The sequence below is a fragment of the Arachis hypogaea genome, chromosome 18 (assembly GCF_003086295.3).
Source record: "Arachis hypogaea cultivar Tifrunner chromosome 18, arahy.Tifrunner.gnm2.J5K5, whole genome shotgun sequence".
Taxonomy (NCBI): domain Eukaryota; kingdom Viridiplantae; phylum Streptophyta; class Magnoliopsida; order Fabales; family Fabaceae; genus Arachis; species Arachis hypogaea.
This window is the reverse complement of record NC_092053.1, coordinates 6,126,621-6,198,709: the sequence shown is the minus strand read 5'-3', so window position 1 is coordinate 6,198,709 and position 72,089 is coordinate 6,126,621. Positions and strand designations below refer to the sequence as shown.

The 72,089-nt window shown below is 30.0% G+C and overlaps 4 protein-coding genes and 2 pseudogenes across 4 annotated transcripts; all 6 read left to right on the top strand.

Annotated features, from left to right (window-relative positions):
• The first annotated feature begins 10,751 nt into the window (after window positions 1-10,751).
• Window positions 10,752-16,927, top strand: LOC112772120 (fatty acyl-CoA reductase 3). The gene is made up of 10 exons (XM_025817005.3): window positions 10,752-11,010; window positions 11,116-11,219; window positions 11,798-12,000; window positions 12,126-12,226; window positions 12,315-12,495; window positions 14,890-15,051; window positions 15,935-16,016; window positions 16,119-16,385; window positions 16,496-16,623; window positions 16,711-16,927. The coding sequence occupies exons 1-10, from the start codon at window positions 10,932-10,934 to the stop codon at window positions 16,862-16,864; spliced, it is 1,461 nt and encodes a 486-aa protein (XP_025672790.1). The 5' UTR covers window positions 10,752-10,931; the 3' UTR covers window positions 16,865-16,927.
• A 3,042-nt stretch (window positions 16,928-19,969) lies between these two features.
• Window positions 19,970-39,349, top strand: LOC112769470 (alcohol-forming fatty acyl-CoA reductase-like; annotated as a pseudogene).
• Window positions 39,350-50,034: 10,685 nt separating this feature from the next.
• On the top strand, window positions 50,035-52,138 carry LOC140181219 (uncharacterized). The gene is made up of 4 exons (XM_072224741.1): window positions 50,035-50,601; window positions 50,906-51,036; window positions 51,202-51,508; window positions 51,659-52,138. The coding sequence occupies exons 1-4, from the start codon at window positions 50,035-50,037 to the stop codon at window positions 52,136-52,138; spliced, it is 1,485 nt and encodes a 494-aa protein (XP_072080842.1).
• A 2,567-nt stretch (window positions 52,139-54,705) lies between these two features.
• On the top strand, window positions 54,706-61,919 carry LOC112772561 (fatty acyl-CoA reductase 3). Its single transcript, XM_025817530.3, has 10 exons — window positions 54,706-55,314; window positions 55,400-55,503; window positions 55,684-55,886; window positions 56,536-56,636; window positions 56,778-56,970; window positions 59,136-59,297; window positions 59,395-59,476; window positions 59,962-60,243; window positions 60,355-60,482; window positions 61,580-61,919. The coding sequence occupies exons 1-10, from the start codon at window positions 55,236-55,238 to the stop codon at window positions 61,731-61,733; spliced, it is 1,488 nt and encodes a 495-aa protein (XP_025673315.1). The 5' UTR covers window positions 54,706-55,235; the 3' UTR covers window positions 61,734-61,919.
• A 5,066-nt stretch (window positions 61,920-66,985) lies between these two features.
• On the top strand, window positions 66,986-71,449 carry LOC112769469 (probable fatty acyl-CoA reductase 4). The gene is made up of 9 exons (XM_072224740.1): window positions 66,986-67,073; window positions 67,171-67,274; window positions 67,886-68,088; window positions 68,436-68,536; window positions 69,540-69,732; window positions 70,262-70,423; window positions 70,518-70,599; window positions 71,119-71,177; window positions 71,287-71,449. The coding sequence occupies exons 1-9, from the start codon at window positions 66,986-66,988 to the stop codon at window positions 71,447-71,449; spliced, it is 1,155 nt and encodes a 384-aa protein (XP_072080841.1).
• A 224-nt stretch (window positions 71,450-71,673) lies between these two features.
• The window catches only part of LOC112772965 (SKP1-like protein 1B), an 806-nt pseudogene continuing 390 nt past the window's right edge, over window positions 71,674-72,089 (top strand).

Here is a 72,089-nt window from a genome sequence, read left to right as displayed (position 1 = left end):
AAGAAATGAAATCTTTTGAAAAATGGAAGTTATATATTTGCGCGTTAATTGATTTGAATTGATTTAAAAGTCTGTTAAAGAGGCACGTAACATAAGTAGCACGTTTAGTGGGTTTCGTTCTCTTCAGACTTGTAAAGCTTGTAAACACAAAATACTTGTATGCAGAGATTTTCTCAATTAATAATTATTATTAATTACAATTATTTAAAGTTCATTGATTAAGAATTATTTACCTATATTTTTTATTTTAAATTTAGTAACCATTACAAACAGCAGATATGTTTTTGCCCATTTTATGACATGTAAAAAGCAAGCTAAAAAACGAGGATTTTTTATTTAAATAAATTAAATAAATATTAAATTTATTGAAGTAAATAATTATAAAATTTATTATAAAAATAGGCTTTTTAGTTTTATCTCGTTTAAAGTGTAAACAAAATGAAATAAGACTAGCGTGTGTGACATGTGTATATCTCGTTTACACTATAAACGAGATAAGACTGAGTCGCGCCTATATATAGATGTCGTTTATAGCTTTAACGTGGGTTCCATTTCAAACTTTTTCTCCACTTTCTCCTCTCTTCTATCCCTTTTTTACCATATTATTGAGTAAGACGCATATGGCGCGCGCAGATGTACGTGATCGGGACATCAACCGACTAAACGCGACATGGCACTATGCCGAGCAGCCGAATCTGTAGTTAGTTTATTATGTTGACGTTTATGTAATTCCATATGTGTATAGTCATAGTTAGGATACTTGTCAAGAACTAGAATATAATTTGTAGTATTTGAAATAGGTCACTGATAATAATTAATAATTCTAGGAATGTGATTATCATTTTTTGGTAATTAAATTGTTAACTATATAATTATTAATTTAGATTTTAAATGCTGAAATAGATGTTTTTCAACCGTTGAAGTTAGTTTATTGGTCACACGTTTCTTATTTTATTAATTTAGTTATTAAGTATCCAAGTTTGATAATTAGGTTATTAATTACTTTGCTGTATGTTTTAATTTCATGTAACGTATTGAAGAAATGTGTATTAGTTAAATTAACGAAAAAGGTTGTGTCGACATAAATTCAGTTAATACATACGTGTAAAATTCTGTTAAGCATGTATACAATAGTTAAGTCAATTTGATATGTTGATGGACCAATACAAATTTTTAATATTTAATAATCGTGAAAAATATTTTTTTGTCAGATGCCTCGCTTACTTCTGCCCGGCGAGTGAGTCACACGCCTCTACCACCCAATGCCATTGTCTCGTATCTGAGGGAGGCTGGATTCGACGATACGACGGTGCCTCTCAGGGATTTCGTATTCGACAGCTCCTTGATCACGACATTCATGGAGCGATGGCATCGGAAGACCCACACGCTCCATCTGTCGTGGGGTGAGGCCACTATCACCTTGTAGGACGTGGCGTACCCCCTTGGGCTACACGCACACGGGGAGCTAGTTGGGGTGCTTCCGTGACTTCTACAGGTGGTATGGCACGGAGATATGGGAGTTGGTGGTACAACTGCTCGGTGCCAGGCCTCTGGTTGTTCCACAGCGGGGGCACAGAAGAAGGAGTCGTTCTCGCTGAAGCTTACATGGCTGCGGGACCGTGTCTGCCATATACCACAGATGGACGACCCGGAGACACTCCAACAGTATGCGAGGTGTTACATCTTGTTATTGATCGGGGGTACCTGATGACGGACAAGTCGAACAACTTGGTCCATCTGCGGTGGCTGCCACTCCTTCAATACTTTGAGCGATGCCGGGGGTTGTCTTGGGCTCGGCGATGCTTGCATGGACATATCATTCGCTATGCTCTGCAGCACGCCGAGGCACGACCGACATCGTCGGCTGCACTCCGCTGTTGATGTCCTGGATATACCAGATCCTAGCGGTGTCCACCTGACCGACCGTTTTTCATGTATCCTATAACTGTGAGGTAAAAATTGTTTATGTCTTGCTTATGTTTTAAATTTGTAACTTGTTATGATATTCTGTAAATTGAACTCGTGTTATTCTTGTAACTGGTGTCAGGTTGATAGGGTTGACGCAACAGAGCAGAAACCAACACAAGGCGAGGGTTCTCCGATGGTGTCTATCGATAGACCAATTATGTTGGGACAAGGTTAGCACTACGATTGAAAACCTAATTTTTAATTTAGTCTTTTAGATATGATTTGTTGTTTAAATAAAGTAAATAAATGTTTACTTTAATTGAAATTTGTGGTTTGAAACATTATTTACTTTTTGGGATGTTAAATGTTTACTTACTACACAACTGTTGTTTCAATTTTTCTGGACGCTGTATGATAACCCTATTCTGCAGACTCTGTGTCTGCCCTGGTTTGTCGAGGAGGCAGAGTGGGGGACATGGATGTCCGTCGTCCCCCTTGTCTGCTTCAACATCGTCGAGTTTCACCAGGTTGACTGGGTGAAGCGCTAGTTCAATGGAGAGCCGCTGGTGCCGGACTCCCCGGTCAACGTCGTCTCAGATTAGTTAGGAAGAATGACCATGACTTCGTACTCTCGAACTCCACAATTGCGAAAGCAATATGAAGGATATTGTTGTTGTCGTCTTGTGCCACTGCAATAAGCAACACACCCCCGTATCTGTCATACAAATGCGTGCCATCGACAAAAACAAACGACTTGCAATGCTTGAAAGTCTCAACACAGAAGGAAAAATCCCAAAACACTTTGTTGAACATGCTACAATTGCAGAGCAGAAAGGTACCCATCATAGTAAGGTACGACCCTGAGCTCACAAATAGTTCCGGGATAACAACTTTGCAGTGCCTGCAGCAGTTTCAGAATCTTGTTGTATGACTCCTCCCAGTCTCCGTATATCTGTGCAATTGCCTTTTGCTTCGCCATCCAGTCAAAACCAAAAAACCTCATTACCCAATGGTGCTAGCAACCTATACCCCAGATCTCTCTTCTTCATATACCACCAAGGTTGCTCAATATCAAACTCTTCAACTTGGAGAACGAACTTACGCATTGAGTGCGCAATAGTAATGGATTCTCACATTCAAATATCACCCCATTGTCGCTGTTTCTCATACGACAATTGGGGTACACACAGATAACCACATATCCGCTACTACTTGACATTTTTGCCTATTTTTTGGAAGAAAAACGAAGGAGAAAAAGATATAAAATGTATGTAAAAAATGCCAAAGGTTGCACATCTTTTTATAGCAATTAAAAATTTGTCTTAATATATCTCGTTTACACTGTACACACTTTAATTTAACACGTATGTAACAGTATCTTGTTTACACTGTAAACAAGACATACACATGTCACGCGCACTGGTCTTATCTCGTTTACAGTATGTAAACGAGATACGTACAAACTTATCTCATTTACATTGTAAACGAGATAAGATTAGAAGACCTATTTTCATAATAAATTTTATAATTATTTATTTTAATAAACAAAAAATCCAAAAAACGATACTGACTGTAAAAAAGTGTTAAGGAAGAGAATTCTTTATAGACTTTAGTTAAATAAAAAAATTCAAATCTATCTTATTTAGTTTTTATTAATTTTAGTAATAATTAATAAATATTAAATAAGATAAATTTTAACTAATTTTAACTAATTTTTTTTATTATCAAACATATCCATTATAAATAATGACGAGGATGAAAAAGATTGTGACAATCATGATAGTAGTTAATTTTATGCGTAAAGTATTAAATTGGTCTTTTACGTTTGGGTGTAATTCTATTTTGGTCCTTAAAATTTAAAGAATTTTATTTGAATTCAAAAAAGTTTCATTTAGCTTCAATTTAGTCCCACCGTGAGGTCAAAGTTAAATAATTAACGAAATGTCCTACATGACAGCAATACAAGAACAAGGTCGATAATTTGGCGAACAAGTACAAACTTCAAAGACACAAAATTACCTGTAAATGTATCAATACATTTATTTATCATTCTCCTTAGGTTTATAGAAAATATTTCATTTAAATTGTAATAAAAATAATAAATAAATGTATTGATGCATCCACAGTTGATTTTGTGCTTTTGGAACTTGTACTTGTTTTTCAAATTATCGACCTTGTTCTTGTAATGCTATCATGTAGGACATTTCGTTAATTATTTAACTTTGACCTCACGGTGGGACTAAATTGAAGTTAAATGAAACTTTTTTGGATTCAAATAGGACATTTTAAACCTTAAAGACCAAAACAGAATCACGTCCAAACATAAAAGTCAAATTTAGTATTTTATTCTAATTTTATTATTAAAAAGAACTTTATAAAATAGAAAAATTAATTACAAATAAAATCTTTGCAAAATTAAATTTTATTATTATTTGATAATTTTTTTAACAAAATTTTTATGGTCTCAAAATAATAAAATTCAAGATCGAAGTAATATTTTTAATTTTTAAGAAATCACATTATCCTTCAAACACCGTGTTGAGTCCTTTTTCTGAATAAATAGAGCCAATGAATATACATCCAAATGTTGTGACTTGTAACAATTTGTGTTAATGTGCCAACTTTTGTCAGCACCGCACTTGATACCGTTTACATTTATTTTGTGATCTAAAGCATTTACGATCCATCACCATTATCCGTAAATCCATTAATTGATTCATCTTTTGCACAGCTTTTATTATTATTATTATTATTATTATTATTATTATTATTATTATTATTATTATTATTATTTGTTTTATGTTGATTTTTTTTAAACAGCAAAAATTAAAAATTAAATTTTGTTATAAAAATTTTAATATTATATTATAATTTTTTTTAAAATTTAAATCAATAAACAAACATATAAATAATTATAACTCTGATAATAATGATTTACTGATCACCACCTATTTATATTGTTATATAAATTTGACTAAGTTACTATAAAATGAGTTTATGTCATATTATTTGTTTTAGTTATGCTATACCAACAATTTTTAATAAATAACTAGTCTACCTGAAGAAAAAAGAAAATATGTTCTCGTGTCCTTGTGTTTTGTGTTCTAATATATAAGTTTCGTTGCAAGATTGCAACGAGAAAACTTTTGGTATATGACGAATTTAGAAAATTTTAACGGTAAAATTTAAATTATTTATTTATTATTATGTATTTATGTATAAATATATATATTGTTTAACTCATTTTTAATATATATTTTATATGAGTAATTATTTTTTATGTATATATAGTATAATTGTTGTTATAATTATATTTTGTTATTGTAAAATATAATTAGTTTTTAAAATATCTAATTTATAAATTAAAATACTAAAATAGTAATTTAAATAATAACATATAATTTAAAATTTTATTTTTTTTAGATTTTATATTTTTAAAGAATTAAGTAATTTTTTTTACAGTACAATCAAAATTTCTCATTTTTTATATACATCATTAAATAATTATTTAAAAATTTACTTTTTAATACAATTAGAAGTAGACTCTTATTGATATTTATAATTAAAAAAGTTTTTTCAATTAATGCAGTTGTTATGGACAAATAAAACTAATTTAAAAAAAAATAAATAATATTCTTTCAAATCAAAGAACATCAATCTCATTTAAATTTGAGAATTGATTATTTTGAAAAATATCTAATATAAAGTATTTAAATTATTAAGTATTAAAAATTAAATAAAAAATGATTGTAGAATTAAATTTAATAATTTAATAATAAAAATAAATAAATTTTACTATTATGTACTACTCTTAAAAAAATTCTAAATTATAATGGAGACACTTATCTCCGCAAGTGCATGCTTACAACCGTCCCTGCTTCTAGCATTTAAAAATTTAAAACTTTAGTTATTATATTTTTGTTATATCTAATTGTTACTATGTGTTTTATATTGTTACATTAGATTGAAGTTATATATAATATTATAAGAATAAAAAAATATTATTATTATTATAACCAGATAATAGAATTTATAAATAAAATAAAAAATTACATACTAATTATTCAAACATCAATTTAACATATTTTGTATTAATCTCTAAATAAGATAGTATTTTTTAAACAATATATTTTCATTATTATTATATAAATTATACATATAATAATATAATATAATCTAATTTATTTAGCTCTTCGTCCATCGCAGAATAATTAGTCTAGTTATAAATTACATGTTGGAACCTTTCTGATAACATGCAATAAATAGATTTTGGATGACAAATCTAAATTGAAGTAGATGAAATTGAAACTGAATTTAAAATAATTCGGTCAATATATATGTTTTCAATTGAAAAAATAAAACATATGTCATTTCGTGATATTCAGGACGGATCCAGAAATATTATCATGGGCCAATAACATTGATGAGTTTAGAAAACTCTACCTCCAATTAAGTGATGATCAAACATTATTAATAAAACCAGTTGCAAAAATTATTGATATTAAATTTAAATTGATTAAATTAATTTTTGCAATGCAGGTTCAGTTTGGGCCAAAAACAAATTTCTGGAGCAAGCCCAACTACTCTCAGCCTTTGGTTTTAAAAATATATGTTGAATATGGCTGATTTGATTTTTATGTTACTTGGGCCCAAATGATTTTTTATTGCTCTAAGCCCAAGTGTGTCACATGCTTTCCATTTGCTTCATGCATTGTCCAAATTTTATCAAGAAAGCAAATGTTATTATTGGGTCAAGAAACTTATTGATTATTGCAACCAAGCCCAATTCCATGAGTGTTACTCATGCTTTGTCCGAATCCATGAAGCAAAGAATAACAAATCCTCAAATGCTTCCAACGGATTCCATTACTCTTCCTGAAAGGATTTCAAAGCCAATTTAAACATTGGGAATATAAGCAAGTGAGAGAAGATTGATTTGACTAAAGGACATCATTGCTACACGCCAACTAAAGGAAGCAAAAGAAACATTGGTAGCCATGGAAGCAAAAATGAGCTACCGAAAGGAAGAGAAAGCAAGCCTAAAGACCATCACAATGATGGCAAGAAAACATACTAAAATAAAAATGAGCTGTAGCTAAGATACTTACCAAATATGGTCAGATTTGGTGAGGTTATCTTGAGCTCTGCATGCTCAAAAAGGAAGATGAAGATCTCGGCCAGCAAGGGAGATTCTTGAAGCATGGCTTGTCTTTGATTCTGCTCAACCACCACAGGGAGTAGCTAAAGTGGCGAAGTGATGGTTGAAGGCAGAGATTGAAGCAGATGAAGTCATCATCATCATGAAGCATCAAGGGCCAGAATTCCATCTTGGAGAGCAAGCCAAGGATGGAGAGCTCGGATTGATGAAGGGTGATGATCAAGAAAGGACTAGAGGTAATTGCATGTTGGTTAATGCATGGTTATCTCTTCTCTCTCTTTGTGGCCGAACCGGTTTTGTTGAAGGAGGAAGAAGTTGGTTCGGTTTTGGCTTCAATAAGTGGAGGCTCCCCTCTTCTATAATAAGGGTGGACAGCCACTGTTTGAAGCAAGGAGAAAATTTGAGAGTGCAAGGCACAGAGTTCTCAGAGCTACCTGAGCTAACAGTTTTCTCTTCTCCTTCAATGTATTCTGTTTTGTATTTTTCTGTTTAATTTTGTCATGTCTTGAGTCTCATGGAAAAAGGCAAACAGTGAGGTTTGTATGAAAAAGCCATAGAGCGAAAAAAGGCAGAGAGTGCAAAATTAAAAGAAAAAGCCATAGATGTCTTAGAGTTCATTTGTTCATCTATGTTGTGTTTCATGATTCTGTGGGAATCCCCTTGTAAGTTGGGTTAGCACTTTACAGTTTGTAATCTGTTTGATTATAGTGAAATTCCATCATTGTTGTGATGGAGACTGGATGTAGGCTGCACTGCACTTAGCAGCCGAACCAGGATATATCTGGGTGTAATATTCCTTCTTTCCTACTCCATTTCTGTTTTCTACTGCACAGGAGCAAAAACCAAAAATGTCTCGTGCCAAGTGACAAGACAAAATGAAAATGTCTCGTGGCTAGGGACGAGCTAAAAACAGAAAAGTCTCCTCTGAATCCAGCAAGTGTTAGCAAGCAAAAAAGGGGCTAAGATTCAACCCCCCCTTCTCTTAGCCACTGAAACCATCAAACATATATAATATTAAAAAATTATGCAAAAAATTATATAATATAAAATGTATTACAAAAATATACCGATAGAGAATATATTTTAAAATACAAAAAATATGTATGTATTTTTTATTAACGAAGTGGTCGATTTTTCGTATCATAAAATTCATCGATAATAGAATCTGTGTCAAAATTTTCAGCAATTTTTTTTAATATAATTAAAAGACAATTAGCAAGAAATTCATCTTTCATTTTGTTTTTGAGTTATTCTTCACAATATTCATAGTTGAAAAATATCTCTCAGTTGTAGTAGTTAAAACATAGAGAATTAATACCAAATGAATAAAGAAGGACGCTCACAAGAAGAAAAAAATCCACTTTATGAGATTTGAAAAATTTTATTTAATTTAAAAATATTAATAATAATATCTTTTCAGATTTTTTTTAATATTGTTACTTACTTTTTAAAAATTAGAAATTATTAATATTTAAGTTAGATTAGATTTTTATTTATATTAAACTAAATATTAAATAAATTTTTCAAAAAATTAAATCATACTTAGTAATTTATTACTATTAAAATATATTTTTTTTTTAAAAAGTTGGGATCGAGGCCTCCACTCGCCCCGTATGTCCGTACTGGTGATATTGTGTAGGAAAGCAATTTTTTTATACATCCAATTTTAAATCTTATTATATCAAATATGATATTTCCTAACTATTTTATCTTCCAACAACAACTTCTTTTGAAAATTTAAATAGAGGAAAAAAAAAAAAAGGAGATGATGCTACGATCTATTTCCGCCGTTAATCTATGGGAAGGAGGTAGTACGATTTTATTTTCCACCGCTAATCTGTGGTTAATTAAGTGAGCTTCAATAATTATAATTTAAATTTATTATGGGAAGGAGGTAGTACGATTTTACTATTTTAATTAATTTTAAATTTATTATTAAAATTTACGTTTAACTTATTGGAAAAGATAGATTAATAATACACTAATATATAATAATAATTAACGTGGCATCATACTTAGTGTTCTTAAATTTTTCATATTTTTCTGGGGGAAATATTTTAGTTTATTGATATTCGGCTATGCATGTGACAAAATAATGTCCGTCATTTATGATTGTGAATAATATTATATATTGTGATTATTTAAAAGAGTTTAAAAATAGTAAATAGTAGTAATTAATAAGTACAATATCCATAGTTCCATACGCATGAACATATTCCACTTATGATTGGAGCATTTACATGTTGAAAACTGGACTAAGGTTATTACATTAAAATCTTTGACCATGCATATATATTATCATCATACTATTTATCTCAAAAATTTATATACTATTTATCATACTATATATATATATATATATATATATATATATATATATATATATATATATATATATATATATATATATATATATATATATATATTATGCAAAAAGCTTGCTTGCTTATACAGCATGAGTTACATTCAAATTAAATAGATGGACCATGTGAGATTTGTTGTTTTCTTTAAAGTATGCGAATATAATGGAATCGTTATCACTGACTTGTGTAGGGTGATGCACAACTAAGAAGTACGTAGTCAAGTGGGAAGAAACTAATAACGATGTTTTTGTGATGATATAGATTGATCACAAATTAAAAGTAGTTCATTAACAACTACTAGCCTATTTTCTTGACCTACAATCCACCAGCATGTGATTTGAACGAACCAACGAGTTTTTAAGGATTTTTTTTACTGTTTAAAATGTATTATATCCACTGTTTATATATAATATTAGAATATTAAAAAAAAATATAGGTAGATAATGAAAATACTAAATAATGTGAACAATAGATATATCAGATATTCAATTCACTAAGTGTGTAAATGGTTATCCTAATATTAAGATTTAGGTGAGTAATATGAGGATGTAATAAATTTTTACTTTATTTATTAGATCAATTTTAAAGTCTATTATTCACATTATTCACAAAAGTCATTCTCTATTTAACAAAATCCTATTGTAAATCATAAAATTAAATGTGTCAATTAAGTGATGTAATTTGACAAAATGTCCTGTTTCAATCGATCAATCAATTTGGTGAAACTATTTATTTATTTATTTATTTTTATTTTAATGCTTGTAATAAATTTTTCTACAACTTCATCATTATCGTTGACTTCTTAGTTCTTAACCTTTTCTCTAAAGAAAAATTTTCCCCTAATATCCTTAATATATTATCGTTAGTTAGCATGTCGAGGCATATATAGTATGGTAATGTCATACATCTACATATAATTACAGTTTTTTATTTATTTATTTATTTTTAAATAATTTAGAAGTACTGTTCAAATATAATAAAGATGCTTTCTATATATGATGCTTAAATTTTAGACATAAAATTCAAAAATAAAAGAGTGAGTTTCATCTTTTTTTATTTTTTTATTTTTAGATAATTTAGACAAAAAATAATATATAGACGCCAAAAAGTTTTCTTATAATAAATTTGTTAGATATTTCACTTTAATTATTATTGATGACTTGGCTCAAAAAAATAAATAGAGAATTTATTTATTTATTTTTTTGCAAAAAAAAAAAAAAAAACAGAGATAAAATAAAAAATAATAAGAAAAAGTGAAATTGTACTTCACTATCACCAACTGTAGAGGCATACACATATGCACACCCCCATCCCATAATTAATTGCTCTATTTATGATTGTTTTAATTTCTCAACTTATATCAATTTGCTGGCATGCCACTAGATTATAGCTACTCCACTACTCTACTTCACTATCACAAGCACTATATTAGCCAAACCACTTTGGTTAATTTCTCTACCCTTCTCATCATATAAACCTTAAGCTTTTATTTTTCTTCAATAATGGAGGTTCGAAGTGTGCTCCAATTTCTTCAGGACAAGACCATTTTGGTTGTTGGAGCCACAGGATTTCTAGCCAAAAGTATATATACATACATATACATATATATGCTTCCTCTTTTTTTGTTCATTCATTCATATTTGTGATGAATTGATATGTCTTTTTATTTGGTTCTATATGTTTCAGTTTTTTTGGAGAAGGTGTTGAGGGTTCAACCAAATATTAAGAAGGTTTTTCTTCTCTTAAGAGCCGCAGATGCCAAATCTGCCACTCATCGCTTGAACAATGAGGTGCATCAATACATGCATATGACCCTTTCTTTATGTGCATGATGAAAGGCAATACAAACAAATAATGTTTATTGTTTTTTTTTTTAGTTATTAGTAGATCAAATAAAAAAATGTCAAAAATGTTATTCCTTCACCAAAATCAATCACTAAAATCAGTCACCAATATATTTGGGTATAAATATATAAGTAGTTTAATTTATTTTCAATGTGTATTTATATTTTAACATATATTTTATACTTATAGTGGACTTTAGTGACTGATTTTGGTGTACACGTAGCATAATCGAAAAAAAGTGAAAGAGAAAAATGTAATATGATGATGTGATGAAGAGGGAAAATATAGAAAAGATAGTAAAGATGGATATCACATGGCTGGTTTTAAGTTTAAACAAACATATATCAATTTGCCGGTTTAATTAACCCCTCATCAACCTATTATTATTCAATTTAATTATAATAAAGCGGGCATATATTATTATTAGTTTAATTTTTCTCTTGATATCAATGGATTAATTAAGCTTATTATATGATATACGTGCTAGTTAAATACTATATTTATTTAATTATTTTGCATGCAGATCTTAGGGACAGACTTATTTAATTTGCTAAAAGAAAAGCTAGGAACAAATTTTAAGTCCTTTATATCTGAAAAGTTGACTGTGTTTCCTGGGGACATTTGTTATGAGGACTTGGGTTTGAAGGATTCAATCCTAAGGGAAGAGATTTGCAACCAAGTTGATGTTATTGTTAATTTGGCTGCAACCACTAATTTTGATGAAAGGTATATATAACTATAAGGATCTTAATTAATTAAACTATTATTATTCTTTCCTTTTCTTCCACTTTTGACTTCTTCTTGGGGGAATTGAAACATTATCTATCTACTTGTTCCATTTGAAAATACAGATATGACATAGCGTTGGATCTAAATGTCTTTGGAGCTAAGCATGTTATTAACTTCGCCAAACAATGTATTAAGCTAAAAGTACTAGTCCACGTGTCAACAGGTTAGTATATATATTCATTAATGAACAGGTTAATTAATATATATTAAGGTTATTGCTTAGTCTTACAATTATTTGATATCTGTATCAGCTTATGTGTGTGGTGAGAGAGGTGGGCTCATATTAGAGAACCCATATCACTTCAAAGATGTACCTGGATTAGACATCGATGCTGAAAAGAAAATTGTGCGTGACAAGTTAGATGACCTACAAAAACAAGGAGCAACTCATAATGAAATCAAAATCGCCATGAAAGACTTAGGTATTACCAGGTTAGTCAAATTCTTTAAAATCGAAAATATTTAATAAACAAAAAAAATAAAAATAATTTAAATTTATCTTATTTAATATTTATTAATTAATAATTAATGAATATTAAATAAGATAAATTTTAACAATTTTTTTTTATTTTTCTAATATTATCGGTTTAAATTTTTCTTTCCCTTTTACTTATTATCAGTTATCATTGTTCTCTTTTCCTTTTTAAGTATACTTTTAGTTCATATCTATAAGTCTATTTAAGAAGCTTCGTTGTTGTTTTAAAATATGTCATAAATTAGTGGTCCATTAGTCCATTATTACTAATAAATAGTGTATATAGAGCGTAATCTTAAAATTCAATTTGATAATGTTGGAGGTGTGCAAACAGGGTTGTACAAATTGCTTATAAGTGGTGAGAAAGGTGAAAACTCAACTGAAGTCGACTTCACGTGAAGTTGATACTTGAGAGTTGTTGGATGAAAATTTAGTCAAATCAATCAAATCATTTAACAACTTTCAAGTATCAACTTCATGTGAAGTCGACTTCATCTGAATTTTCAGGAGCGAGAAATATGAGTAGTACTACACACTTTAATTAACCTCCAATAGAATAGGATACGTGTCAATGTGTCATTTCACACTTTGTAGGGAGCCACAAGAAAGGTAGACATCTTATCTACCTAACAACTAACCTTAGGTGCCTTTAATTAACTTTGATACTTATCTCAGTGTCTTATTTTCAACCATGGTCTCTCTCAAAATTAATAGTTAAAATTTGTTACTAATATAAAATATATATTTAAATATAAAAAAATATTATTAAAAATAATTTAATAATTTAAAGCATTCATATTAAATTATTAAAAATAAAAAGTACATAATACAGAAATGTATTTATATTCATAAAAATAATTAAAAAATTATCTTAATTTTCTTCAATCAAAATTTTTTATATTTTTGAGAGAATTAAATTGTAACTTTTTTAATAAAATAAGAACTACGAAAACAAGTTTTTTGATATATTGAAAGATTAACATTTTAAAATTACTATTTATATTTGAGTGTGATTTTTTTAAATTTTAAAATTTAAAATAAAATAATATTTTTATTTTTATTTTTATTTTATTTTAAATTAAAAATAATAATTTTTATTTAATTCAGTATTTATGATAATAAATAAAATTACTGTTATATAACTTATTTAATGTAAAATAATTTAATTTAAAATTATAATAAATATATATATATTATTCATAAATAAATTAAAAAAATAATTTTTTAATAAAAATATATATTAAAAATAAATTAAATAATATCTATATTTATATATAAATATATAATAATTAATTTTAATAATTAATTTTAGAGTATAAATACTATTTTGATTGTTCTTTTTAAGGATAATAACTCAGGATTAAATATATAGGGCCGTATTTATCGTTGACCTAGAACGTGTCATACATCTAGCAATCCAAATCATGCACTTTTCTTTTAATATAATCTTTATAGATTAGCTACTTTGGTGTATTAATTATCAGGCATATTTATTAGTGAAAAAGACTGATATACAACGCATGTTTGTATGTTAAGCAAGCAAGTTCAAAGGTCAAATCTACAGAGTAGTTAAGAGTTAAGACATGCAAAAACAGAGGAAGGGAAGGAGAATTGTTTTCATTTATTTATTTATTATTTTTATATGAACTGGTCACATATACAGCTGAATTAATTTTTTAAAGAATTTAAATAGAGAACTACTTTTTTCGACCAATATAATTAATTATTTAAAATCATATATATTTTTTAAATTTTAAATTTTAAACTTCTAATTCTAAATTCTAATTATAGATCTTAAATACTTTTTAAAAATACTATGTGCATACTAAAAATTAATCATCGTGTATTTTTATATAAATACATATGTTATTTAATTCATTTTTAATGTGTATTTTGTATTTCAACATATATTTTATATCGGTGATTAATATGGTTGTTAACTTTTGGTGTTAATGTAGTATGACAGAATCTTTTGTTTTAAAAGAAAAACTTTACAATAAAAATTAGCTATTATTATAGTTAATTAGAAATTGATTATTCCATATACTTAATTTTTGCAAATAACAAGAGATCTCATTAAAAACAAAATAGTTAATTCTTCTTGCAAATAGAAAACAGAATTAGTAGTGATCTAGATAATGAAGAAGAAGTGGTTACGTAGCAGTGAAGCGACTAGTCACTACTAATTCTGTTTTCTATTTTAAGTAACTAAACTGATCTAACAGATTCTGTTTTGTTAGTTAAAGTGCACATGCTTTATTAGGGTGTAACTTGCATTCACAAACTCAGAAAACCTTGCATTCAATCATCAACTCTATTATTCACGTATTGTGTTTGATATCATTGATCAGGGCAAAGGTGTACGGTTGGCCAAATACATACGTATTTACAAAAGCAATAGCAGAGATGCTTGTGGAACAAATGAAAGAAACTATGTCTGTTGTTATTTTGCGTCCTGCCATTGTTACAAGTACATTCAAAGAACCTTTTTCTGGTTGGGTGGAAGGTGTAAGGTAAATAATAAGATCATCACTTTTATAAGAGTGATTATGATGAATGCAACCTTATATTTATCATGAGTCAATAATTACTTTAATTAAACTCTTGATGATAACCATATGAAGTTTACTGCAGGAGATCATTTTATTCGAGTTTGACTAGGAATCACTTTTGGGTTAACTACCAATTCGGTACTTGAAAGATTCAGCCACTAATAAAATGTCTCTAAAAGATGTTGACAAAAAGAACTAATAAATATTATATTTTTTGTAAGTTGTAAAAGAAAAAATTTATATTTAACAAACGATTTATCCATTAGATCTAAATTTTTGTGACAAAATTTGAATAAATATTTAGAAGATGTATAAAAAAATTCAAAGTAAAATTTGATCTCTAGATGTTTTTTAATTTTCAAAAAAAATATAATCATTCACAATATTTTTTTTTAAAAAAAATTCACTTGACAAAAAAATAATCAAAATTTTAAGGATGAAAAAAATCTTATTTTTCTAATAATAATTACAAAAATTTACATCAAAATTTGATCTCTAATTTCATTTTTTAAAATATATATTTAATATCAGATTTTTTTTTCGTGTTTTTATTAAATCTTTCTAACGTTTATTTGTCATTAGCATCTTTTGATAATTGTTTTGTCAGCGATACAAATTTTCAAATATCATTTTAATAATTTACTCTATCACTATAAGCAGGTAATAATAACAATAATTGAAATTGTGTCTTTATGGCAAAAAAAATTGGTTGACCATAACCACCAACCATATAATGCACCAAATAATAAAGAGAACCGACAGTTACTAAAAATGGAAATAGTATAATAAATAATACATTAATGAAAAGTGACATGAATTCTTTCAACTCTTGTGCTTGTTACAGAACAATAGATAGTTTAGGTGTTGCTTATGGGAAAGGAAAACTAACATGCTTCCTTGGAAACATCAATGGAGTTGTGGATGTGGTGAGTTAGTTGCTGCGATGCACATGAAATAAAGTACTATTATATGGTCCAAATTATGTGACATAATTTTTGATAAGGTGCAATATTATTACATTCAAGCAGATACCAGGAGACATGGTGGTGAATGCAATACTAGTGGCCATGGTGGCCCATGCACATCATCCAAGTGATGCTATATATCATGTGGCTTCCTCTGTTAGAAACCCTGTTAGATACACTAATCTCCAAGACTATGGATTAAGGTATTTCACTGCAAAACCTTGGATAAACAAAGATGGAACACCTGTTAAGGTTGGCAAAGTTACTGTCTTCACCAACATGGCTAGCTTCCGCAGATATATGTTCATTCACTACCTCTTTTGGTTAAAGGTTCATTTCATTTCATCATCACAATCACTCAACTTGATCATAAATGTTTGTCATTGTTATCTTTTCTTAATTAACTAGGCTGGTTTGTTTTTTCTTTTTCGATTTAATAGGGACTTGAACTGGCCAATTCAGCATTTTGCAAGTACTTTCAGGGAACATATCAAGAGCTGAATAGGAAGATCCAAATTGTGATGCGGTTGGTGGAGCTTTATAGGCCTTATTTGTTCTTCAATGGCATGTAAGTATATTATTGCTTCTTCCTAATAATGAACACTAGTCATTATTAACTAATATATATATGTTGGTTGGTCATTATGGGGCGCAGATTTGATGATATGAACACAGAGAAGCTGCGAGTGGCAGCAATAGAAGGAGGGGTAGAGACAGATTTGTTTTACTTCGATCCTAAAGTGATCAATTGGGATGATTACTTTATGAACACTCATCTCCCAGGCATCGTCAAGTACATTTTCAAGTGATGATAACTATAATTAATTAGCACTATCCAATAAAAAAAATTAAAGTGATTAATTAAGCTGGTATATATGTAAGTTCAAATTTGTGCTAGAGTGCATGATCGAATCCAAGTGTATGTTATTTATTTGTTAATCAAAGGCAGTGTATGTACTATTGTATTTACTTATTCTAATTTACTACATTTAAAAAATGCAACTTATCCAACTACTTTTACAATGTTTGAGTAGCAGTGACTATTATTATTTGTTCATAAATAAACTATTCAGAGACAATAAAAAGAAGGAAGCGAGTTAGGAAGGAAAGTAACTGAAAGAAGTTGAATTTGTAATTTGCACACTTGAATTGGTTGCAAAATGGGGTTGACACAAATCTGAGTCTTTCCTTTTGTGGTGAGGACTGAGGAATCTTTTAATTTAGTAGGTGATCAATAAATAAATAACTAACTACTTTTATAAGCTTATAATAAGCACTGGTTGAGTAAGGGCCGTACAGAATAATAATGAAGGACAGCAGGGGATTTAATGTGTTTGTGTGTATATATAACGACCTAACCGACCACACCGCCATCACATCTCAAAATTAAGTTGCTACATATATATTAATGTACATGGTTGTTTCCATTTTCGATCACTTTATCATAATTTATGTTCAAAAGAGTTTGGAAGTATATTGCACTAATTGCAGTTTCTTGAGGACAAGACCATTCTAGTCGCTGGTGCCACTGGCTTCATTGCTAAAAGTACTGCTCCATTATTGTGTTTTAATTTATGAAAAACATCAAGTAACTAACATTTTTTCTTTAATTTATATCTGTCAGTACAACAATTTAATTGTTTAATTTGGTGGATTGTTACAATTTTTGTAGAGAAGATACTCCCATCCCAACCAAATATAAAGGGATTTCAGAAATGCTAGGAACCATCAGAATTTATTATTTTTTACCATCATTTAGCCATCAATTCAATTCTTTTAATTTAGTTCTTTTAGTCTAATAATCTAACAACATACTTTTAAACATTAATAACTAACTGAGGGTCAAAAACAATAAATTCTTATGGCCTTTTAACATTCTTCGAGATTATATCTTTTTTTGAGAATTGAGACCCGCAGATATTGAATCATGAAATGCTTAACTTATTGGTTTCTCTCAAATTTTCAAATTTAAAAGGAGTAAAGACTCAATTCGGCTCTCATCTATTTTTACCAAGGTTGCGAGAACCGGACCGGTCAATGAACCGGTCAAGTAACTGGTTTAATGGTTTAATGGTCAAACCGGGGTTCAACCGGGGTTGAACCGGTTAAGTTAAAATATAACATATTATTAAAAATTCAAAGTGGCATATATTGCGAGATAAGGTGCAGAGCAATTAAAGCATTGTATGAGTTAATATTGGTGGAAGCTTGGTTCTTTCATCTAAGTTTCTCAATCTTCATGTATATATAATACATTAGCAACTTTTAAGCTTGGTCAAACAATATCAGTTCCAGATATAACAGAAGATAATCATCCATTATAGGCTACCTAAATTTGAGGCCCAGAATTTTAGTATGGTGCAGGAAGAAAAACAAATCAGTATAGTTTTCAATTTGAACAAGAAGAAGCAATTCCACAGCGCAGTAAGAACCAAGAAGCTCAGAATACACAAAAGCTGAACAATTAAATTAACTAAACAAAAAAAACACAATATAAAAGCATGAATAACCTTTATAAATTAGGTTTCCATTCCTGAATTTTCTATTTTCATAAATTAGGTAATCTTTTTTTTTCTTTACTTCTTAACTTCATTCTTTTTTCCTATGAGTAAACTATCTCCTTGGCTGAACTTCATCCAACCCTTATTTTAAAGCCATATAGTAAATCCAATGCAGAATTGTAGCAATGTTTCTCTTTTGAATCAATGACAGCAAAATAACAAGTAAAACAGATTGGATTTATAACTCAATCTCAGTAGAATTAATTCAATATCAATCTCAGCATAATTAATAAATTAAAAAAAAATAAATTTATAACTCAATCTCAGCAGAATTAATTCAACATCAACTGACTGAACTCAAATACAACTTCAGAAATGAATATCTCAAAACTCAGCAGAATCATCAATAATATATCATATGTATATCAGAACAAAATAAAGAAGAAAACAATGTAATACAATTACAACAAATTGAACATTATTGAAGAGGATAAAGAGGAAGTTTTACGTTATCTGGATTGTCAGCGAAGGAGAAGAAAAGACAGCATAGAGCCAGCGAGACAGAAAAATTCAAATTGGAAATTTTGGTAACGTGAAACAGAGAAGCAACGACGGTGAGACACGGTGCGCGGAGAGACTAGAAGGGGCCACAGCCAAAAACGACGAGGAGGTGAGAAGCAGAAACGACGCACGGCAAGGAGGGAAGCGGCGACGACGACCCACGGCAAGGAGCAGAGAAGCGGCGACGACGACCCGCGGCGACGACGACCCACGGCGAGGAGCAGCAAAGCAGCGACAGAGATACAAAGAGCGCGACAGAGAGAGAGAAGGGAGAGCTCGGCGACGAAATAGGACGCGGTGGTGGTTGCGGCTCTCAACGTCGTCGCTGCTGTCGCTGCGGGATGCGGTGGCGATGGCGGTGCTGAACTGCTGATCCCAGATCCCTCTTCTGGCTTGTGGAGTTGTGGGTGATTTCTGCTGAAAGGATTAGGGCTTCGTTTAGGCAATTAGGCGTTTAGCCTTTCTTTTCCCTTTTTTTTTTTTTAAAGGAAAAACGACGCCGTTAGCACATTTTCTTTCTTAATAAAAAACCGCTAAAAAACCGGACGGTTCTCCCGGTTCATCGGTTAACCGCCGGTTCATCCGGTTTTTTACCGTTTTTTTGCTAGACAGTTTCTGACCTTACCCGGATCGGTTAGGTGACCGGTTCCCGATTAATCCGGTTGAACCGACCGGTCCGGTTCGGTTTTCAGAACCATGATTTTTACGTACCCACAAAACTAATTTTTATTATTATTTAACAGATTTTTTAACAGATGGATCGTATTGTCTTAAAATAAAAAAGTTAAGGGTCGAAGTATCCCATATTTTTGGATAAAGAGGGTCTTTATTTATCAACTTCATCAATCAGATATGGAGTTGGGAAGCATAACGCAGTTCCTTGAGGACAAGACCATTTTAATCACTGGTGCCACTGGCTTCCTTGCTAAACGTCTCATCTTTATCTATCTCTTCCTTTATTTGCAGTTATAGTGGAAAATATATTAAGGGTGGAACCAAATGTGGCAAAACTTTATCTTCTTGTGAGAGCTAAAGATTTTGAATCCGCCACTCAACGCTTACATAATGAGGTGATGAATATATACGTAAATAATCAGGTCTAGCTATTTTCAAATCAAATTAATCTTAACTTGATCCATCACATATATCTATTTAGATCACAGGAAAGGAGTTATTTAGATTGGTGAAAGAAAGTGTAGGTACGAAATTTGATTCCTTGGTCACGCAAAAATTGATCGTCCTGCCCGGAGACATTTCACAAGAGGATTTTAATTTGAAGGACTCCCAAATTTACAAACAAATTTATGTTATAGTTAATTCAGCTGCAACAACTAACTTTCATCAAAGATATATTATGATTACTAAAAATGTTATTTTTAGTTGGACGCCAAAATCCACCACTAAAATCAGTTATCATATATTTGTATATAAATACATATGTATTTTAACTCATTTTTAATGAGTTATAACTCAAATAGTATAATCTTTCTCTACTCATCTAAGAGATTGTGGGTTCGAATCTCCCTATCTTTAGTAAAAAAAAATGTATATCATGTATTTTTATATATATTGTATACTGGTGATTAATTTTAGTATACACCTAACAATTATAATATAAATATAGAAGCATCAAGATGATAATGAACATAAAAAAAAAATTTATTATCAAAAATATTTAATAACAAAAAAATATCAACAAAACACAGTCAAAATTTAACTTATTTAGTATTTATTAATTATTGCAATAATTAATAAATGCTAAATCAAACCATTTTTGACTTTTTTTTTTTTTTGTCTAATGCAGATATGATGTTGCATTAGGTGTAAATACATTAGGAGTTAAGCATGTATGTGTTGAACTCAGCCAAACAATGTACTAAGCTAAAAGCGGTTATCCACGTGTCAACAGGTTAGTTTAAGTAAGGGTATTTTTGCTTTTATTTGATTAGAGAAATTGAAAGTAGGTCTTTAATTATTGGAAAGGAAAAAAAAATGCTATACTTGCAGCTTATGTATGTGGGGAGAGAGAAGGAGTAATATTAGAGGAACCACATGAATTGGGCGTGTCACTAAATGGAGTTGCAGGACTAGACATTGATAGGGAAATTAAATTGGTTCGCTTCAAGAGAAGGGTGCCACACAACATGATATTCAAATGGCCATGAAGGCCTTAGGCATTCAAAGGTTTTAATTTTCTTATAGCATGTTGAAACTACAATGAAATTCGTATGTGAAAATTGAATATTGGACACATTTATTTTTATTAACGGAAATATTTGATAACTAAAAAAATAAAAGAGTGCTACACATACAAGTTATTTGGTTTACAAGTCATACAAGTTGGGAGAAACTTAACAAAAAGCACGCTGACCCATATACGATTTTCATGGCGTGCTTCGCTTTCCTCCTTCTCCTCCTCCTCTTCCTTCTTATTCTCCTTCTTCTTCTCCTACTCTTCTTCTTCTTCCTCCAAAAAAAGTTTCTTGCCAAATTTGATCTCCTTCGTGCGTTCTCTCTTTACCTTTTATTCGTTGTTTTATCTGCGTTTATCATTGGTATTCTTGTTTCGTTTTTTTTTTTTCGATTTTCATGGTTTCTGAAATCAAGCTTTGAAATCGTTTTGAAGATAATGGAACTTCAGAAATACACCCAAACGATTACAGAAATACACCCAACCGATTACAGAAATACACCCAAACGGTTATAGAAATACACCCAAACGATTATAGAAATACACCCAAAGGATTACAGAAATACACCCAAAGGATTACAAAAATACACCCAAAATTCGTTGAAGTACACCATATGCATAATTCAGAACTCTTCCTCTTTCTTCTCCTCATCTTCTGCTGCTGCTTCTTCTTCATTTTCTTATTTCATATTCTCATAGTTCTTTTTGGGAGGAAAAAATCAAACAAAGAAGAAAAATATACATAATGTTGCAATATCAAAAGAAGAACGAGGAAAAACACGACGATGAAGATGAAACACTTCAAAAACGAAGAAGAAGAAGAAGAGGCATGGAGAAAGAAAAAGAAGAAGAAATAAATGACTTGTTGACTTGTACGGAAAAATGCTTGTATGTGGAGAATTTCTCAAAAAGATATTAATCGAAAATGATCAAAATTTACTATTTTAAATTTTATTTAATGCATCATACAATAAATAAATATTAAATAAAATAAATTTAAACTGTTGGATAAATTGTTTTATGATTCTCTAGTACTACTGTTTCATTCTGATGGTTTTCAGTGACTAAGAGAAGGGGGTTGAATCTTAGCCCCTTTTTCACTTAATAATACTTGCTGGTCTTTGATACTACTTCTGGAGACTTTTTTATTTTTGTCTCTTACCCAACTACGAGACTTTTTCTTTTTATCTCGTCACCCGGCACGAGATATTTTTCAGTTTTATCTCCTGGACAGCAGAAACAGAAATGGAGTAGAAGAGAGAGAGAATTACACCAAGATATATCCTAGTTCAGCTGCTAAGTGCAAGGCAGCCTACATCCAGTCTCCATCACAACAATGATGGAATTTCACTATAATCATTCTTGATTACAAACACCAATTCTCCCTGGAACTATCCTTCATATCCGGGACAAATCCAGAATCTAAACCTCAATCCTGAACTTAACTTGGTCACTGTCAAGCTTTCAACGGCTAAGTGCTAACCCAACTTGCAAGGGGATTTCCACAGAATCATGAAATACAACACAGATGTACAAATGACCTCTAAGGATATCTATTGCTTTTTCTTTTAATTTCGCACTCTCTGCCTTTTTCCGCTCTATGGCTTTTCTTACAAACCTCAATGTTTACTTTTTTCCATGAGACTCAAGACAGACAAAATTAAACAGAAAAATACAAAATAGAAAACATTGAAGGAGAAGAACTTCTGTTAGCTTGGGTAGCTATGAGAACTTTGTGCTCACTCTTTTCCTTGCTTCAAGCCCTGGCTGTTGTCCCTTACTTATAGGGGGAAGCCTCCACGGTTGAAACCAAATAAACCAAGCCAAACTTCTTCTTCTTCATGCAAACCGGTTCGGCCAGAGAGGGAGAAGAGATAACCGAATGCTAAAACCCAACATGCAATTACCTCTGAGTCTTCTCTTTACACCAAACTTTATCAATCTGAGCCATCCAACTTGTCTTGCTCTCCAAGAAGGACCCTTAGTCCTTGATGCTTCTTGATGTATGACAGCTTCTCCTGCTCCACTTTTGCTTCCTATTTCACGTAGCCACCCTAGCTACCTTCTGTGATGAGTGAACCCAAAAGCAGAGACAAGCCATCCTTGAGATCTTCTTCCTCTGACCGAAATCTTCTTCATCCATTTTTAGTAAGGAGAAGCTGAGATCTCTTCAACAAATCTTACCATAAGTGATAAAAATCTCAGCCACAACATACTTTTTGTTTTCTTTTTCTTGCCATCATTACAATGGTCTTGTTGCTTGCATCTTCTTCTCTACGGTAGCTTGCCATAGCTTCCATAGTTTCCTCTGTGATATGACCGAATAGAGAAGAGAGATGAGAGAGAAGAGAGTTGAAAGAAAAGCAATTAAACAAATTAAATCAAAATGAGTTACTTTTACTTCCCTCTTTACTGAGTAGCGTGCCTTCATTAAGGCCATCAATCAAATCAATGGTAATTTCTCTCTCATGGTTCCCAATGTAAGTAAATTGAATTTGAGATCCACTATATGATGGAAATGAGATCCGTTGGAAGCATAAGGCAAAATATTTGCTTTCTCTCACAATTGATTTCGGATCAAGCATTGGGTGTCTAGCAAAAATTAATTTGGGCTAATAATTATAATCCAATCTGGCCCAACATTACACAAATAATTCAGCCACTCATCATATATACTTGCATCAAGGCTAATGAATAAACCAATTGGGCTTATGTCACAATTTCTGGCCCAACTAACATAACCATGGTTTCAGCCACCATAATCACAACAATTCAATACCAAGGCTGAACATATTCTTGATACAATTGGGTTTGTTATAATTTTTTCTTTTCTTTTCGGCCCAATTACAAAAACCTGCATAGCAAAATTATTTCAATTAGCACATATGGATTAAAATTAAATTAATAATTTTGTAATTAATCATATTAATAATGTTTGATCATCATCACTAATTTAAATTAGAATTTTCCAAACTCATCAATCTCCCCCTTGATGACAAACATTATTAAAAATTGAAATGAAAAGGATTCAAGAGTTAGAGTACTCCCTTTGTGAATACTTGGATTCCTTCCTTTCCAATTGTTACATGACTCCCCCTTAATATATGCTATTTTACCAAGGGAAGCTTTATACATGTAATAATTTTTTTATCAAGACTAAGGCAATAATGTTATTCAACATATAGAAATTTTGTAATGTTGAATGGCTTGATTTATGAGAAGAATTAAAGTGATAAATAAAACTCATTTGTTATCATAAAATTGACTTTCTGTTCAAACACATACAAAGCAATTGAGTACATATCAACCAAAAATATTTTTGATGTTACAAGAAGTTGCTATTCAATCTATTCGAAAATATTTTCCAATCAACATATCAGATCAAAATAATCAGAGCAAGAAAAATATTTTTAATCAAGTATGATCATCTCAAAACATAGCAACTATCAGAATTTATTTACATATCACATCTTAAAGGAACTGCCAAAAAATAAAATATTCCTAATCTAAAATACAGCAAACATATTTTACCAAGGTAAATCAAATGCATCCACAAGATAAATCAAATACATATTCTTAATCCAAAACCCAGCAGGCATATCTACAAAGATAAAACAAATGCATCACAAGCATCAAGCAGATCACCACAACAAGTAATTGAAACAAGGGTGATCATAAATCCACAAAGGATTTTATCCCCTGTTTTCTCAATTTCAATTTTTTCAGCCATTTTTTCCCCCTTTTGTCATCAAAGGGGCACCTGCAAAAAAATGATATTGGAAGCAAAATATCCAAAATATAACCAAAATACCAAGAGTGTATCACAGTGTCATAGGTCTAAAGTATCCAAGCAGACTACTATAGTATCAGATTGAGCCGAAACAAGCCAAATATCAACAAAAGAAAAACACAGTTATTAGTCATCAGATAAATTGTACTCAGAGCCATCTGCCTCCTCTTCACTAGCAGCACACATCTCCTCCTCAAAACTCTGCAGCATTAGACCCACCCTATCTTTGCACTTCATCCAAGCCCTTTCATTTTCAAAGACTTGCTTGCGGGCAGCCTTATAGGATTGCACCATTAGCTCGGACATGTTGGAAAATTCAGTAAGAATTTTCTTGATCGATTCGGTTGTCTTGGAATGCTCAGGTGGCCGGCTCTCAACTCGCTGTCAGAGGGAATAAACTTTTTCCCTTTGTTCCCTTTCATACACCCTCCTCCCTTAATGAGTGAAACCTTATTTTCTACAGCTTCATTGATTAGATCAACTTTAAAATACTTAAAAATGCTGGTGAGAAATATGCCATAAGGTAAATTTGTCTTTTTGGTACTTTTAACAGATTTTCACATATGCCTTATCATAAGGTATCCAAAAGAAATAGGAGAAGAAGTAACAAGTGCAAAAAGTACAAGAGAGTCAGAAACAGTTACTCTGTTATGTGAACCACTTTGAGAAGTTAAAATATGAGTGATGATCCTATGGAGCAATGAGTTTGTGGGACCGAGTGCCTTATGAGTCGGGATGGTGCCATCCAAACCAGACAAGTTCTCACAGATTTGTTGAAGGGCAACCTTAGATGTGATGCCAACCTGAGAGTCCCATTTGTCAGTCATGTACGCTCTTGATCCCTCATCTGTGTAGCCTAGGGCAGCGCCAATTGTCTCTGAGTTGAGAGTCATATATACCCTTTTCACGTAGGAATGAATGGTGCCATCGATCAGCCTCATATTAGCATAAAATTCACGTACCAATCCAGGGTAAACAGGTTTCTGAATATGGAGCAAAGGAGTCCATTTCAGATTTTCAAACAGATGAGAAAAGTTGATTCTTTTGGCTGCCAGTGAGTCCAGATTCACTAGATATGTGGCGCATAAGTGGCGTTTCTCCAACACTTCCTTGTGGAACTCATAAGATGCACACGAATTAAACCTGGCTGGATCAAAGTGTGAATGAGATTTGTTGAACTTATTTTTGAATTCCAATTATTCCAAGTTTGCTGGCTCCCTTGTGTTGTGTAACACAAAGCTCTTGGTCTTCTGGGAACTTCGTCCAGGGGTGGTCTTCTTCGGCGGTGATGGCAGAGGTGAGGTGTGGGACTCTTCTTCTTCTTCAGCCACGGGTACCTTCTCCTTCTTTTTCCTTGAGGAAGTCTTTGTTGCTATCACCTTTCTCCTCACGGTGTCCGTTTGCTTGGATGATGGTGAGGGAGAGGATGAGAAAGTGGAATGAATATGTATGTGGGTGTGGGATTGAGGAGTGGTAGGTTTTTGGGAGAGAAGGACTCGTTCACTTTTTCTTGGAGCAGTTTTCTTTTTCATGATAATAAAAAATGGAGAAGTGGAGGAGGAAGGTGAAGAGAGAACCGAATTGAGTAGAGAGATGAGGGAGGTTAGGGACGCATTAAATGTTGAGTGGAGAGAGAATTGGAGGGAGTTAATACCCATTAATGAGCGGTTATTAATCAAGGGAAGTTTCCTTTTATTTGAAATTAAAACTGAAAGTTTGGTTCTTAGAATCAAGGGATGTGAAGAGGGAAAAGATTTGATTTGACAATAACCTCTTCCAATAAGATTTGATGAGTCAACAAAAAAGAATTGTGATTTACACAAAGAGGAACTCAAAAATGGTCAGAGTGGAGTCAAATAAATTTGGTGGGGCCCAAAAAAATTAATGTCTGCGCAGTCTCCCCCTTGATCATAGTCCTTTCAACACATTCTGATTTTTATCTCCTGCTTTCCTACAAGACAAAACTGAGCAGAATAAAAGATTTCACAAGTTATCAATATAGCTTAAATCTATCATTCCCAAACTTTTTCTCAGAGTGCAGAATCTGTCTTCACAGAGGGATTTTGTAAAAATGTCAGCAAGTTGGTCTTCAGATTTTACAAATTGAATATCAATAGTACCCTTTTGCACATGTTCCCTAATAAAATGATATTTGATTTCAATATGCTTGGTTCTTGAGTGCAGAACATGATTTTTTAAAATATTTATAGCACTCATATTATCACAAAATAAGGGTATACTATTGATCTTTAATTTGTAATCTTCCAACTACGTTTTTAACTAGATTAGTTGTGAACAACATGCAGATGCAGAAATATATTCAGCTTCAGCTGTGGATAGAGCCACCGTAGCTTTTTTTTTTGCTTGACCACATATTGAGTGAGCTTCCAAGGAAGCAACACATGCCGGATGTGCTCCTTCTATCCACCCTATCTCCCGCATAATCTGCATCACAAAACCCTACTGCACAAAAATCATCAGATTTTGGATACCACAAGCCATAATCGCTAGTTCCCTTAATGTATCTAATGATGCGCTTAACGGCTGAAAGATGGGATTCTTTTGGGTGAGATTGAAATCTTGAACATACACCCATACTTTGAACAATATCCAGTCTAGAGGAGGTAAGGTACATGAGTGAACCTATCATTCCCCTATTCCTTATTTCATCCACATCTTTGTCATCATCATCCTTTTCAAGTTTGGTGTTTGGATGCATTGGTGTTCCCATTGGTTTGGAACTTTCTAGGCCAAATTTTTTGATAAGTTCTTTTGCATACTTTCCTTGGTGAATAAAGGTACCACTAGGAGTTTGTTTAATTTGTAGTCCAAGAAAGAAAGTTAGCTCTCCCATTAAACTCATCTCAAACTCACTAGTCATGAGTTTTCCAAACTCTTCACACAAGGACTCATTGGCCGATCCAAACACAATGTCATCCACATAAACTTGAACTAGGAGAATATCATCATTAGATGCTTTAATAAATAAAGTAGTGTCGGTGGTACCCCTTTGAAATTGATTTTCCAATAAGAAGGCACTAAGCCTTTCATACCAAGCTCTTGGAGCTTGTCTAAGGCCGTAAAGAGCCCTTGAAAGTTTGAAAACATGGTTTAGAAATTCTTTATCTTCAAAACCGGAGGGGGGGGTTGAGACACAAACACTTCTCTATCAATAAAGCCATTAAGAAAAGCATATTTTACATCCATTTGAAACATTTTAAAACCCTTATAGGCAGCATAGGCAAGAAGTAACCTAATTATTTCCATTCTAGCTACCGAAGTAAAAGACTCATCAAAATCTATCCCCTCTTCTTGATCGTAACCTTGGGCCACTAATCTAGCCTTGTTACGAATAACTTTTCCATCCTCACCTAATTTATTTTTGAAAACCCACTTAGTACTCGTAACCTTCTTACCATCCGGATAGGGCACTAGTATCCAAACCTCATTCTTGTCGAATTGAACAAGCTCTTCTTGCATGGCTTTGACCCATGATGGATCTTCAAGAGCTTGTTTGACATTGTTGGGCTCCATTTGTAACAAGAGAGCAAAATTGCTTGGTTCGGTTTGCCTTTTGGATGAGAATCTTGTTGTTACACCTTGTGAGGGATCACCAATGATAAAGTCATGAGGATAACCCCTCATGGACTTCCATTCTCTAGGCTTTCGGAGTGGTGTTGAGCTTTGATGAGCTTCTGTGGGTTGTTCTGTTCCAGTTTCTCTTGTTGGCTCAGGAGATAAAATGGAAATATCTCCTTCATTCTGACGAGCAAAACTGGACTGACAGATTCTTTATTTTGAGCAGACTTGGGATTTTCTTTACTTGTTTCCTTGTTGACAGCGTCTTCACAATCTGAATTATTTTCTATCACAGTACTAGGAATTAAATTAGAATCACAAAAAGAGACATGTATGGATTCCTCTATGGTCCTACGTTCTTTGAGATAAATTCTATAGGCCTTGCTAGTGGTGGAGTATCCAACAAACATCCCCTCATAGGATTTTGGATCAAATTTACTAAGGTTTTCTTTATTGTTAAGTACAAAGCATTTGCATCCAAAAATATGGAAATACTTAAGATTTGGAGGGGTTCCTTTCCATAGCTCGTAAAGAGTTTTCCTCAACCCTTTTCTAATAATGGTCCTATTCAAAATGTAACAAGCTGTATTTATAGCTTCAGCCCATAGAAATTTTGGAATCTTATTCTCACAAAGCATGGCCCTAGTAATCTCTTGAAGGCTTCTATTCCTTCTCTCAACCACCCCATTTTGTTGAGGGGTTCTAGGGCATGAAAAGTTATGAACAATTCCAAAATCATCACAGAATTTTTCAAAGTCTTGGTTTTCAAATTCTCTTCCGTGATCACTTCTCAAATGGGCAATTTTTAAATTTTTTTCATTCTTAATTTTTTTGCAAAGGGTTGAGAAAGCATGGAAAGCATCATTTTTATGAGCAAGAAAAAGTACCCAACCAAATCTAGAGTAATCATCCACTACCACTAGACCATAGTGTTTACCTCCTAGACTTTGAGTTCTTGTTGGACCAAAAAGATCAATGTGTAACATCTCTAATGGTCTTTTGGTTGAAATTCCATCTTTTGGTTTAAAAGAGAATTTTACTTGTTTGCCTAATTGGCAAGTGTTACAAGTAAGATCCTTATCAAATTTGATATTTGAAATTCCTCTAACCAAATTTTTCTTGACTAGCTTAGAAATTTGGTACATGCTAGCATGACCCAACTTTCTATGCCATAGCCATTTTTCATATTCAAGAGAAGTGAAACATGTTACATTTTGTTCTTTCAAGTCCTCAAGAGTCAATCCATACACATTATTGCACCTTTTAGCCTCAAACAAAATATTCCCAGTTTTTTCACAAATAACTAAGCACATAAACTTTCTAAAAACAAATTCATATTCTAGATCACACAATTAACTTACACTAAGTAAATTATGTTTCAAACCATTTACAAGAAGAACATCATTTATACAAGATGAAAAGCTTTTACCAACTTTTCCAACGGTCACTATCTTTTCTTTACCATCATCACCGAAAGTGACAAATCCTCCATAATACTCATCAAGCTTTATGAAGAAGGTTGTCTTTCCGGTCATATGCCTAGAGCATCCGCTGTCCATGTACCACATGTTGTCCTTTCTCTTGGATGCTAGGCATACCTACAAAACAAGCTCAAGTGACCTTAGGTATCCAAATCTTCTTGGATCCTTTTACATTAAGCCATCTCTTATGTCTTAATCCATTATAATCGAAAACAACTTTGTAAACTTTATCACTAATCATCCTTTCACCAAAGAAACATTGAATGGGAAAGTGTCCATTTCGGTTACATAGTCTATAAAACCTTGGAGTTGCTGTTTTGTTAAAGCATGTTGGGTTTTGAAACCTTGTGTCATTAGAAGATGAGGCAATGTTTTCAAAATAAGGTTTCTCAACAGATTTATAGAAACCCAAGCCTGCTTTATCATAAAGAGGTTTTTGACTAGTCAAGATTTGATTTAGATTTTCAGAACTTTGAGTAAATTTGACTAAGTCTTCTTTAAGCCTTTTGACCTCTTTAAGCAACTCTTCATTTTCTTTAAAACAATTTACATATGCAACAACAGAATGATCACTTTCACAGCTCCTAAGTTGGGCTTTTAACTGCTTGTTTTCTTCAACAATATTTACAGCAGTTTCGGCCTCCCTTAGTTTTTCTTTGAGAAAACCATTTTCTGCTTTAAGAATGGTGAATTGTTGTTCAAGATCTTGATTATCCAGCAAAAAGCATCTTATTTTTTCAGAAAGGTGATCTATCATAAGATGAAGAGCTTCAGAGTCAGGGTTAGGAATGACTACCTGTTCAACGTGGTCTGCCATAAGACATGGTTGAGACTTGGTTTCGGACTCTTCATCATCTTCAGAATCGTTTTCTAAGTCCTCCCAAGAAGCCATCAGCCCTTTCTTCTTTCCCTTCTTTGGCTTCTCTTCTTTCTTCAACTTAGGGCAATCTGACTTGAAATGCCCAGTTTCTTTGCAGTTGTAACATGTCACCTTGCTGAGATCTTTCCTTTGTTTTCTAGAGCTGCTTCCCTTGCTTCTCTCCTTGAACTTCACAATTTTCCTAAATTTTTTTTGCAAACAACACAAATTCATTTTCAGAGGAATTATCACTGGATTCATCATCTAGGGGGTTAGTAACAGATGTAAAAGCAATTTCTTTCTTTTTTGAATCTTTTTTCAAATAAGTGTTTTCAAAAGCAAGTAGGTTTCCTCTCAAGTCATTATATGTCATGGAATCTAGACCACTACTCTCAGATATGATTAAAGTTTTTGTTTCCCACTCTTTTGTAAGACATCTTAGAACTCTCCTCACAAGCACAGAATCAGGATACATTATTCCCATAGCATCCAACCCGACAACGATGATGTTGAATCTTTCAAACATTTCATCTATTGATTCTCCTTTCTTCATTGAGAACATTTCATATTCTCTGTTCAACATATTTATCCTTATCTTCTTTACTATTGTGGTTCCTTCATGAGTGATTTGAAGTTTGTCCCAGATTTTTTTTGCCGTTGTGCATCGTGATACCCGTCGGTACTCCTCGAAACTGATAGCACAGTTGAGCAAGTTGATAGCCTTGGCATTGAGCTCCACCTTCTTTCTGTCTTCTTCAGTCCAGCTTGCTTCGGGTTTAAGAGAAACTACTCCTTCAGCACTTGTGGTGGTTAGAAATTGAGAACCCTCCAAGATAATCTTCCAGAGCCTGTAGTCTACTGCTTGCACAAAGATCTTCATTCTCTCCTTCCAATAGGTATAGTTTTTTCCATTGAAAAGAGGAGGTCTGTTGCTTGACTGTCCTTCTGTCAGGTTGTAAGACACCAGATTTGAGCTACTGTTTTCAGCCATCTGGATCTTTTCTCCAAGCTGCAAAGCTTGATCTCTTTAAGACCAAGCCCTAATACCAATTGATGGTTTTCAGTGGCTAAGAGAAGGGGGAGTTGAATCTTAGCCCCTTTTTCACTTAATAATACTTGCTGGTCTTTGAAACTACTTCTGGAGACTTTTTGATTTTTGTCTCGTACCCATCCACGAGACTTTTTCTTTTTATCTCGTCACCCGGCACGAGATATTTTTCAGTTTTATCTCCTGGACAGCAGAAACAGAAATGGAGTAGAAGAGAGAGAGAATTACACCAAGATATATCCTGGTTCAGCTGCTAAGTGCAAGGCAGCCTACATCCAGTCTCCATCACAACAATGATGAAATTTCACTATAATCATTCTTGATTACAAACACCAATTCTCCCTAGGAACTACCATTCCTATCCGGGACAAGTCCAGAATTTAAACCCCAATCCTGAACTTGACTTGGTCACTGCCAAGCTTTCAACGGCTAAGTGCTAACCCAACTTGCAAGGAAATTCCCACAGAATCATGAAACACAACACAGATGTACAAATGATCTCTAAGGACATCTATGGCTTTTTCTTTTAATTTTGCACTCTCTGCTTTTTTCCGCTCTATGGCTTTTCTTACAAACCTCAATGTTTGTCTTTTTCCATGAGACTCAAGACAGACAAAATTAAACAGAAAAATACAAAATAGAAAACATTGAAGGAGAAGAACTTCTGTTAGCTTGGGTAGCTATGAGAACTTTGTGCTCACTCTTTTCCTTGCTTCAAGCCCTGGCTGTTGTCCCTTACTTATAGGGGGAAGCCTCCACGGTTGAAACCAAATAAACCAAGCCAAACTTCTTCTTCTTCATGCAAACCGGTTCGGCCAGAGAGGGAGAAGAGATAACCGAATGCTAAAACCCAACATGCAATTACCTCTGAGTCTTCTCTTTACACCAAACTTTATCAATCTGAGCCATCCAACTTGTCTTGCTCTCCAAGAAGGACCCTTAGTCCTTGATGCTTCTTGATGTATGACAGCTTCTCCTGCTCCACTTTTGCTTCCTATTTCACGTAGCCACCCTAGCTACCTTCTGTGATGAGTGAACCCAAAAGCAGAGACAAGCCATCCTTGAGATCTTCTTCCTCTGACCGAAATCTTCTTCATCCATTTTTAGTAAGGAGAAGCTGAGATCTCTTCAACAAATCTTACCATAAGTGATAAAAATCTCAGCCACAACATACTTTTTGTTTTCTTTTTCTTGCCATCATTACAATGGTCTTGTTGCTTGCATCTTCTTCTCTACGGTAGCTTGCCATAGCTTCCATAGTTTCCTCTGTGATATGACCGAATAGAGAAGAGAGATGAGAGAGAAGAGAGTTGAAAGAAAAGCAATTAAACAAATTAAATCAAAATGAGTTACTTTTACTTCCCTCTTTGCTGAGTAGCGTGCCTTCATTAAGGCCATCAATCAAATCAATGGTAATTTCTCTCTCATGGTTCCCAATGTAAGTAAATTGAATTTGAGATCCACTATATGATGGAAATGAGATCCGTTGGAAGCATAAGGCAAAATATTTGCTTTCTCTCACAATTGATTTCAGATCAAGCATTGGGTGTCTAGCAAAAATTAATTTGGGCTAATAATTATAATCCAATCTGGCCCAACATTACACAAATAATTCAGCCACTCATCATATATACTTGCATCAAGGCTAATGAATAAACCAATTGGGTTTATGTCACAATTTCTGGCCCAACTAACATAACCATGGTTTCAGCCACCATAATCACAACAATTCAATACCAAGGCTGAACATATTCTTCATACAATTGGACTTGTTATAATTTTTTTCTTTTCTTTTCGGCCCAATTACAAAAACCTGCATAGCAAATTATTTCAATTAATACATATGAATTAAAATTAAATTAATAATTTTATAATTAATCATATTAATAATGTTTGATCATCACTAATTTAAATTAGAATTTTTCAAACTCATCACATTCATAACATCATAACTAAATTAAAGAATTTGACTAGTAATTAAAGAATTTAACTAGTAATTAATTATTTTTTAGCTAATATCAGTAATTATTTTTAAATTATTTTTTTATTCTAAAGTTTAAATTCTAAATTTTGAAGTTTAAATAAATCTTAAATTTTAATCTAAATCCTCCAAAAAAAATGAATTTTACTTACTGTAAATTAAATTAAATATTTGTCAGAGCAACCGCGTATGGATGGCCAAATACATATGTCTTTACAAAAGCAATGGGAGAAATGTTATTAGGATCTTCAAAAGAAAACATTCCTGTTGTCATTATACGCCCTACAATAATTACTAGCACTTACAAAGAACCTTTTCCAGGATGGATCGAAGGTACAAGGTAAGCGCGTATGTATATATATATATATATATATGTCTTAAATGTTATCGATTTCATATTTTATTAATTATTGAATGACATATTTTTTATTTGAGTAATATTATACATCTAAATTTTTTAAAATTTTATGAACAAAATTTAATCAAATTAAATAAAAAAAACTTGAAATAATACTAGTTATAACTGATTTTGTTATGTTAGACCAACTTAATTGGACTTGATTAACAAAAAAATTTAAATGTGTAGTATTATTTTTTTTATTTTATATATAATTATTTTTTTTAAAATATATAGTATTTTGAAAATATAAACATATATGACGACATTTATTTTCTTGCTTGGCCTTATCATTTACAGAACCGTAGACAGTGTAGTTGTTACTTATGGAAAAGGAAAATTAAAATGCTTCATATTGGATCAAACCGCACTTTTAGATATGGTGAGTAAGTCAAGCTAAGTGTCTTTACCCTTTAACAATTCTTATTTCTTAGTTAGTAGAGAGAGTACGTATTTCTATAAGTTTGTGACAATAGTAAACTTAATAAAGAAATGATTAAGAGTTAATAGTCAAAATTGTCTCTGAAAGATACCTCGATTTTTTTTTTGTCCCCGAAAGATAAAATTAATCAAATTCGCCCCCCAAAGATATTCTACCTGGTCACGTTCGTCCTTCCGTCATCTCCGTAGCTGAGTTGGCAAACGGCCGCTGACGTGGCCATTAACTGCTAACGTGGCAGACAATTAAAACGATGCCGTTTTGGTAGAAGGCTCTCCTAGCCTTGAAACGTCGCTGTTTTGTCTTCAGAAGAGAGATTCAAACGGCCCTGTCTCTTCTCTTTTGTTTACATTAGCCATCTTTACCAGGCACAGTAGCATCAGTGAGACTCATAATCATGATAGTAAAATTTCTTTCTGTATTAGGAACTAATATTAAAACTTGGCATAATGTTAGGTGGTCCAGATTGGTGATCCTTATCTTAGTATGAGTTAAAACCATCATCAAGAGGAATTCTTGCTATTTCTAAGGAAGAGTGGAAGTTGCAGACCATCTATTTGTAAAAAGTACTGACTGAAAATGGATATTGATGAAGCTGAGAGAGTAATTGTGGCAAAATCAGTTGCTTCAAGGCCTAATTTTTCTATTTTCAGATCTTTCTCTGAGCTTCTTGCAGGTGCCATTAATGCCTCATCACCCCAAATTGAATCTTCCCAGGCAAAATAATTTCTATCATTAGACCAAAGACAGTGAGGTTCAAGCCGGCACTGAACCGCACTCCCGCTCTGTCTGTTGCTTCTCAGGTGAACTCTCAGTCTAGCAACCACAGACTCTTTCCTGCATAGCTTCTTGGTTTTACAATTCCTATGGTTTTTTGTAATTTCAAGATGACATTTTTGGAGCTGCACTTTGTGATTCTTCCCACAAGAGTCCTAATTCTGACACCAAGCAGTCCCTCATATACAAATTAAACCAAAGGCAAAACTTGTGTCAAGGACAACAGTTTCTCTTTTGGCAAATATATATATATATATATATATATATATATATATATATATGTATGATATATCGAAATACTTCCTCTGCTTCCTTTTATCCGTAGTTTTAAGTAAATATCTGTGATCGAAGGACGTACCAAATTTACAGTGACAAATAAAATGGAATGGAAGAAGTACAATTTTTTGTTGTTATAAAGCTCTTCTGAAATCCATTTATGTTTTATCTCAATTCTTTTTCTCTTCCTTTAGAGAAGGGAAATTGCAGAACAATTCAGCAACAATCCGGGCAATCAATGGAGGGTGGTCTTTATCATATCAGCCATGAAAGATTCGAAACCAATCTGAGCTCTGATCTTTATCACAGTCACAGCATTACACCACCTTCTGAAACTACTGAACCTTGTAAGATGATGCAACTGAACATAGAGGAGGATCGGAAGGCTTTAACATCGTGCAAAGCATGCGATAAACCACCACCACAATTCCCATTTTCTATCTCCATCCGGGCAGCAAACCAAGGATTACAGCTCCTACTGAGGTCTATTGCCACCGAAAGTGTTCACAGTGCTGTATTTATCGTTGGATTTGGGATTAGGGTTTATCCACTCCAAGGACTAATTTGACGTCTAAAACAAGACTTATCTGGTCAACAACAACATGGTACAGCTTGGCATTTGCCACCTTGGCAGTTAACAGCCCACGTCAGCGGACGTTTGCTAACTCAGTTATGGAGATGACGGAAGGACGAACGTGACCAGGTAGGGTATCTTTGGGGGACGAATTTGATTAATTTTATCTTCGGGGACAAAAATGGAGATCGAGGTATCTTTCAGGGACGGTTTGACTATTAACTCAAATGATTAATTATGATTAATGATCAGATACCAGCAGACGTGGTGGTGAATGTAATATTAATGGGCATGGTCGCACATTCAAATCAACGAGTTAAATCCCAAAGTAGTCTCTGAATTTCACGAAATGCACTGATTTGGTCCCTAACTTTTCAATTGCACTATTTATGTCTTCGAGATTGAAAAAAATGCACTTATTTGGTCCCTTCCCGTTTTTCTGTCCAGACTGCTTTTTGGCGGCAGTGATGTGGCAATAGATTTTCATTCTAGAGTGTCAATTGAAAGTGTTTAACCCGATGTGGTCCCTAAACCCCTTTTTAACCCTAACCGCAGAACTTCTTCTTCTTCTTCTTCTTCCCTGTTTGTTTTCTTCTCTGTTCGTTTTCACTCACTGCATGGGTACAAAAACCATTTGCTTCGACCTTGTTTCTCTTATGGTTCATCACCAATCTTCGGTTACTTACCAAAAACAAACTTCAATTTTCAAGTCCTCATAAATTCTGAACCATCTAGGTATTCTTACTTTCCTGAAAAAGCGAAGGTAATCTTTTTTCTTCTTTTTTGTTGTTTCAATCCCAAATTCTTCAATGGCACAAGTTGTTGAGGACAGAGAGAATAGCAGAACTCGCATGAGTGATTTTCAAGAGATCTGTTAAAAAGGTTCATGTCCGTGAACCATCATCACCATCATGAGCTACAACAACAACAACATCACCATGGTGATGAAGATGCAGAACAAGAGATTGAGCTGAGCCTTTGTCTTTCAATGAACGGTCGTTTTGGTGTGGACCCAACAGCGAAGAAAATCAAGAGAACAACATCAATACTCGAATTCTCATTCTCAAAGCCCCCTCATCAGAGATGAAGATAATAACAACATCAATAATAATAATTAAGATATTGGGGGTTACTCTAATAACATGCCAATGTCTTGCACAACAAATCTGATAAGAACATGTTCCCTTCCAATGGAGACAGAGGAGGAGTGGAGTAAGAGGAAGGAGTTGCAGACGCTGAGGAGGTTGGAAACAAGAAGAAAGCGCTTTGAAAATCAGCAGAGGAACATGAAGGCCACGAAAAAAAGAGAGTAATTGTTCTTCTTCTTTTTTCTCTGAAGATATTGCTGCTTTTGTTGATGGAAACAATAGCAATCAGGTGGAGGCTGCTTTGAATGAATTTAGTAGTTTGGAAAGAACGACTTCGTTGATTGCTGCTTTTGTTGATGGAAACAATAGCAATCAGGTGGAGGCTGCTTTGAATGAATTTAGTAGTTTGGAAAGAACGACGTCGTTGAGTACTAGCATGGTAATTCATTGTCACACATTACTGTCGTTGGGAAGCAGTTTGGACAGAAAAATGAAAAGAGATCAAATAGGTACATTTTTTTAATCTCAATGACATAAATAGTGCAATTAAAAAATTAGAGATCAAATCAATACATTTTATAAATTTTAGGAACTACTTTAAAGTTTAACTCATTAACTAGTGGTGATGATAATAATATCATTTATCATGTGGGCTCATCTTTTAGCAATCCATTCAAATACGTCAATATCTCTGATTATGCCACAAGATATTGAAAAACATCGCTAGCTTCAAAAGATACATGTTCTTTCCCTACCAGCTTCCATTGAAGGTGCTTATTATTACTATTTAATTCATAATTTCAAACTATCCCTAACAATCACTGTTACTTTACTATTTAATTTAATTGACTAAATATATATATTTTATAAATATTTTCGATTCTTAAGCATTTATTTAAAAGACAACACGATTTTTTACGATTCAAAAATTTATAATCAATTCCAATAATTCAAATAATTTATTGATGTGTCAGTAGTAGTCAGTAGTCACTTAGTCCTGTATTATAACAGCTTAAACTAATTAATTGAATAATTAAAGACTTTAAAAAATTTTGAATTGCTAAAAAAAAGAGTGCTAAGGAGTAAGTAAATTTTGTGATTTATAGCAATTAATTAATTATCATTAATATTTTTAATGACGTAAAATTACATACATCTAATAGTGTGAAATAATTCGTTTTTTTGTTGATTAAGCGCTGACGCTAAATTTTCTCTTGAAAAAAAATGTTTTGCCTTTTAAATAGAGACCAAAGTCATTTCAATTATGTCTTACACACTTTAACTTGCATTATATTAAATTATATCATAGTATCATACTATATATGTAGGGACAAAAGCTGGCCAATGCAATGTTGTGCCATAGTTTTAACTTTTAAGGGAATGTATCTTGAGAATAAAAGGAAGATCCAAATTGCTATGCGCTTGGTTCATCTTTACAAGCCTTACTTGTTCTTCAATGGCGTGTAAGTTGCTTATTGCTATATCGCAAGAAACCTAGGATACTAATAATATATATATAGTAGCACAACTTGGTTTAACATTAATTAATTACTTAATTAAGCAATACTTGTTTTTTTTTTTTTTTGAAAACAGATTTGATAATATGAATACAGAAAAGTTATGTTCAGCGGCAAGAGAAGGTGGGGTAGAGTTAGATTTATTCTACTGTGACCCAAAGGTTATTGATTGGGAACATACTTTATGAATATCTATTTCCCTGGTCTCGTCAAATATGTTTTCAAGCGATCATAATCGCATACATGTACTTTGTAAAGAATATATAAAATGAGGTAAATGCTACTCAACTCCCTCTAAAATAACATGTAAGTTATCCTTCATTACGTGTCATATTGTAATTGGTCCTTATCTTAACTATAGTTGGGGCGCTAACGTCATCATCATCTACTGCCCTCCCACACAACCTCTCTTCCCAGTATAACCAGTGCCTCTTTTTGTCATGGATCACTTCTTACCCACATAATTAATGGTTAATTTAGTTATTAAATTTTTTTATTAAAAAAATATATCTTTATTTAATTACGTGATGGAACATATATTTATATATATAATATAATATAATAAAATAAATCTATTCAAAGTATTTAAAAGTATAATTAAAATCATGAACATACAAATATAATAATAAAATTTGTACTCCAAACAAATAAACATATTTTTTTATCATACATATATTATTTAAAAAATAAATATATTATTAAAATTAATAACAGAAATTTAAAATGATAAAATTCAACTTTTTTATCGTATTTTTATAGTATTTTTATTTTTTTAATTTTTAATTTATTAGTACTTTATTATTTAATTAATAATTAAACAAATTATTTTTATGAAAATTTATTTTTTGTATTATATTAGAGAAGAGACCAATATAACAGTTTAAAAAATAAATTGTATAAATATTTAAGAGATAAATATGAAATACATACCTAAGTAATGTTTAGTTTGGTTATTAATTTTTTTTATTAAAACAAATCTTTATTTAATTACACGATAGAACATATATTCATATGTAAAATATAATATAATAACTCTATTTAGAGTACTTAAAAGTATAATTAAAATCAGAAAAAAATATATTTTTTATCGTACATAAATTATTTTAAAAAAATAAATGGTTAAAATTAATAACACAAGTTTAAAATGATAAAATCTAACTTTCTTACAAATATTTTTTATAGTATTTTATTCTTTTAATTTTTAATTTATTCGTACTTTATTATTTAATTATATTTTACATATAAATATATGTTCCATCACGTAATTAAATAAAGATATATTTTTTTAATAAAAAAATTTAATAACCAAATTAACCATTAATTATGTGGATAAAAAGTGATTCATGGCAAAAAAAAAAAAAACGCTGGCTATACTGGGAAGAGAGAGGTTGTGTGGGAGGGCAGTAGATGGCGATAACATTGGCGACCCAACTATGGTTAAGATAAGGACCAATTACAATGTGACACATAATAAAAGGTAACTTACATGTTATTTTAGAGGGGGTTGGATAGCATTTACCATAAAATGATTATATATTTCTGAAAAAATACTAAGTACATATCAAAACATCAGTAATTATTTTTTATTATCCCTAGAAATAAAATAAATAATCGCTAAAAGTAATTATTTTTAGTAGTATACTTCGGTTAAGGTAAAAACTCAGGTGAAGTCGACTTCACGTGAAGTTGATACCTGAGAGCCGTTAGATGAAAATTTAGTTAAATCAGTCAAATCATTTAACGGTTCTCAGATATCAACTTCACGTGAAATCGACTGCACATGAGTTTTGTATTTCGGTTAAACGATTAATCTTGGACTATCGTATGAAGAAATTAGCCTGTTTTATGCTTTGTTATTAGATATTAAATTGTTTGACGGCCTATATTTATCAAATAAGAAACAGGGTAATTATCAAGAAACTCCGTATGAGTCTTGTCGAAGAGTGTAGCCCAATTGGAAGGAAGGAGACAAGGAGTGGTTGAACCTAGTTGTGCATAATTGTCAAAATCTCAAGCAACTATACCAGACATATAGTTCCATATAATCTGATTGGCTTGACGTTTTAATGTATATTATTTTATTCTTGATGAAAGCTTCACGTTTTCAAATTTGCCTTCTTGCTGCTTCTTTTTCGCAATTTTTTTTTCTCTCTAATTTGTCGTTGTTATTTGTCAAATGCACTTTTTTTCTTAGTTAGTAGAGAGTGTACGTATTTCTATAAGTTTGTGATCATAGTAAACTTAAAGAAATTATTAATTATGATTGATGATCAGATACCAGCAGACATGGTGGTGAATGTAAATAATGGCCATGGTTGCACACGCAAATCAACCAACTAGTGGTGATGATAATATCATGTGGGTTCATCTTAACTATTTATTCCAAAGACAACACACTTTTTTATAATTAAAAAATTCACAATCAATCTTCAATAATTTAAGTAATTTATTTAAGCAGTTTTATTAAATGGTAATTTATTGATGTCAGTAATTGTTTAGTCTAGTAGAACTGTTTAAACTAATCAGTTGAATAATTAGAGATAAATTAAAAATTTTCAAATCGTAAAAAGTTGTTTTAACTTGCAAATAGAGACCAAATTCATTTTAATTAAGTATATTAACTTGAATTATATTATAGGAAGTTTATTACATGTTTCGTTGTACTTGAGTGGAACATGTTATTCTATTTTTTTTAATCATTTATATTTAATTTAAAAAATGTAAATGATGGAGATTCAATATAACTTTCTTTTGTGAAACTTTACTAAAAGTAGTGCACATTGGGCATTCAACCGTTTCAGTTTTTTCTAAGTTTAGAAGACTGAATCTATCTTATTTGTCCAACTTCATTGAAAGCTGGCGCTATATTTTGGACTTTTGGATAGTTGGTATTTAAAGCCATTATTAAACCATAGATCTCAAGATCTATATTAAAATGAATATTATAAAATAATTTTATAAATAAGATATTTTAAAATATAAGAATTTAGCACATTTTTAAATTATACTCAAATATTGTGAAAAGAATTGTATAATTGAGTAATAGATAATAATAAATTGAGTAAATATTAATAAATGTCAGATATTAATAAAGTATATATATATATATATATATATATATATATACCATTTTATTAAAAAAATATTTTATTAAATAATAGTTGAATAATATTACAAATATAAATAGAATAATAAATATTTTGTAATAATAAAAATTATTTTAAATAAATAATATATACATAAAAAGTATTAATTATTATGGTGTAAAATTATTTGTAAATAGTTTTTTAGTATATGAGAATAAAAATTAATTAAATATCTTAATTTAATATTAACACTTAAACTTTAAGTAAATATAATTGACAATATTATATAAAAGTGTGTATTTTTTATTTTACAAATTAATGATATAATAAATAATAAAATATTAATATATATGATGATCTTAAACATACAAAAATGTAACATTTATTTGCAAAGTTTTGAGCATGCAATGAAAATTTAGGAGTGATAATAATGAGTACAATAGGGTTTGAATTCAATTCTTGAATTTAATTCTGATTTTATTTGCGAGTTAAATTTATTATTAAATTTTATCATATTTTATTAGTGGATTGATAACAATTCAATTTTAACCCCCACATACAATTAATTTGTGGGTATCTGACCTTTCTTACAAATTTTTATAAATATGTAATATTATTATATAACTCAATTTTTGCGGGTAACCAATAACTTTTTTGAACAACATAAATAACTACCAATTAAATCAAAACATATTATACTTTTAAATTACACATCTAAATCTTAATATTAGAATAACTATCCGCATACTTAGTGAAATAAACATCCGATATATTCATTGTTCACATTGTTTAGTATTTTTATTATCTATCTATACTTTTTTAATTAAAAATTCAATAAAAACAACACAATCATCTCACAAACAACACAATCATTCCATAAACAATATAACCATCAAATGTTCAATTTTACATAAAGTCTTTGTTTAAATTAATAATATAAATACAAATAAAATATTATAATATAATATTGTATTTATATATTACTAAAATAGAATTAATTTTTATATAAAAAAATTGTTAAATTATTAATTGATGATCTTGGCTCAATAATAAAGACTTCTATTTAATATCTATTATTTTACAATTAAAATGTGTCACATATCACTTTCTCATTGCAATTGGAATCAAATCTTTTTCTCCAAAATTAGGAAATTTTTCTCTCCTCCTTACTAATTTTACAACAAAATATATCACATGTGATCACTCTTTCATTGTAATTGAAATTAAATATTTCCCTCCAAAATTAAAGAATTATTCCATTCTCCTTACTAATTTTACAACCAAAATATGTCACATGTCACTTCCTCATTGCAATTGAAATCAAATCTTTCCCTCCAAAATTAAAGAGTTCTCTCTTTCTCGCTCTTCCTTTCTCTATTTCTCTCATTCCTTCAACCACTCTATCTATTTTATATATCATTATCAATATTAATGACTAATTACTAATTTGACAATCAAAATGTGCAACATGACATTCTTTAATTGCATTAAAATTAAAATTGAAATATTAAAATTGAAATTGAAATATACCTATATTATGTATCATATATTAATAATCAAATGTGTCACTCTTATTAAAATTGAGAAAAAATATTTTTTTTTCAAAATTAATAAACTCTCTTCCTAAATTCTCTCATCTAACTCTCTCTCCATTTTTCTATTTCTCTCTACTATTTTTACTCTATATATAATTTATATTTTATATTTTATATTAGTAATTTGACAAATCAAAATATGTCATCTGATATTTTTTTTTTACAATTAAAATAAAATTTTCTTCCAAAATTAACAAACTCTCACTCTCACTCTCATTCTTCATCTTTATCTCTCTCTCTTTTCTCTCATTCTCTATTTTTTCTATCAGAAAATAAAATTAACAAAATAATATAATTTAAATAAAAATTATTATTATTATTGTTATTATATACATAGTTTTTTAGTTTTTTATTTAGTTTTAAATTTCCACCGCTTATATATCTTTCTAATCTATATTTTCATTTCTCTTCTTTCAAATATTTATTACATATAATTTGGAGAGAATACTAATGTTACAATTAAAAGTTAGAATCAAGATTCAATTATTTTAAAAGAATTAATTTTGAGTTAATTTTATAATTATCAGTATAATTTTTTTATGCTAATATCTAATTATATTTTCATATACATAGAGAAAAAAATATTATTTTAAATAACAAGTATAAGAATTAATTATTTCTATTTGTACAATAGACTTAACAGTTAACATCTAATTAAATGTAAAAGTATACACGTTAAATTGTTTTAAATTTTAGATAACAAATGTTAAAATTAATTATTAATAAAAAAATTAGATTTTTTCATATAAAAATAATAACTAAAAATCTTATTATTTGTTTTTTTATCTACAGATACCTTAGTCTTTTTAACTAGAGACTTTTGTCAACCTACGGCTTTATTTTGTAAAAGTAATTTGATTTTATAAATCTTTTGTGACATGCATAATTTATATTGTGAGAACAAAATGGACTGTAATTTTAAAAAATTTATATTCCCGTAATGTTATTACGGATAAAAATACTAGTTTTATACTAAGTGAGAGGTTCTTAGTTTAATATCCACCTATAATATATTTTTATAATATATACATATATAAAGTACATATTAATGGAATAGAATTGAGACTCAACCCACGTTTAAACTTATTTTGACCAAATTGGATATCTGCAAATAAAGTGCATGCTGCCATTTTTAAATGAAATGACTTACTATTAAAATTTTGTCATCATACTTAGATTGTTTTAATAATTATATACCTATAATAAAAGGTTTTTTTTTTTGAAAAAATGAACATTAGTCATTTAGTTGTACCCAACAATTATTAGCAGAATATTTTAGATGCAAATGCGACCATTAATTTTTATTTATTTATAGATTTGCAAACAGCATTTAAGGTCCATTATTTTCAATTTTCTATAGTCACGGTTCCACCTTTAAATGTTATATTAGTTGCGAGCTACGGACAGTGTTTTTAAATTAATATTTTTTGTTAATTTACCCCAAAAATTAAGATTATTTTAGTCTTTTTCACACTGACTACAGAATAAATTTAAACTTGGTTATCTGTCCATACAAGGAATATCATGTTTCTGTTTTATCGGGCGGAATATGTGATAATTTTTTTATTATATTATATATATAGGGACAACTAATGTTCATTTCAATTAAGTCTTACGCACTTTAACTTGCATTATATTAAATTAGATCATACTATATATGTAGGGACAAAAGCTGGCCAATGCAATGTTATGCCATAGGTTTAAGGGAATGTATCTTGAGAATAAAAGGAAGATCCAAATTGCTATGCGCTTGGTTCATCTTTACAAGCCTTGTTCTTCAATGGCGTGTAAGTTGCTTATTGATATATGGCAAGAAGCTTAGGATGCTAATAATTAACGATATCCATAATGCTAGAAAAATAAAAATAAAAAAACAACCAAAACTTGTAATACTAAAAAATATAATAATTAATGAATATTAAATAAGATAAATTCTTGTTGTTTATCATTAATTTATTAATGTTTTTACTAATAAAATTGACATAATTTTTTAGGATTTTTTAAATTTATTTTACTTGATTAATTTAACTTTATAACTAACTAATATTTTTACTCATAATAACATTACAGAAATATAAATTTTTAAAACTACGGTCCATTCACTTTATTCTGACAGTATAGATTATGTATGGCACAAAGGATTTATATATAAAATCAAACTACTCTTACAAAAAAAAATCGTAGGTTGACAAAAGTCTTTGCCTAAAAAGACCAAGATCTCTGTAGATAAAAAATCAAATAATAAAATTTTTAGTTATTATTTTTATATAAAAAAGTCTAATTTTTTATTTGAATTATATTATTTTATTAATTTTATTTTCTGTAGAACAAAAAAGTCGAAAAAATAGAGAATGAGAGAAAAGAGAGAGAAAGATAAAGATGAAGAATGAAAGTGAGAGTGAAAGTGAGAGAAAAAAAATTATTCTGTTGGTCCCTATAGTTTTGCAAAATTTTCAATTAGGTCCCTATACTTTTTTTCCTTTTAATTGGATCCCTGTACCAATTTTTTTTTCAATTAGGTCCCTCTTAACAGTAATTGGCTTAATTTTATAGGGATCCAACTAAAAAAAATAAAATTGGTGCAGGGACCTAAATAAAAGGAAAAAAAAGTATAGGGACTCAATTAAAAAAATATTTTGGTGCAAGGACTCAATTAAAAGGAAAAAAAGTACAGGGACCTAATTAAAAATTTTGCGAAACTATAGGGACCAACAGAGTAATTAAACCTAAATTTTATTTTAATTGTAATAAAAAAATATCGGATAACATATTTTGATTTGTCAAATTACTAATATAAAATATAAATTATATATAGAGTAAAAATAGTAGAGAGATAGAAAAATAGAGAGAGGTAGATGAGAGAATTTAGGAAGAGAGTCTATTAATTTTGGAGAAAAATATTTTCTCTCAATTTTAATAAGAGAGTGTCATATGACACATTTGATTATTAAATTAGATAGTAATATATGATACATAATATAGGTATATTTTAATTTCAATTTTAATATTTCAATTTTAATTTTAATGTAATTAAAGAATGTCATGTTGCACATTTTGATTATTAAATTAGTAATTGATCATTGATATTGATAATGATATATAAAATAGATAGACTGGTTGAACGAATGAGAGAGATAGAGAAAGGAAGAAGGAAGAGGAGATAACTCTTCAATTTTAGAGAAAAAAATTTGATTTTAATTGCAATCAGGGAGTAATATGTGGCACATTTTAAATGGTTGTAAAATTAGTATGGAAGAGTAGGGAAGAATTCTCCTTAAGTTTGCAGAGAAAGATTTAATTTCAATTACAATGAGAGAGTGACATGTGACATATTTTGGTTATAAAATTAGAAATATATATAACAGATAGATAATAAAGAATAAATTTATTCGATCAACTATTTAATTTAATTTATTTGAGTATTAATAGCTTGATTTATTATACTTAATTAGTTTTGTCTAATATATTGTATCAACTATATATTTAATTAGTTTTATGTATATATTTCAGTTGAAAATATAATTTTCTTGAAACACTATACTCACGCTTACTTGACGGCCTTAAGGAAAGCTTGAGAATAAAACATAAAAATAGCTATTTATGAAAAATTAAATTAAATTTTGATTTGAAGTAATCAAACAAATTTAGTATCTTTCTTAAAAAAAAACTTATATATAATATTATTGTTTTATAAGGATTAAAAAAAAAAAGAGTAATCTACCATTTCTACCTACAAAAGTTGAAAACGCTGACATATCTACCTATAAAAAAAAGAAATTACCATTTGTACCCATAAAAATGGTTTTTACAAGCAAAATTATCCAAACCCTAAAAAATTACCTAAAATTCCTAAATTACTCTTATCTTCACCACCACACCACCTCCTTCACCCAATCACCTTTCTAACCCTAACCCTCTTCACCCAGTCACCACCCCCCTTTTCCTTTCTAATCTCAAATCCCACTACCATCTCATTTCCTTTATCACTACCATCACCACCACCACCACCACTATACCTCTATCATCATCTTCTTCACATGCAGCAGCAGCAGCAACAACAACAACAACAACAATAGAAAAAACAGAAAAAAACGGTTCTTCTTCACTGAACAGTGTCGACGACGATGGTGGCAGTGACACCCACCGGTGCCATCGCCCTCTCCTCCTTCTCCGATCTCTTGCGCGTTCTCTTCCTTCCAGACCAGTAACAACGACAGCAACATACTCAATCAATGGCGGTGACAGATGTGACGGAGCCGGTAGCAGCAGGGCGCGACGGCGGCGATAGCTCCCCCTTCCTTGGTTCGGGTTCGCATCTCCTCTTTGGGCTCCCTCAACAACGGCGACGATGATGCGATAGCGGCAGCGAGTCCCCACGTTGCCAGTGCGGTCTCGCTCCCCCTCTTCTTCTCTTCTTCTTCCTTGGGTGGGGGTGTGTGTGTAATGTCTCCGTGTGTGAGTTTTGGAGGGAAAGGGGGTGGTGGCTGGGTGAAGGGGCTGGTGGTGGGATTTGAGATTAGAAAGGAAAAGAAGGGTGGTGGCTGGGTGAAGAGGGTTAGGGTTAGAAAGGTGATTGGGTGAAGGAGGTGGTGTGGTGGTGAAGATAAGGGATTTTGCAGGTAAGAGAGAGTGTGGGGGCAAAGAATCTGAAGATGGTTCTGTTGTTGTTGATGATGGTGAAGCCCTTTTTCTAGGTTGAGAATTCGAAGAAGCAGAAGAGAAAGAGAAAAGCAAAACACAGAAGGAAAGCGAGAGAAAGAGAAAGAGGAAGGAGTTGGCAGAGTTGACGGATTATGGCGGCGGCGACGAGCTCAGAAAATGGAAGGAGAGAGAGAGGATGGGTTAGTGGTGGTGGTGGCAGTGGTGGGGAAAAGATGAGAACATTGAGAGAGAGAGAGGCTGGCCTCACTGCTCACAGCTCACTCTCTTCTTCTTCTCCAACGTCGCTGAATCGCCACCATCTACCGCCACCGTTGTCTGCGCCGCCACGCAGAGGCTGGACGCCGGACGGATCCCTCATCCCTCGCCTGTCGCCTTGCCTCATCCCTCATCCCACGCAGAGTCGCAGAGCCCACCAGGCCACCACCACGCAGGGAAGGTTCCTCGTTCGTCGACACCACCCCACCACCACGCAGAGTCGCAGAGCCCATCACCATGCAGTGAAGGTTCCTCGTCGACACCAGCCCACCACCACGCAGAGTCGCAGAGCCCACCACCTGACCACCAAGCAGTGAAGGTTCACCGCCCCTATTCTGCGGTCGTTGGCCGTCGCACTCCTCCATGTTCTGCTTCACTGCGTTTGCCTCCCCTCCCCTGTTCATCGCTCTTGTTCAGTTGTTCTTCACTGCCGATCTCATCTGCTTCAATTCTGCCGATTTCCAAGGTAATTATTTTAAACAAATTCAAATATTAACAATTTTGGTATCAATTCTGCAATTTTGGTTCTGCCCTGATCTACGTTTGATATGTTGAAAAAAAATTAAACTGATGCTGCTTCATGCTTCATGCTTCATGGTTAAAATGTGTGGTACTGTGGTTTACTGGTTGTCTGGTTTAAACTTTAAACTGTTACTTAATACTTACTTAGTTAGTGGTTTTTTTTAATGTGTCTGAATATCTGATTGAAACTCTGAAGTCTGAAATGTTAGTGTTACTGTGTTAGTTTAGTTAGTGTTAGTTATGAATTTAGTTAGTGGATAATCTGAATCTGAATTTGTTAGTGGATAATCTGAATCTGAATTTGTTATCTGGGTTGTTGATTTTTAGGAATAAAAATACAAAATGTCTGAGAATGTTGGTTCAGGGATAGGGTCTTCGCTTCCTAGTATTCCTAGACCTACACCTGCTGTTTCTAGGAGGAAAAATGCAACTGGAAATAGAAGTGATATAGGATGAAAATATGGGATTGATGTTCAAGGAAATGGTAAAAAAGTGAAGTGTAATTATTGCTCAAAGACTATAAGCGGAGGGATTTATAGATTCAAGCATCATCTTGCCGGTACTAAAGAGGATTCAGAGCCTTGTACTTCAGTACCTGAAGAAGTTAAGGCTGTGATGTTGAAAGTCTGTGTAGAGGCTAAAGAAGCATCATTGAAAAAGAGAAGATTTCGGTGATGATGAGGATTATCCTGAACAAACAGAAAAGGAGAAGGACAATTCTCAACAAAAGGAAAAAGATATTCGCAACTTTGTCACAAAAGGAAAAGGGGCTCAAGTTCAATCAACAATAAATCAAAATAATGAAGAAGGATCTAAAGGAACAATGTGATCAACAATGTGCCATATTTTTCTATACAAGTGCTATTCCTTTCAATGTTATTAAGAATCCTGAGTTTTTAAAGTTTTGTGAGATGGTTGGGAGATATGGAATTGGCTACAAACCCCCTTCTTACCATGAGTTAAGAGAAACCCAATTAAAGAAAGCAGTGACTAATGTTGATGAAATGCTTACCGAGTTTAAGGCAGAGTGGAAGAGAACTAGTTGTTCAATCATGTCGGATAGATGGATTGATAAAAAAAGGCGTAGTATTTGTAATTTCTTGGTGAACAGTCCTAAAGGAACAATTTTTCTTTATTCATTGGACACTTTTAACATATCAAAAACAACGGATAAAGTTGTCAAAATGCTAGAAGATGCTGTAAAATTTGTTGACGAAGAGAATGTAGTCCAAATTGTTACAGATAATGCTGCTAATTATAAGGCTGCTGGAGAAAGAATGATGGAGACTAGAAAAAGTTTGTACTGGACACCATGTGTTGCACACTGCATAGATTTGATATTGGAGAATTTTGAAAAGAAGCTAAAGGTGCATGAAACAATCATAAAAAAGGGAAGAAAAATCACCACTTTTATCTACTCGCAGAGTATGCTCATTAGCATGTTGAGAAAATTTTACAAAGAGAAAGGACTTGGTTCGGCCAGGTGCCACAAGATTCGCCACTGCCTATTTGACTCTCACTTGTCTTCATGATAATAAAGGACCGTTGATGATTATGTTTACTTCTGCTGATTGGAAGACAACTAAGGTTGCATCAACGTCTGAAGGAATAAGAGTCCAAAACATGGCCTTGGATAGTAGGCTATAGAAGAATATTGTCATATACCTCAAGGCTGCTGCTCCTCTCATTACAGTCCTTCGCTTGGTTGATTCAGATGAAAAATCAGCCATGGGTTTCATCTTTAAAGGTATGAGAAAAGCCAAAGAAACAATCAAGACTAACTTCAATTGTGTTAAAAAGAGGTAATCTTGAATCTTGACTAATTGAAAGCTTTAACATTTGATTATCAATGTATCATGTTACCATGTTTTCTAATTATATTCAGTTATTTATTTAATTTTCTTATTTTCATTCATTTGCATTGTTATTTTTAGTTATGAACCTATATAAAAAATTATTGATGGAAGGTGGGAAAGCCAACTGCATAGACCATTGCATGTAGCTGCGTATTATCTTAATCCTTATTATCACTATGAACTAAATTTCATGGTTGATGATGCTGACATTAAGATTGGTCTATATAGTTGTTTAAAAAAACTGGTTCCTAACCAGGAAGAAAGGAAAAAGGTTGGTCTACAGCTTCCTGACTTTCATTATGCTAGAGGCCTCTTTGGTAATGAAATTGCAAAGAGTAGTAGGAAGACCATGCTACCTACTGAGTGGTGGAACTTCTATGGAGATAGTTGTCTAGAACTAAAGAAGTTTACTATCCGAGTTCTCTAAGCTTAACTTGTAGTTCATCTGGTTGTGAGCGTAATTGGAGTGCATTTGAAATGGTGATTCCTTAATCCTTAGAACTATTCATTATTTATTTTAATTTTAATTTTTGTATATTTATTAACTATTGACACTATATGTTTGTAGGTTCATACAAAGAGAAGAAATTGGTTGCATCAAAAGAAAATGAATGATTTAGTGTCTGTGATGTATAATTTGAAGTTAAAGGGTAAGCAAATTAGAAAAACTCCAGAACTTGAATTTGATGCAGTGCATTCTGATGATGAGTGGACAACTGAGGATGTTAATGAAAATATTGCTGAAAGTGTTGAGCATTCTCACTTGCCAACGAATGACAATACTAATGATGATCTAAATAGTAATGAATTTGCTATTCCAAGTATGAATAGTAATGAATTCAACATGGGTGAGGGAGGTGAGAATGAGTTTATTGGGGATCCACAACAAAATTTAATAGAGGAAGAAGATGAACATGTGAATGATAATGATGATTTTGTTGGCCGTGTTGAACCTGAGCCTGAAAGAAATGATGTTTCTGATGAAGATGGTGAAGATGATGATGTTAATGCCATGGAAGATGAAGATATTGGAGGATTTGAGTTTTAGAGTTTATTAGAACATTTAATTGTTGCTTTGTTGTTTTCTTTTGTGTTTTGGTTATGTCTTATGAAGCTTTGATTGTGTGATTGTGTGTTTTATGTTGAACTAGATACATACTTGTGAAGGATTTAAATGTGTGATCTAGAGTACTTGTTGTAACTTGTAATTGTAGTATTATGTTAATTTATTATGTGTTTTGATGTTGAAATTGTTAAATTTAAATGTCTATATCTGAGTAAATATATATATTATACATAATATATATTTTTTTTTATAAAAAATGTATAACAGGTAAACTCGTACGAGTCTACGAGTCGAGTCTAGGTCAATTCCACGAGTTTACCTAGACTCGCGAATTTGACAACCTTGATGAAAAGAGTATTTACGAACTAAATTTAAGAAAAAAAGAAACTACTTCAATTAATTTTTTATTTCATCTTTTATTTACTGTAAATAAATTATGTATTCAATTAATATTTGTTACCGAATTATTATTGTTGCTGAATCTAAAAAGATAGAATGGAAGTAAAACTCCTCCCAAATACAAAATCTTGAAACACTAAATCCACGAGTTATAACTTACATTAACACAGTCCTGTATCTAAAATAATATATCTCAATATCTAAATAACTATTATCTTTCACTACAAAAGACAAGGAGGATAGTTGCAATTGTTTTTGTTATTAGCAGCGATTTTAAATCGTCGCAAAATCTAATACCAACAATTCATAAACCTATTTTTTTATTATAATTTATTTTTGTAAACAGTTAGCTCTGATTTTTGAACTGCCGCAATTTTATACATAAATTTTTAAAAGAAAAAAACTGATCAACTACAAAGGTTTATACTTTTTTTTTACTATAACTTATTTTATTTACATTATATTTATTAAACTTGAGATATTAACATAAAAAATATTAAATAAACTATCAAAACTCATAGATAAATTTAAAATATTAACTAAAAAAAATATTTATTTATAAATTATTTACTCAAAAACTCTCGAACAATACAAAACTACTATGCCAAAAAAAAATTTATTATCTTCAATTTACTATTTGTAAATTTACTACTTCGGCTAACGACAAATAAACTAACACGATTACATACCGGCCATACCCAATTATCATGATTGATAATTTGATATATATGCACGGTTGTTGATGACAGCCTATAGTTGTCAAATAAAAATAGGGCAATTATCAAGAAACTCCGTATAATAAGTCACGTAGAAGAGTGTAGTCCAATTGGAAGCTAAGAGATCAGAGGACTGGTTGAACATAGTTGTGCATAATTGCCTTGCCGTTTTATTTTATGTTCTTTTATTCTTGCTGAAATCTGGACGCTTCAAATTTGCCTTAATTGTATGGTTTTTCATTTCACAATTTATTTTCTCTTTTTATCGAAGAAACTCCTATACTAAGAATTTGACAGTGACTTATAGGTACATACAATCTTACCAAAAAGAAATCCACTTTGTTGTTGTTATTTGTCAAATCCAATTTAATTTATTTGGTAGAAAATGAAATACGATAAATTCCGTCACGTTTTCTTTGAGATTGTGGCGTCAATCACTACGAATCATTTCTCTCCAAAAGTGAACAAAATCAAAATCACTACGAATCTTAGTGTATTTAACTGTTACGTCAACTTTTTTCTTAATATTTTAAAAGTTTAATTTTAATACCGTAAATATTCAATTATATCTGTTCTTTTAAATTATTATTCATACAATTAATATAAAAAAATAGTTATTATTGTTAATATTGTATTATGTGATTAGATGCATATATTAAAATATTTTATATTAATAATATATCAAAATTAAATTTATATTTTAAACCAAAATTTTAATTCCTATTTAGAAAAGAGCAACTAGTGATAAACCCCAAAAATTATTTGGTTATGAATTTTAGTTTAAATTTTCTGAACATTAGTTATTAAATAGAATTAAATAAATAATAAATAAATTTCTAATCTTTTATCACAAAAATAATTAATTAAGTCCCTTATCAGATTTAATTAATTACACATAAGTTATAGTCAGGAGAAATATAGGTCTCTCAAAATCTTATCCAAAAATCATGAGTACAAACTTACGTGTTATCTGTTTACAAAAGTTGATGATTTATTAGTAGTCAAATTTGGTAAAAAGATTAATTGTTTTCAAGATAAAAAGTTTGAGATTTGTTTGTACTTTTCTTTTAAATTAAATGAACGATTTTTTCCCTCTATGTAAGAAAGCAGCGATTACTTTGTTAGTTTGAATCCAAACAATTCAAATGCCACTAGCTACTTCTAGTCTTCAATCACTATCTTTTTTTGGTGATTTTAACTTAATGTCTAAGTTGCTTACTCCTTGAAAGTTTGAACATTAAACATGCTCTAATTAAGTAACGCGAAAATATAAAAGGAATCGTAATAATACTGCTTTTTTTTTTTTTTTTCTTTTCATGGGTCGTGAATAATTTAACAACAGGGATAGGCTCCACAAATTTGACCGTTCATGGGAGACACAAATCTGTTTCTCATGAGCCATATATTTTCAGTTTTTCACGTGCATTTGCATACATACTTAATTAATTATAATAATTTAGGTAGGTTCGGTGAACGAATTAATAGTGTGACATTCACACTTCTCAATTTTGCCACAATGAGTGTGTCCCATGCATTTATATCACCGTCTAACTTCATATTAATGTTGCAAGTGTGAGGAGTAGTGTATGAAATTAGTCTTACATTATAAAAAAAGTAAAGAATAGTGAGAAATTTATAAGATAAGAAACTTATTAACTTACTACCTTACGATTTTGAGTTAGATGTAGTATCTTCTCATTTTATATTCTCTCGATTTTCTTCTGAAATAGTTCATGTCTGAATTGGAGATATTTTTTGTTAGATGGGTACGACATGTGAGGTGCTTGGCTTCCCCTATAAATATTAACACCAAGAGTGCAATAAAAGAATCAAAGCAAACCTTGTGGGCATGCATGTGTAATCATATTATCTATAGTCTAACACATTATTTTGGTTCATTATTTTCATCCTCTGCTTTGAAATTTCTCCTTCTCATCATAAGAAGAACTACTTAATTATCTCAAATGGAATTGGGAAGCGTATTGCATTTCCTTGAGGACAAGACCATTCTAGTCACTGGTGCCACTGGCTTCCTTGCAAAAAGTAGTGATATGTGTTGTAAAACAATTTACTACTAAGTTTAATTCCATATGCTCTTAATTAATTACTAATTGTTATGAATTTACAGTTTTTGTGGAGAAGATATTAAGATGTCAATCAAATGTGAAAAAACTTTACCTTCTTTTGAGAGCTACCGATATTGAATCTGCTACTCATCGCTTGCACCATGAGGTGACAAATATATATATTATATATCTTCTATTTGTTTATTTAATTTATCTTATATTTTGATGTATGTGCATGCATGGATTTGTATATGATTCTCTACAATCTTTTTCAAAATTCAAAATATGTCTATTATAGTTGATATTCCATCCTGTGTTGTATGCTTACATTTTTATATGTATGTAGATCGTAGGGAAGGAGTTGTTTAGATTGCTAAAGGAAAAGTTGGGTACAAAGTTCAATTCCTTTGTGTCAGACAAGTTGAGTGTGGTACCTGGAGACATTTCTAAACAGGACTTGGATTTGAAGGACTCCATTCTAATGGATCATATTTGCAATCAAACTGATATTATAGTTAATATTGCTGCAACTACTAACTTTGATGAAAGGTATATAAATATTGGTAATATTAGAGAGACAAACAAAATCAGTCAGAACTTATCTTATTTAGTATTCATTAAGGTAGCGTTTGTTTTGAGGTACTGAGACAGGAACTGAGACTCAGTATCGTGTTTGTTAGTTCAGAGACTGGTACTAAAATTTCTGTCTCTGTCTCTAAAATTTCAGTATTTCAGTACCTCTAAAAAGTAGGGACACAAGAGACTGAAATTTTTAGAGATGGAGACTGAAACTTTAATAACATTTTATACCTAAAATACTTTCATTTCAATTAATTAATTCCAATTTTACCCTTTGTGCAAATTAAATTAGAGTTTCATTCTTGTTTCAATTCCTGTCTCCCATTTTGCACCAAACAGAATACTGAAATTTATTTCAATCCCTGTCTCTTAGTCTCTGTCTCTCAGTCTCAGTCTTTTCGTCTCTGTCTCTCCACCAAACGCTACCTAATTGTTGCAACAATTAATAGAGGCTAAATAAGACAAATTCTAACTATTTTTTTTTTGTTAATTTTTTTGTTATTAAACATTTTCGTATAAATATATATCAATTTGAGATCATTAAATTTCGTATATAACCACAAAATAACAACATACATTTCTTGAAAATTTATGATCTTATTATTGTTATTTAATGCAGATACGATGTTGCATTGGGTATTAACACATTCGGAGTTAAGCATGTATTGAACTTCGCTAAGAAATGTACTAAGCTCAAAGTGCTTCTTCACGTATCAACAGGTTAGTACATTTCCTTATTACATACTACATTTTATTAAATTTCAACATCTATTGCCACTAATTAATAAATGTGTAACAATATTATTTTTGTCATACTAATTGATGTAATTGAATGGCATATTATTATAATTATTGAATTAGCATACGTGTGTGGGGAGAGAGGAGGAGTGGTAGTAGAGGATCCACAGGAAATGGGTGTGTCATTGAATGGAGTGGCAGGATTAGACATTGACATGGAAATGAAGTTGGTGCAACAAAAACTCAATCAGCTTCGGGAACAAGGAGCCTCTGAACATCACATTAAACTCGCCATGAAGGAATTAGGCATCCAAAGGTTTGAATTACTCTTATCTACTACTTATTGTCACCATCATTTTACGTACCCCTTCTTCATCTTTCTTGTGACATGCTGGGCCCAAAATAAATACAAGTAATGTAGCATATATATATATATATATATATATGATCAAGTTACTTTAGTAATTAAATTTAATTAAATTAGTTTAATAGTCTATTGACACAATAAAAATCAATTAAAAAAAAGGAAAGATATGCACAGAAAGAAAAAAAAATTAGTTAAATTTAGATTAAAAAAAATTTCTTCACCCACTATTTTATTTTATTATCCGTATAAATATCTATTTTGGTGATACTATATTATTCAGCTGATTAATTAGATATGCCATGCTTGTGTGTTATGCATTGATATGAATGATGGGAGTGCTATATATGGATGTGAGACAGTTTTTTATTGAAACATGAAGCAAAAAATCGGAACATTCAAATTCTGTTAAAAAAAAATTAGATTACTAAATCGGATGATTCAAGTTGTGAGGATGAAAAAATTTGAATTTTATGGTTAATTAATCGGACCGTCTGATTAGTTTTTTTTTTTGTAAAAAGAAAACAGACACTCCGATTAGAGTTTTTAATTTTTTATTTTTTTTCATAAAATGAAAACGGACCGTCCGTGTTCTTCTCTCCAACTCCCTTGATCCGAGTTGTGCTCCCCTAACACCACATGCAGGTAAAGTTCCTGTGCTCTCCATAACGATGCAACACACCACCCTCTCCTCCATATTAAAAATAGAAAGCGACATTATTCTCTCTCTTTCTCTCTCTATATAAATTCCAAATCTTAAAATATCTAGTATATTTTAATTTTTTTTTCTTCTAGGATAAACACACTTCACGCAAAGAAAATAATTTAAAAGAAATGATTAGACAATAGAGAATAATCTGTGAAAATTTAGTGATTGAGATATATGATATTTATATATTTAAAAAAAAAATATTAGATAATCATCAATATTTTCTCTTATATTTAAATCAGTACTGATTAATTCTATATTTTTTTTCATTAAAATATTGACCTTTAATATCCTATTTTTTTTCGTCAAACTCGATTTATTATGTCAATATATTAATCATATATCTTATCCAATAACAAGGGAAAAAAATGAATCGACTAAGCATACAAAGGGAAAAAATTTTGTAAAAGAGGTTATTTCTTGACATAAACTCGTGATCGGTAAAATTCTACAAAAGAAATTTTAAAATTGGCGTGTGTGTCCGTTTTTTTTTTCATTATTATTATTATTATTATTTAAAATATTATGTCTACCTATCTGTGTATTTAGATCTTTTGTGTATATTTTTTTATTAAAAATGATCGACAAAAAATAAGATTAAAAAAGATAAAATGTTTTGTCTTTTATACTAATAAATACAAAAGAGATATAGAAAAAAGCAGTAAATATTATTTTTTAATTTGTTATAAATACCTACTTCAACATAACGTATCCATTCATCACGGCTTACAAACACATGCATATATATCTTGATCTGGTTCTTGTGTCATGCAACAAGCTAAGTATATTATGAGGTTCTAATATTAGGTTAGGTAGGGATATTTGTTCAATTTGTCAAAATGTTTGAACTCTCAATTCAATTGGTCAAAGAATTGATCAATTAACAAAATGTTTTGAATATATTTTGCCTCATGCGACAAGCTAAGCTAAGTACAATAATGCATCTAATTAAGGTTGGTAGTAGCTCTTCTTGTCGAAAAATCTAGCCATCGAATCAACATAATATATATATCATGTTTTCCATTATATCTCTATACACACAACTGATCATTTAGTTAACTTTATTGATTGATAATTATATTTTGGAAAAGTATAGGGTATGTAACATATTATCTGCCAATTTATTACCAACAATAATTAATTATTATATTTTAAACACATATATAAAGAGACACATCTAAAAAATATATCTATAAAGACACTTCTATTAAACACAGCCATATAAAAAATATTTTTGTTAGACACATCCACAAAGACACTTCCATTAAATACAATTATATTAAGAGTTGGCAGAAGTTGGCAGAAATGTTGTTGGTAACGTAGCAGGATTGTTATATTTTACATAGCAATTACCACAAAATCATGGACTAATAGTTTATGGTTATATTGTACCTTAATTTATTTTCAGAGCAAATATGTATGGTTGGCCAAACACATATGTTTTTACAAAAGCAATGGGTGAAATGCTTATACAAACTTCAAAAGAAAATACACCTGTTGTTATTGTGCGTCCTACCATCATTACTAGCACTTATAGAGAGCCTTTTCCAGGTTGGGTCGAAGGTGTAAGGTACAAATTAATTTTATGCCTCCTCTTATGTTAGGTTTAATTTCCTTAAATTATTGTCCATTTTATACATTTCATATGACTTTTTTACATGGCGCAGAACCATAGACAGTTTGATTGTTGCTTATGGTAAAGGAAAATTATCATGCTTCCTTGCAGATCTTAAGGCAGTTTTTGATGTGGTGAGTAACTTGATCAAACTATTAAATATGAATTTACATTCCATTCTTCAATCAGTAGTCAAAACCAAATATAATACTATCATATATATGACTTATTACTTATGTACTATCTTTTAGATTGCGTTTGATAACGAGAACAGCATAAAATAATTAAAAATAAAATATAAATAATGGAAACATAAAAATTAATATTTTTTATTTTATTTGATAATAAATTAGAATACATTATAAAATTAATTTTTTTTAATTTAAAAAATTTGAAAAAAATAAGATAAGAATATAATTATAATAAATTAATAAAAATAATAAAAAAATAAAAAATAAGTAATATCTCTTATTAGTATTTTTATATTTTTCTGTCAGTATAAACGTAAAATATACTAATTCAATATTTTTGTCCATATATTTTATCCGTCAAATATAATTTTGTGTATAAAACTTAATTGGATTTAGTTTGTAATCTTATCAGAGAGTTTGATATGCAGATACCGGCTGACATGGTAGTGAATGCAATGATAGTGGCTATGGTGGGCCATGGAAATGAAGGTGATAGTAATAGTGATGATAACTTCATATACCATGTGGGTTCTTCTGTTAGCAACCCTGTGAGATACCAAAATCTTCATGACTATTCCTTCAAATATTTCACTGCAAAACCTTGGATCAATAAAGAGGGAAAGCCTATCAGAGTTGGCAAGGTTACCATGTTGAGTAGCATGGCAAGCTTCCATAGATACATGTTCATTCGCTACTTGCTTCCGTTAAAGGTTTTATTATTTACCTTTCATATAATAATTAAATGGTGCAATTATATTCCGAGCTTAATAGGATTTGAAATTGAGTTTTTACAGAGTTTGTTAGCATGCATTATTTGGCAGGGACTAGAACTGGTGAATGAAGCATCATGCAAGTATTTTCAAGAAACGTATCATCAACTTCATAGAAAGATCCATGGTGTTATGCGGCTCGCTGAGCTTTACAAGCCTTACGTATTTTTTAACGGCGTGTAAGTTTATCGTAACTTACGCTTCGTTGTATTAATTATGACTATGAAACTGACACTTCGCTGAGCTATCAACATTTTGGACATGAACACTCGCTGACATTCGTCCGACACGTGTGTCCGTGTCTTAATAAAAAATAAAAAATTTTTTTCTGGATATGTCTGGACACACCTAAATATCATCACGTGTCTGCGTGTCCAGTCTTATTCTTAACATATATTCTTAAAATAAATTTAGATATAGTATATATTATTATTTATTAAAACAAAAAATATTTTAAATACTTGATATAATTAAAATAAGATATTAAAAATAATTAAAAATTTTATTTTATATTTTAATATCAATAAAATATCAAAATATCATTACAATTTATCTAAAAAATACTTTATATTTTATATATATGTGTGTCCTCGTGTCATGTTAGATTTTAAAATTCACGTGTCGGCGTGTCCTGTATCGTGTCGTATCCCATGTCCGGATCAGTGTCCTGCATCATAGATTATGAAAAAAATCTTGGGAGCTAAGTAGCTAACACTGCACCACTATCGACTACAATTTTTACATGTAGCTCATTTCAATATAAAATACGAGAATATTTCATTATTTTAATATTTTATATGATTATAATGATTGTACAAAATGTTATTAATATTTTGTAAAAGAAAATTTTAATTATCAAAAGATTGTAAAAAAATTATTTTAATTATAAAAAGATAAAGTATTATTAACGTTTTGTAAAAGTCTATATAACATCTAGTATAAATCATTTTTTAAAAAAATTACCTCTTATAATTTAATATATAAAAAAAATTCACAACTATCATTACAGCCAATATTAATACAAAAAAAATTTAAAACTCTTAAAAATAAAAATATTTAAATTTTAATTAAAAGTAACGTTCACAATTCAAAACTCTTTTGTTAGACTTTAAAGTTTATATTGAGTTTGTTTAATAACTTGTTATAATATTAATTCTCTAAGGCCTAAGCTAGTATTAATAATTAATTATTGGCTAAATTTAAAATAATATTGATTCTCAATTAATATAGGTTTATTAATTATTAACTAAAAGTAGCTTTTTTGTTTTGCAAACAGATTTGATAATATGAACACAGAAAAGTTGTTGAGAGCGGCGAGAGAAGGTAGGGCAGAGATGGATTTGTTTTTCTTTGATCCAAAAATTATTGATTGGGAAGAATACTTTATGAAGATCCATTTCCCTGGCATTTCCAAGTATGTCTTCAAGTGATAATTATAATTAAGCATTTAATTTGTACTTTATTTGTAATATCACAACTTATTATTATGCGTGCCACTTTGTATTATGATCCTTAAGTTTTATATATTGCTTATATATGTGTAATGTAATGTGATGGGATGATTATTTATGTGTTATTACAAGTGTTATATTGAATCTTATAATTGTTGATTTTTATGTGATGATTGTTCTGATGGATTTAATAGTTTTATATTTTTATTTATGTGATGATTGTTCTAATACGAACTACAAACTCAGTTTTCATTCTCGGTAACCTCCTTGGCTCCTTCTCCCCTGCTACTATTCCTACATGATTGATAATAAAGTAAAAAAAAAAATATTTTTCTAATGTAATTAATGCATGAAAACTTAAAAGGGTTAACAATTAGAAACGGATCCAGAAAATTTTGATAGTGGGATAAAATATATATAACATGATAATAATTTTTTAATAAAAATATTAAATTTATATAAAAAAAATTAGCTATCAAATTATCTACTATAGATTTATGTATAAATACATATATATATTATTTCACTTACTTTTAATGTGTATTTTACATTTCAAAATTTGTATTTTAAGATTTATTCTTTACAAGTGATTATTTTATATATACGTAGTATAATTGTTGTTATAATTATATTTTGTTATTGTAAAATATGATTAGGTTTTAAAATATTTAATTACAAATTAAAATATTAAAATAGTAATTTAAAATATAATTTTTTATATTTCATATTTTGAAATCTTGACAATATAATCAAAATATCTTTTTTTTGTATATGTCGTTGAACAATCATTTAAAACTCAACTTTCATACAATTAGCTCTTGATGTTCATTCAATTAATATAGTTATAAAAAAATAAAGCTAATTTCAAAAGAAAAAACACAAATGGATAGATAATATGTTTTCGAGTCGATTTCTAAGAAAAAACACTAATCTTATTTAAATTTAAAAATTGATCATTATAATGGACATCTAATATATATATAGAGTACTCAAATTGACTATCAAGTGTCGAAAGTTGAACAAAAAATTATTGTGGGGTCAAATTTAATAATTTAGTGGGGTAAATAAATATTATTATTATATACTACTCAATAAAATTTTAAATTGTGGTGGGGGCACTTGTCCCCACACTCGTAAGAATAGATCCGTCCCTGTCAACAATTAATTAATATTTTTTTTATTTTTATTCAATTATTTTATTTGTAGAACTTTAAAAGGTGTCTTTAGAATATTTGTTAGTAAGATCTTTTAAACATTTAATTAAGAGATAAAGTATTTTTTTAATTTTTTAAAATAATTTAAAAATTATAATATCATATTTCTAACATTGAATTAGTTTTAACTGATCCTAATGTTTCAACTTTCAATTATATCGTTATGTGCTAGTATCGTTAATTAACGAAGATGCCAACATACTAATTATATAAACTTATAGATACTAATTTAAGTATTTGGTATTTTTTTTTAAAATTAATTATGGTAAAATTTAAAAATGTGTGTGATTAAAAAATCAGAATAAATCATTCCACTTTATTTTTTATCTCGACTCCCTCTAAATGCTTCCCATGATAAGTAGGTGAATTAATATAATAGTAGTTACAAAGGGATCAATATATTAGTAGTTACAAAGCCTATTTCATTAATTCTTTAGAAAAAAAAATATTAGTTATTCTTTAAATTTTAGTTTTTAATCAGTTTTTTTTAAATTTATTATTATTTAATTAATTTAAATATTTATTTTTACGTATCATTTGTTTAAAAAATAAAAAATTATTTATTATTTATTTTCTTTTTTTTTAAACTAAATAAAAAATAATATTCAAAAGATATTTAATTGCACTGTTCTAAAAATAGATGCATCAAACTCTTTTGTTGATAATGCTAACGTCGTACTTCCTAATTCTTGAAAGTTGCGCTCTTTAAATTACTGTTAATGTTAAATATGTCTGAATAAATATATTAGTGGTTACAAAAAAAAATTTTAAATTAATGTCAATTAAAGTATCTTATTACAATAGCATATATAAAAATTAAATTATAAAAAATATCATTAAAATATAATACGATTATATTCTAATAATTAAAAATATATTATTATAATTAATATGTAGAGGTTATAATGTGTGATAAATTGATTGATAAACAAGTGAAATAAACTAAAAAATCAACATATTAAAATGTTATATAAATAAAGTTAATTTAAAAATTTTGATTAATTATGACTGAATTATTTTTTTTTCAAAATTTTTCTATTTTACCATTTATCTTTAAATTTATTAAATGACTCAAACAGCCAATGGCTCTTATATACTACATGCAACATGAATATCTAGTACCTTCTAATTAAAAAGGTATGGAAAAAAACACCTTAAGTAAATATTCTATCTCATATTCAACGCTTAAATTCTTGAGATTACATTTTTATTAAAAATGACTCAGCCATGACTCAGATACAGATAAAGCAAAACGTGCTTAGCTTTTAGTGGAATGGATGAGGTGTCATTCATCACAAGAAAATTTTGGCTTAATATGAAGCATTTAATTCAATCAAACCGAATGTATTTTCATATAATTAAATCTACATCACACAGTTGAACTAACTTTTATAATTTTATTCTTATGATCTCATATAATAAAACAATCAGTTTGCATATATATAATCAGATGAATACATTTTTAAAAGAAAAAAAAGGTCAAACGAAATCCTTTAACATGAATTATATATTTTTATATGGTATATTTGAACAAAAAAAATTTATATATAAAAGTGAGAGTGAATGGTATAACAAAAAAAAAAACCCGAAAAATTAAAATAACTAATAATAAAGAAACACTAAATATATATGATATAATCTATTATATCCAGGGACAGATCTAGAAATTTTAATACGGAGGAGTTGAAATTTAGATAAATTTTTTTATTCTATAAAAATAATTAACATATATTTATTAGAGTTAATTTTTTAAAAGATTTATCAAAAAATATATATATAATTATAAATTTTTTTCACAATTTTATTTTTAATATTACATAAAAAAATAACAATATCAATAGTATATTATAAAATTATAAAATATCAATAAATTATAATGTGTTTAGTTAAAAATTATCACATATTAATTAAAATTAATTCTTTCAAAAAATTTTAAAAATTTAAAAATAAATTATAAATTATTAAATATTTGAAAGACACACCTTTATAAAATACAAGATATAAAATATTTTTATAAAATTTTTTTTTAACAACGTATATTTAGAAGAAAAATGAGTATTTTTTACAAGAAAAGAATATATAAAGTATATAATGTATGTGATTACCAAAATATAACTATGTAAGTCATTATTAATATAATAATATAAATATTAAATATATTAATATAAAAAATAAATATTTTTTAAAATAAATATAGAGATTATTATACAAAAACTAATTTAAAAAATACAAAGACTTGATGGTATAATATTAAATTAGTTAAGTAAAAAATATTAGTGAATTAAATAATTACAATATAAATTTATCACATAATAAAAAATAATAGATATAAAACTACTAAATTACATAATATTTTTTTATTTTTTAATACATATTTCATATATAAATATAATTTGTTAAAATTTTAGGGGGTGGAGGCCACTACTCGCCCCCTCTAAGTCCGTCCTTGATTATATCCAAACCAAAAAATATTTAAAAAAAATTAGTAATTTTTTTTGTAAGCTTTATTTTATAACAACAAAAAAAATAATGATTTCAATTGCTTTAAAAAAGTATTAATGCTGGTAAATATCCCACAATGAATAATTATTCTAATATTCTCAATTTATTTTTCCACAAATCATAGCTTTCGTTACAGCAGCATAACTCTTTCAATAGCTATTGTTACTTTGTTAGTGAATACAGCATGGCGGTGCCGCACCCGCACTTAAAACTCTTAATATTCTGCAGATATTTTCTTAATCGGATAAAAATTTAATTTTAATGTATATATATATATATATATATATATATATATATATATATATATATATATTAATACATAAATAATCATAAAAAAACCAAATATAATTATATAATTGTATAAAATATTATATTATTAATACATCAAAATTTAACTCCTCTAATAATTGGTTAGATTTTCAAAAGATGTTACCTTTAATGATATAATCTATTATCTTTTCTCTCATCACATACTTTTTTTAGATTTGGTAAAATTATTTAGTCATATCCACCTTAAAAATCTATGAGAATAAACAATTTCATTTGTTTTAATTAATTTTACCAAGTATCAATTCTTATTATACATTTTTTAAATGAAACTTTAAAAGAATATATGAAAAAAGATTTGAATATATTAAAATATAATATGTATAATATAATTTATGTAACTCTATTTAATCCGAAGCAGATCCAAAATCTTGTAAAAAAATACCGATGACTAAAAAATTGTATGTTATGAAATTACTCGTCTCAAAAGCTTAAGCTGATAGAAGAATATAATATTAATGGTTATATTTCTAACATTGTATAATAAAATATAATATATATTTGATAATATTTTTTTTAGTTTTTCAAAATATCTTTTATTTTTATCTTAGTTCTATTTAAGAATTTATTGTTGACCAATAAGATGTTGTATATACAAGACAGCATTTAAACACCAATACTTATTTAAACGAACGAGTAAGATAACCACTCAACAAATTCAAATTAGTCAATTTATTTGATAATATATAATCATGATTAGTATTTTCTTTTATTTATAAAAAATGTTAATGATATCAGGAAATTATTCATCTTGAAAATTTAAATAAATAGAAAGAAGTAATACTAATAATTATATCTTAGCACTCCCTTTCAAGTAATATTATCTTTTTGGGTTTATTTATTTTTTGTATAGACATTTTTATTTATTTATTTGATTTATACTATTTATTACTTTTGAAATTCACTAAGAATTAAACATTAGACTTTTTAAATATAAATTTTTGATACTATGTCATAAATTCTATTTAATTAAAAGATGCTGCCCGAAATTTCCCCGCAAGGGAAATGTATTTATTGCGTGAAACAATAAGACGCTGCCCAAAATTTATAACTGTAATTAAAATCAACATTAATTTGTCTTGACTCTTAATCCGATAAATTACGGTTGACAGAGCCAAACTACATAAAATTTAGTACGCGTTTTCATATACCGTTAGTTACAACCGCTATTTATTATTTCAATTAGGTATGGCAGAGTTCACAAGTAATAGTGTTGAGGAGTATTTCAAAGAAAAGACCATTTTAATTACTGGTGCAACTGGATTCTTAGCCAAAAGTTATTATCTTGCATCTATATCTATACTTCTGATGCTGAAATTAGTACAATGATTAACGCTCTAATGGTTCTTTTAAAATTTTAATTTTGTTTATAGTTCTCGTGGAGAAGATATTGAGGGTTCAACCCAACATAAAAAGGTTATACCTTGTTGTGAGAGCATCAAATCCACATATAGCTGTCCAACGCTTGCATAATGAGGTACTCATTTTCGTTTAATTTAGTTGTTTCATGATCAGGTGCAGGGGCGGAACTACATTATAGAAAAGGGGGCAATGGCTCCCTAATTTAAATTTTTTATATGTAAATTATATGTAAATTTTAATTTAATTTTCTTTAAAATTTTATTTTAGTTTTATTTTATTATGTAAATATTTTTGATTCCTCTAATATTTTATTTAGTTTCGCCCCTGATTAGATGCATTAGTTAGAAATTAACACATATGAACTACACGTAATACATAACGTGACTAACATTTGTTTTATTGAAATTAATAATAATAATAAACTTTTCATTTTTCACTAAAAATACTGACTCCTTTTATATACACACACTCAAAGACAGATTCATGTATTTGTGGGGGCAAACGCCCCACTAAAATTTGAAATCTTTTTAAATAATACATGATGATATTTATTTGTTCTTATTATATTAAATTATTATAAAAATTAATTTATTATCATATATATATTTTGCGTTTACTATTAACAAATTTTTTAGAACCATAATCTCTAACTATGTAGATCCACTATAGGACAAATATTAAACAAATTTTATATCGACATATTTATTATATCTATTATTTATGTAGGTCTTTGAGAAGAAATTGTTCAAAATGCAAAAAGATAAGTGGGGTGAAAAATTCAGCTCTTTTTTAGCCGACAAAGTGGTGGCAGTTGCAGGTGATGTTTCTCTTCACAATTTCGGAATCAAAGACCAAATCCTCATTGAAGAGATGTTGGATGCGATTGATATTATAGTGCACACTGCGGGAACTACTACACTTGATGAAAGGTGAAAAATGATGTGTACAATAAGATTTCATTAATATTAGCAATAATAATAATAATTAATGACAACACTTACTTCAATAAATTAAAAATACTAAAAATATTTTTATAAAAATATTAAAATATTTATTTAAAAATTTAATTTTTTTATTTAATTACATTTTAAATAAAAATAACATTTTTATAATATATCAAAATCAAACTCTATAATTCACTATTTAATAACTGAAAAAGATAATTTTACATCACGATATATAATTATACAATTTTCATTCGAATATCTATTATAATTAATAAGCCGCTATATAGCTTTATTTATTTGGTTATTGTTATCTTGTTTATTTTTTACAGATTTGATGTTGCAATGGATACAAATACAATGGGAGCTTATAATGCTATAAACTTTGCTAAAATGTGTCATAGAATAGAAGTTTTTCTTCATGTATCAACCGGTATGTAATATCTCAATTTTATAAATATGTGAAATAACATACATGGTTCGAATTAACCGCGAAAAGTTGAAGAACAAAAAAAAAAATGATAAGATGCAAATGAGAGCAGCAATGTACCTGATTTAAAAATTTAGAAAGTCCGAAATAAGTTCATCTTCGAGAATGATAGTTTTCGATGGCTAACGTGTTGTTGAATTAGCAAGGAAGAATGCTTTAGAATTTCAAAATTACTAGGCAGTTTGAAAAACAGAATGATGACGCTGATGCTAAGAAAAAGACACTCAAACATTACTCTTTTCTCTTTCTATGGATTATTTTATGTCTTTTTACTTGTGAGAATCTCCTGTTTTGTTATTATTTGAGAAGCATTAAATGTTATTTTCAACAAAGAAGCATTAAAATTTGGGGAGAAAAAAAAGTTAAAAATTTCCTAAATTTGATTTCATGATCTAATTTTAACTAATACTATTTCTAATGATACCAAATTTTGTAAAAAGTCAATAAAAACTAATTTTGCACAAAATCTTAATTTTATAATTATTTTAAGAGGAGTGTTAGGGGACAGCAACTTTTGTGATTTGTAGCCATCAAATAGCTATCAGCTATCAATGATGATTTTATTGGTGTGAGATTTCATTCAATGACTCACTTTTCTTTGCTGGTTACATGTTGGCCAAAATTTGATAAAGTTGCTGGCCCCTAAACTTTTCCTTATTTTAATTTAAGACTTTGAAACTTTTGATACCAGAATCAAATAACGATTTTTATTTAAAAGAAAAGTGTGGCCTAACAAAAAATTATGGTTATATGCTTAAAATAGTAATAATCATAATTATTATAAAAGCTCTACATATTTATGATATGTTTGATTTACATGCAAAAATCTCTCCCTTCTCGTAATGTTTAGCCCCCTAGGCGCTATCTAGTAAGCTAAGCTATTTATCAATTTCTAAACTTCAAAAGAAAAAAAAATATATTTGATAAATTTATATTTTGGATTCAGCTTATGTTTGTGGAGAAGCAAAAGGATTAATACCTGAGGAATCATTCCGTATGGGCCAAACACTAAAAAGCTCTTTAGAATTGGACATCAGCTTAGAAAAGCAGTTGATTGAGGAAAAACTTAGTGAACTCCAAGAACAAAATGCCAATCAAGAAACAATCACCTCAATAATGAAAGAATTTGGAGCAACAAGGTAAATCATAATTATATATATATATAAATCCTGAAAATTTGAGTTCTGCATGCAACGATAATATTGATGATCCATGCGTTCTTTATTCCTTTAAGGTTGTGTTTGTTTTTGAGAATAGGATAAGACAAGATTCTTAGAACAAAACACAAAGGATAGAGATATAAAATTTTGTGTTCTTATATTTTATTTGGTGATAAATTAAAATAAATTATAAAAATCCAATTTATTTTCATTCAAAAATTTTGAAAAGAAAAATATAATAATAAAAATATATAATTATAAAAAATTAATAAAAATAATAAAAAATAAAAATAAGTTGTATCTCTTGTTAGTGTCTTTGTATTATTCCTATCAGAATGAACACAAAATACACTTATTCATTATCTTTGGACATAATATCTCTGTCTATGTTTCAATCTATCAAACACGATTTTGTGTCTCTGTGTTTCTATCTCAGTGTCCCGTCCCCTGAAATCAGACGCAGTCTTATAGCCCCCTAATTTTCTGGTTATGTTTATGAAAATTCTAGGGCAAATTTGTATGGATGGCCAAATACGTATACATTTACAAAAGCCATGGGAGAAATGCTTGTGATGAGCATGAAGGGAAATATACCATTGATCATCACACGTCCTACTGCTGTGATTGGCACTCATTCAGAACCTTTTCCGGGTTGGATTGAAGGTGTTAGGTAAATAATCACTCAATTTAATTATCACATATGTGCGTGTATGTAATATATAATTATTTGAGTAATTAAATGATATAATTTTTTGTGACTACAGAACTATAGACTTTGTGTTTGTTGAGTATTTCAAAGGAGCAATAACTAGTTTTGTTGGTCATCCAAATATAACTATGGACCTGGTGAGTCTCGGTCTCACTGTATTCTTCAAATAATTTTTACTTTGAATGTTTTTATTTTCGGACTCTTAATGTTGCATTTTGCTTCTCTTACTTGATAATTAATTTTTTTAAAAAAATATCAAATGAATGAAATGATGGATGGTGCAGGTACCAGCAGACATGGTAATAAACTCAATGATCATAGCGCTGTTGGTTCATTCTAAGTGTAATCTTTCCAACAATTTCATCTGCTACCATATTGGTACTTCCCTAAGAAATCCAATTAAATTTTCGGATATTCAAGAAATAATGTATCTTTATGTTACAAGCAATCCCTGGCTAAGAAATTATAAAAAGTCAGGGGCTTTGTTTGAAAAAATGGTATTCAACCCAAGAATTACTGAAGATCATGAATTTCAACAAACCAAGGTATTGGTTCAAATAAGTTAACTATGGTTTATATTTCCAAAATGTTTATCCATATTGAATCATATTCTTTACTGATAATACTTAATTATTGTCCCCGTTTACGGTATCAAGGATTCAAGGTTGAAGAGGACAATGAATCTTTATAGGCCTTATGGTCTCTTCGAGGGCATGTACGTACATGCTACATATTCAATAATCATTAGTTTATATATATATATGTGTGTGAAATACTGTATATATCGAATTCATTACATTGATTTGTATATAATTTATTAACAGTTTTGATGATGAGAACACAGAGAAGCTGCGAATAGCAATAAAAGGAGTTGGCAAGATGGATAAGGAATATAACTTTGATCCTAAGAGCATTGATTGGAAGGACTACTTGATGAATGTTCATTTCCCAGGTCTAATTAAGTATACTATGCAACCAAAGATGTAACCTTAAAACAACAGATTATTATTAAACTACTCTTCTACCTTATCCCACGACAACAATAAAAAAATTTCGTAATCTACAAATTTAGTCCAATAAAATACATAAATTCAATTACAATTTTAGTCTTTATTATCTTATTTTATATTTTCTTTATCTTATCTTTAGTTCTTATCTTCTTTTTATTTGCTTTTATCTTTCCTAGAACAATACTCTATATATATTTAATTTTATCCTCATAGTTTACAATTCAATTCAATCATTCAAAAAATACAAAGTTAAAAAAAACGCTCTTTTCTTCCTCTCTTCTTTTCTTCTTCAATCGATAATAAATGGCGTCAATGAAGAAGATCACTTTGAAAAGTTCCGATGGCGAGGCGTTTGAGGTTGACGAGACAGTGGCTCTCGAATCGCAGACGATCAAGCACATGATCGAAGACGATTGCGCTGACAGTGGAATTCCTCTTCCAAACGTCACCAGCAAGATCCTTGCGAAGGTGATTGAGTATTGCAAGAAGCACGTCGATGCTGCTGCTTCCGAGGAGGATCTCAAGATGTGGGATGCTGAATTCGTTAAGGTCGATCAGGCCACGCTCTTCGATCTCATTCTGGCTGCAAACTACTTGAACATCAAGAGCCTCTTGGA

Excerpts from the sequence above, each read along its gene's own strand:
- LOC112772120 (XM_025817005.3), top strand. The coding sequence starts at position 10,932 with ATGGAGGTTCGAAGTGTGCTCCAATTTCTTCAGGACAAGACCATTTTG. Across the intron at positions 11,011-11,115 it reads CACAGGATTTCTAGCCAAAA|TTTTTTTGGAGAAGGTGTTG; the intron begins GTATATATACAT and ends TATATGTTTCAG. Across the intron at positions 12,496-14,889 it reads AAAGACTTAGGTATTACCAG|GGCAAAGGTGTACGGTTGGC; the intron begins GTTAGTCAAATT and ends ATCATTGATCAG.
- LOC140181219 (XM_072224741.1), top strand. The coding sequence starts at position 50,035 with ATGAAGAAGGATCTAAAGGAACAATGTGATCAACAATGTGCCATATTT. Across the intron at positions 50,602-50,905 it reads ATTTTGAAAAGAAGCTAAAG|GCTGCTGCTCCTCTCATTAC; the intron begins GTGCATGAAACA and ends ATATACCTCAAG. Across the intron at positions 51,037-51,201 it reads TTCAATTGTGTTAAAAAGAG|GTGGGAAAGCCAACTGCATA; the intron begins GTAATCTTGAAT and ends TATTGATGGAAG.
- LOC112772561 (XM_025817530.3), top strand. The coding sequence starts at position 55,236 with ATGGAATTGGGAAGCGTATTGCATTTCCTTGAGGACAAGACCATTCTA. Across the intron at positions 55,504-55,683 it reads CTCATCGCTTGCACCATGAG|ATCGTAGGGAAGGAGTTGTT; the intron begins GTGACAAATATA and ends ATATGTATGTAG. Across the intron at positions 59,298-59,394 it reads GGTTGGGTCGAAGGTGTAAG|AACCATAGACAGTTTGATTG; the intron begins GTACAAATTAAT and ends TACATGGCGCAG.
- LOC112769469 (XM_072224740.1), top strand. The coding sequence starts at position 66,986 with ATGGCAGAGTTCACAAGTAATAGTGTTGAGGAGTATTTCAAAGAAAAG. Across the intron at positions 68,537-69,539 it reads TTTTCTTCATGTATCAACCG|CTTATGTTTGTGGAGAAGCA; the intron begins GTATGTAATATC and ends TTTTGGATTCAG. Across the intron at positions 70,600-71,118 it reads CAAATATAACTATGGACCTG|GATTCAAGGTTGAAGAGGAC; the intron begins GTGAGTCTCGGT and ends TACGGTATCAAG.